The 72089-nt window shown below is 43.8% G+C and overlaps 1 protein-coding gene and 1 pseudogene across 1 annotated transcript; one reads left to right on the top strand and one right to left on the bottom strand.

Moving 5' to 3' along the window:
• Positions 1-30012: 30012 nt before the first annotated feature.
• Positions 30013-34896, top strand: LOC138742002 (putative uncharacterized protein FLJ46204; the record flags this gene model as incomplete). The annotated part of the gene is made up of 5 exons (XM_069896197.1): positions 30013-30034; positions 30723-30869; positions 31680-32125; positions 33765-33836; positions 34780-34896. Coding segments are annotated over exons 1-5 (804 nt in total), but the record flags the coding sequence as incomplete, so codon positions are not given.
• A 9954-nt stretch (positions 34897-44850) lies between these two features.
• LOC138742001 (putative uncharacterized protein FLJ46204) lies at positions 44851-68320 on the bottom strand (annotated as a pseudogene).
• Positions 68321-72089: the final 3769 nt, after the last annotated feature.

Below are 72089 nucleotides of genomic sequence, written 5' to 3'. Positions count from 1 at the left end.
ATCCTCCGGCACTATCCCCATATCTAATGACATTTGGAAAATTACCACCAGAGCCTCTGCTATTTCCTCCTTCACTTCTCTCAATGTCCTGGGGAAGATCCCGTCTGGTCCCGGAGACTTATCCACCTTTATATTCTTCAAAAGCCTTAAAACTACACCTTTTGTAATCTCTATATTCCCCATATTTACCCAATTTGCTTTTTTTATCTCACATCTCCCAATATCCTTCTCCTTAGTGAATACCGAAGAAAAGAAACTGTTCAATATCTCCCCCATTTCTCTAAGCTCCACACACAGTTTTCCGCTCTGATTTTCTAAGGGACCAATTTTGTCTTTAGCTTTCCTCTTACCATTAACATATTTGTAGAACTCTTTTGGATTAGTTTTCACCCTGCTTGTCATAGTTTCCTCATACCTTCTTTTAGCTTTCCTAATTCCTCTCTTAAGATTCCTCTTACATTCAATGTATCTTTTAAACAACTCCTTAACTCCATGCTTCTTATATCTAATGTACGCCTCCCTTTTTCTTCGAACCAAGTTTCCAATATTCCTTGAAAACCACGGCTCTCTCAAACCTTTTGCCCCTCCTTTTAACCTAACAGGAACATAAAGCTTTTGCACTCTCAAAATCTGATCTTTAAAAGACTTCCATCTCTCTACTACATCCTGCCCATAAAACAAATTGTCCCAATGCACACCCTGCAAGTCCTTTCGCATCTCCTCAAATCTAGCTTTTCCCCAATCAAAAACCTCAACCCTTGGCCCTGACTTCTCTCTTTCCATAATGACATTGAAGCTGATGGCATTATGATCACTGGACCCGAAGTGCTCGCCAACACTAACCTCCGTCACTTGACCCATCCCATTTGCCAACAGTAGATCTAACACTGCTCCTTCTCTGGTCGGCACCTCTACATATTGTTGTAAAAAACTATCTTGCACACATTTCACAAACTCTAACCCATCCAGTCCTTTCACAGAATGTGTTTCCCAATCTATATGTGGAAAATTAAAATCTCCCATAATTACAACCCTGTGCTTATCACAAATATCTACTATCTCCCTACAGATTTGCTCCTCTAGGTCTCGGTCCCCTCCGGGTGGTCTATAATACACCCCTACAAGTGTAACCTCTCCTTTCCTACTCCTCAGTTCCACCAAAATAGCCTCCGTGGATGTGCCCTCTAATCTATCCTTCCTAGGCACCGCTGTAATACTCAACACAGAACTCTGTAACACCTCCCCTGCTAAATAAAATTGGTCTACAAGAACAAAAAAATTAACAATTAATGGAAGTACTACATAAATAAAATAAAATAAACACTCCATTTGTTACAGTAAGTATGTGATTAGATTCATATCTACCCAGATTAACATCTTGACAAACAATCTGCTATTATATTATCCATCCCCTTTATGTGTGTAATAATCAAATCGTACTCTTTCAACATTAAGCTCCAGTTCAATAACTGTCTGTTCTTATTTTTCATTTTAGACAGAAAAACTAATGGATTATGATCAGTATATTTTATTAACAGTTTTTAAGCTGTACAAATATACACATCAAAATGTTGCAATGCTAAAACAAGCACTAATAACTCCTTCTCAATGGTTGAATAATTTTGTTGATGGATGTTAAACTTTTTCGAGAAGTACGAAATAGTATGTTCTGCTCCATGACCATCCTTCTTCTGTAACAGAACAGCACCAACCACTGTCACTGGCATCCACGGCTAAAGAGAATGCCTTTTCAAAGCTAGGGGACACAAATACAGGCTGATGGCATAAAATGGCCTTTAACTTCAGAAAGGCTCCCTGGCATGCATCTGATCAGATAAATTTTTCTTTCTTTCCAAGTAGTTTTGTTAATGGGAGTACAATTTCTGCAGTTTTACAAAATATCCAATAGTAGCCAATCATAACTAGAAATCTCCAAAGAGCTTTCTTATTACCGGGGATAGGAAACACAGTGATAGCCAATACATTTGCTCATGGCATGTCCAAACTCACTCTTGTGCAAATTCACTGTGAGGTGTGCTTCCACCAGTCTCTGAAATAACTGCTCTAATTCAAGCATGTGTTCTTTCCATATATCCAAACTAATTCCTAAATCATCAATATAGGCTCCTGTGTGCTCTAAACCCTGAAACTGCATTAATCGTTCCCTGAAATGTGCCAGGTGCATTTTTCATCCCAAAAGGCATAACATTATATTCATACAATCCCGAAGTTGTAACAAATGAAGAAATCTCCCTGCCTCCTTCTGTCAAAAGAACACATCAGTATCCTTTTAAGAGATCAATCTTTGTAAGAAATTTAGCCTTTCCCACCTTATGCATACAATCATCTATTCTGGGGATAGGGAACACATCAGTCTTTGTCACCATGTTTACCTTTCAATAATCTTTACAAAACCTAATTGAGCCTTGGACACCAGAACATAGGGTGAGCTCCAATTTGAACTTGATTTTCAGATGATGTCATTTTTGAGCATATAATCCACTTCTTGATTGAACAATCTGCTCTTTTCCTGATAAACTCGATAAGGATGCTGCTTAACAGGCTTAGCATCACTGACCTCTACATCATGACAAGCCACAGTAGTTCTTCTTGGAACATCTGGGAATATGTCCTTAAATTTCATAAATAAAGTCTCCATTTCTTCCCTTTCTGATTTAATCAAATGCATTAACTTAGTTTTTAATTTTTGAAAAACTATAGAATTTTCCAGCATGGGGCTTATCACTTTCTGTGCTCCATGACCTTCCCTGAAACTTATCTCCTCCTTACTTTCCTCTATAACTAGCACTTTGGTTGGAATCATAGTCTCCTCCTCAGTCATTTTTTCAAAGTAAAGTTTAAACATGGTCATGTGACAGACCCATGTCTCTCTTCGATGATCAGGCATCTCAATGACATAGGTGACCTGGTTAATTTTTGATTTCACCTTATATGGTCCTGAAGACTGAGCTCTCAAAGGGTTTGACTGCATTGGAAACAAAACCAATACTTTGCCACCAGGTTTAATGTCCCTAATTTTTGCTTTTTGATCATACCTAATTTTCATTTTTCCCTGAGCAGTTTTTAAATTTTTCCTTACCATCTCGCAAGCCTGATGTAATTTGTTTTTAAATTTGAAAACATAATCCAACAGATTTGATTGTATATCATTATGTATCCACTGTTCCTTCAACAATAGTAATGGACCCTTGACTTCATGACCAAACACCAACTCAAATGGACTAAAGCCATGACCTGAGTTGCCTCTCTAACAGCAAACAATAACAAAGGGATTCCTTCATCCCAATCCTTTTTATTTTCCATGCAATAAGCCCTTATCATATTTTTCATAGTTAAATGGAACCTTTAACCAATGCCCCTTGTCTTTGTGGCTGATAGGCAGACAACACAATTTGATGGGCTCCCAATTCAAACACCACCTGTTGAAATATTCCAGACATAAAATTACTTCCTTGGTCCAATTGAATTTCCCTTGGTAGGCCAAACACTGTGAAAATTTTTAGCATAGCCTTCATAATTGTCTTCACTTTAATGTTTCTCAGGGGAATAGCCTCTGGAAACCTTGAAGCTGTGCATATGAGTGTTAACAAATATTAATTTCTTGCCTTGGTTTTTGGCAATGGGCCAACACAATCCACTATCACTTTTGAGAAAGGCTCCCTGAAAGCAGGGATGGGTTGAAAAGGTACCACTGGTGGTCCTTGATTAGGCTTGCCCACCAGTTGACAAGTGTGACAAGTTCTACAAAAGTTCACATCCTTCCTTAATTTTGGACAATAAAACTGTTTCCTTATCTTTTCTACCATCTTCTTCACCCCAATATGACCACCCAAAGGTGTACTATGAGCCAACTTTAATACTTAATTCCTGTAATTTTTGGGAATTACAACTTGCCTTATTACCTCCCTGTTTTCACCGGCAGGTATAACTTGTGGTCACCACTTTCTCATCAATATTCCATCTTGAACAAAGTAACCTACTTGTACAGTTCCAATTTCCTTGTTAGACAGAATCTTATCTCTTATTCCAGCAAGATCTGGATCATGCTTTTGTCTAGCTATTAATCCTTCTCTTGACAACAGCAAAGCTGGATCCTTATGTTTGTCCACAATGCTTGTCTCCACTACAGGATCATCACAGACTTTCTCTACCTCTACCTTTTTTCTAGACATGGCTCTAGTAATGGCACATGCAGGGTAGATTTCCAAATCCTTTTCAGACTCATAATGGCTTACCTGTGAGTTTCACTGCAGGTATGACTTTACCCTCTGCTAAATAATTTCCTAACAAAAGAGAAACTCCATCCACCAGCAGATTTGATCTTATCCCTATCATAACTGGGCCATTAACTAAGTGTGATTTAATCACTATTCTATGCAAAGGTATAGGCACTGCTTCACCACCAATGCTTTTAATTAAATTCACATCTCCAGTATTGGTCTCCTCACCAAAATTCAAAACATTGCTTAATACAAGCAATTGGGCTGCTCCAGTATCGCGCAGGATTTCAACTGGCCCTTGATTGGATCCTTCTTTAATCAAAATGAAACCTTCAGTCATGAATGGTTTAAAAATATCCCTAACTTTCTCACTCTGAACACAGGCAGTTGGTACCACCCTTTCTCTTTCTTCCTTTTCAGTGCAGGACAATTTGTTATTATGTGGCAAATAACACTCGAAAAACTTTTCCTTCACATATTTCTCTTCCTCTCTTCCTTTAACCTCACTTCAAGATTTTCTTTCTACTCTACTTGGATTATCAGCAGTATTCCTTTGAAAAGTTTTCCCTGGTGTCCACTTAGGCTTGTGGGTTAAAGCATATTCCTCTGTGAATTTAGCCAATTCTTACCAAGTTTTTATATTTTTCTCTGCCAAGTACACTTGAATATCATCAGGAACACAATTTTTAATATCCTCAATCAGAATGATTTCCCTCAAGAAATCAAAATTATTTTCTACTTTCATTGTGGCACACCACCGATCAAAACACACAACCTTCCTCTAAGCAAAATCCAGGTAAGATTTGGTTGCTGCTTTTTTAAACTCCTGAACTTTTGTCTATAAGCCCCTGGGACTAGTTCATAAGATTGGAGTATACCCTGGTTAAAAATTCATAATCAGCTGCTTGTTGTACCGTGAGACATGAATACACCAGTTGGGTTTTCGCTTTAAGGACACTTTGTAGTAGGAGTGACCATTTTAAATTTACAGCTACTTTCTCAAAATGCTGAAAATACTGGTCTATTTCAGCTTCCCCAAATGGAGAAACTAACCTCACTTCTCTAGTGACCAGAAATCTCTCCTCCCAACCAGCACGTGGGTTTTGGGCTTCTCCCTCTTCTTGGGTTAGGGTCAGCTTTAATTTAGCTAGTTCTAGCTCATGCTTCCATTCTTTCTCTCTCTCCTCCCTTTCCTCCATTTCTGCCTGCCTTACTGCTTACCATTCAGCTTTCCTTTCTGCCTCTCTTTCTTCCTCTAACTCTAGTTTTCTCAAAGCCAACTTTACTTCCTCTTAAGTTTTCTTCTTGGGAAACTGCTCTAATGCAGCTTCTTCAAATACTCCCTTTCCTACATGGTGCTTAACAGTCTTTTGGGCAATTTTCTTTTTTTCATCCCAGTTCTTACTGTAAGAAGTTTTAACTTGCCAATTATAACCATCAGTTCTGACTTTTTAGCCATTTTTAAATTAACCACTGAAGAGTTAGCTATGAACTGGTCAATATTCATAGTTTCTGGTTTTTCTGCTGGTGATTTATTTATTTTTAATTTATTTTTAATTTCAAGCTGGAAGTTGAGTCAAACTCAGACGACTGATAACTAAGCACGTCAATCGCCCGTAAAGCTCCCAAATTGGTTGATACCGGATGATTTCCCCCAAATTATGTTATAAGATCAAACCAGCAAGCACAAAGAAGGCATAAAACACAGCAATTACTTTATTAACAAAAATCCACCTTTAAACTTTAATTCAAAATCCCCCCCCCCTTTTATATCAATGCCCACTGCAAATTTGCCCTATGCAAATTTCTATAACAGTGTAAAACTAATAAATACCCCAGCCTAAATATTACACATGTAATTAAATTCTAAGTTATATTTCCAACCAGCCCACAGAAAAACTTAGACACAAAGCACACAAGACTCACAAAACTTTGATCTCAACCGAAGCAAAGATCATAAACAAAATTCAGTTTGTTTGGTAAACTGAAGCCAAAAGATTTTTGAGAGAGAGAGAGAGAGAGAGAGAGAGAGAGAGAGAGAGAGAGAGAGAGAGAGAGAGAGAGAGAGAGAGAGAGAGAGAGAGAGAGCGCGAGAGAGAGCACAAAAATCGAAGTTGTCTTCTTATGTTGCTTGTAGAGAGGAACAATGGCTTGGTCCAGATCCTTCTGGCTGCCTTCAGAATGTTCATCCCTTTTAAAATACCCAATATTCTAAACTGCCTCCCAGACAATGACTCTGCTTGGGCCTCCTTCCACTTCACAGCCACACCCAGTGGTGGTTTGTCTTCCAAGTCCAGAAATTTCTCGATCATTTTCAGCACATACCCAGTATGTCTCCCACCCTCTCAGCAGTCCATCTTCACCTTGACTCTTAAAGGCAAACTGTCACTTTCCAACACAAAACCACACAACACATAGGCCAATACACAACACAGAACTCTGTAACAATATATAGAAAGCAAACAGAATGAAAAGAAAAAGGAACCTCACTATTATACCCTTCCCCCTCTAACCCCTTCCAGAAAAGAAAGAAGGAATGAAAAATGTATAAGAAAAGAGACCATCAACAGAAGTACTCCATTCTAAAACACGTCATACCATGTGGAGTCCCATTAGGAGAAAGGGAATGTCAGAGTTTAATTTAAATATTTATAGGAATACTTAGTAAATTATATGTAATTTTCTCAAGTGGAAAACAACTCTGAATCTCTGCGTGCCATCTCTCCAGTCCCAAATCTCTATCTGATTTCCAAGTTATAGCAATACACTTTCTAGCCAAAGCAATTTTAACAAATTTCACTTGGAACATATTCAATTTTAATTTTGGGTTAATCTCATTAATATCACCCAGTAAAAACAACATTGAGTCCTGTGGGAATTTAATTCCATTATTTTTTCTAATAAATTGCCAATTTCCAACCAAGAAGATTTCACAAGATCACAAGATGACAAGAATGATCAACCTAGAGCAAAAGTGATTACAAATAAACAAATCCCACAACCCTTTTTGCTTGAAAAGTCTTCTAGACAAGGTTGTCCATTATCAACCCTTTTGTTTGCATTACCGATTGAACCATTGGCGGAAGTCATTAGAACTGATAATGAAATTAAAGGTTTTGAAGTAGGTAATAAAGAAAATAAAATTGTTTATTTGCTGATGTTATAGTATATTTAACGAGACCAGAAATATCTTTAAATAAGTTGAATGATTACTTTCAATGTAAAAGATTGACAAAATTTAAATGGCAAAATAAAGCAATTAAATACTTGGGAATTAAAATTAGTAGAAACATAGAAACGTAGAAGATAGGAGAAGGAGTAGGTCATTCGACCCTTCGAGCCTGCTCCGCCATTCAACGAGATCATGGCTGATCTTAAAGTTCAGTACCCCGTCCCCGCCTTCTCTCTGTAACCTTTAATACCCTTATACTGAAGAAATATATCTAATTCCCTCTTAAATATATTTAATGAACCTGCCTCTACTGCCCTCTGTGGCAATGAATTCCATAGATTCACCACCCTCTGGGTAAAGAAATTCCTCCTCATCTCGGTCCTAAATGGTTTGCCTATTATCCTCAAACCATGGCCCCGGGTTCTGGATTTTCCCATCATTGGAAACATCCCATCTGGATCCATTCTGTCCAGTCCTGCCAGAATTTTATATGTCTCTATGAGATCCCCTCTCAATCTTCTAAACTCCAGTATAAGTAATTTGTTTAAACTAAATTATTTGCCATTGTTAAAAAAATAGGAAGAGGATTTGAAAAGATGGAAAGATTTACTAATAATGTTAATAGGATGAGTGAATTGTAATAAAATTAATATTTTTCCAAGAATACAATATTTCTTTCAATCATTGCCCATTCAAGTACCAGAATTTTTCTTTTAAAACGAATAAAGTAATACGTGAATTCCTTTGGAAAGATAAGATGTCAAGAATTGGTTTAGAAAAATTAATGTGGAAATTTGATCAGGGTGGATGAAGATGACCAAATTTTAAGAATTATTTTAAACCAGCTCAACTGAGGTTTTTGTCCTCCTGTTATCAACGGGATGAAAAACCAGCTTGGATTCAAATAGAAATGAATAAAATTGATGAAACTAATCTTGAGTTAATTTTGTATAAATGGAATAGTGAGTCAATTAAAGGAACTAAAGATTTTTCCGTATTGAAACATATGGAATAGATTTCATATTGAGAGAGGAATTAAAAATGATCAATTACTAAAATGTTGTTAAAACAAAATCAACTTTTTCCTTTTACTTTGAATAATTCTTTATTTGATAATTGGTAGAGTAAAGGTGAACAGAGAATAAAAGATTGTTTCTTAGGATCTTTTTTCTTAACTTGTGATAAATTAAAAGATAAATACAATATGCATAACAATACAATTTTTGCATATTATCAATTAAGAATGTATTTGAAAAAGGGACTGGGAACAGATTTGAGACTCCCTAAACAAAGTCACTTTGAAGTTATAACAGATACATTTGTTGTTAAGAAATTTATTATTAATATGTACATAAAATTACAAGATACCGTAAAGATAAAAGATTTATATAAATCAAAAATCCGATGGGAGAAAGATTTGAATATACAAATTCAGGAGGAGATTTGTCGAAATTATGTTATGAAATTGTCATGAATACTGTAAATGGTTCAAATGGTTCAATATAATTTTCTTTATCAATTATATTATACTCCATATAAGGTAAATGAACTTAATCCTAATCATTCAATAAGTGTTTTTGATGTGCGAAAGAAATGGGGACTTTTTTTGCATTCAGTGTGGTCTTGTGAAAAAGTGGAAAGGTTTTGGAATGAACTGAGTTTATTATTGGGAAAAATTATGAAGATAAAGATATCAAAGGATCTAAGAATATGTTTTACTTGAAGATATTTATGAAAAGGATATAAAATTGAAATTGGACAAGCACCAAGAAAAAATTTTAACTGTTGCAATAGCAACTGCAAAGAAATGTATAGCAGTATCATGGAAAGATGATAGAGAAGAGTTATTAAGTAGATGGTATAATAAGATGTGAAATTGTTTATCTATGGAAAAAATTACATATGATTTAAGGAATCGAGTTGAAAATTTTTATAGTATTAGGAAATCATATATGGATTTTATAGATAATTTTCCATCCACCTCTACTATCTTATCCACTTCTCTTAATTAATAATTTTTAAATAACAATTACTGATTGTCTATGCTAATATTATTGTATATTAAATGGTAGGTGTTTCTTTCCTTTCTTTCCTTTTCTTAGAGAATTCTTTTCTCATCTGGTCCTGGTGGGAGGGGGGATGGGGAGAAAATATATAAAAATACTTTTTTTGTATAATTGGCTTTGGATATTTGATTAATGTTTTATTCATTTTTTCCTGTAATGATGCAAACAATTAAATATTTTTTTTAAATTGATAAGGAAAAGAGTCTGCTCCATGAAACCTCCCTGAGCTAAACTGTTCTCTCATCTAGTTCCAAGTTCCAGCTTTGTCCCCAAATCCCATGATACCCTGACTAATTAGATACCTATCAATTTCCTCTTTAAATTCCCCCAAAGATCCTCCCTCCACAGCTGTATGTGGCAACAAATTCCACAAATCCACCACCCTCTGGCTAAAGAAGTTTCTCCTCATCTCTGTGATAAGTTGGTACTTTTTCATTCTAAGACTGTGGCCTCTTGCCCTGGAATCACTCAACAGGGTAAACTCCTTATTTACATCCACTGGGTCCAAACCATTCATTATTCAAAATGTTTCTATGAGATCCCCTCTCCTTCTATATTCTAATGAATAGAGTCCAAGAGCTGCTAGGTGTTCCTCATATGTTATCCTCTCATTCCCAGAATCATTCTGGTCAACCTCCTCTGTCCCCTCTCCAACCTTGCTATATCCTTTCTAAGATATGGGGCCCAAAATTGCACACAGTTATTCCAAATGAGGTCTCACCAGTGCCCCATTGAGTCTCATCAATACCTCTTTATTCTTATACACAATCCCCTTTGAAGCAAATGCCAACATAGCATTCGGCTTCTTTACTGCTGGTCCAACTTGGCGGTAAACTTTCAGGTTATCCTGCATGAGGACCCCCAAATCTCTTGTACTTCTGAGGTTTGAATTTTCTCCCCATCCAAATAATAATCTGGCCATTTATTTCCTCGACCAAAATGCATAACCGTACATTTCTCAATAGTATATCTCATCTTTCATTCCTTCGTCCGTTCTCCTAAGCTGTCCAAGTCTCTCTGCAAGCTTTTGATTTATTCTATACTTCATTACCACCTATCTTGGTATCTGCCACAAAACCATTTAATCCGCAGTCTAAATCATCAATGTACATTGTAAAAAGAAGTGGCCCCAACACCGACTCTTGTGGAACACCACTAGTAACCGGCAACCAACTAGAACAGGATCCCTTTATTTTCAACCTTTGCTTCCTGCCTATCCGCTGATGCTCTACCATCTATTATTTTTTTGGTAATTCCATGGGGATTGGAAGGTCACAAATCAATTCCAATGCCTCTACAATCTCCAAGGCCACCTCCTTCAAAACCCATGGGTGCATCTCATCTGGTCCTGGAGACTTATCTCTTGTAATCCTGATTGTACATAATTGTATTTCTGGAGACCTGTGAATATCAGGACTATTGCTAATGTCCTCCACAGTGAGGACTGATGCAAAATATTCATTTAGTTCCTCTGCCATCTCCTTGTCACCCATTATAATTTCTCCAGCATTTTCAATCAGCCCTATATCTACCCTTGTCTCTCTTTTGCTTTTCATACATTTGAAGAAACTCTTAGAATCCTTTTGTATGTTATTTGCCAATTTTCTTTCACAATTCATCTTTTCTTTCCTAGTAACTTTATTTGTCTCTCTGTAAGTTTTTAAAAGTTTCCAGTCCTCTGCTTTTCCAGTATTTTTTCCAACCCCGTTAGCCCTCCCTTTTGCTTTTGCTTTGGCTTTAACCTCTCTTGTTAGCCACTTCTGGCACATTTTACGATCCATAATGTTCCTTTTCCTTAGAATATATCTATCCTGGGCTTTCTTTATTTCTTGTAGAAATATCATCCAATTCCGTTCAGCTGTCGTTCCCCAACCCCCCCACCCCCCCATCAAGGTGACTTTTCCAGTCAACTTGGGCCAGTTCCTCTCTCATCCCACTGGAATTCCCTTTGTACCACTGAAATTTTGACACATCTGATATAATTTTTCCCTTTCAAATTGGAAGCTGAACTCTATCATATTGTGATCACTGCTTCCTAAGGGCCCCACAACCGTTAAATCACTAATCACTTCAGGTTCATTACACATCACCCAATCCAAAACCGCCGATTCTCTAACGGGCTAAGCTATCAACCAGTTGTTCCCAAAAGCCATCCTTTATGTATTCTAGAAACTCTTTCTCCTGAGATCCTGTACGTTCCTGACATTGCCAGTCCCCTTTCATATTAAAATCTCCCATAATTATCTTGACATTCTCCTTCTGATCTGCTTTTTCTATTTCACAGTGTACGTCCCAGCTGGTGTTTGGCACCTGTATATTACAGTGAATAAGATCTTATTTCAACCCATAAAGATCCCACAATTTCTGTCTCTAAGTCCCTTCTTTCAAGTGATTTAATAGTATTATTTTCCATCAGGGCCAGGCCACCCCCTCAACCTACCTGCCTATCTTTGTTATACAAGGTGTAACCCTGTATATTCAGTTCCCAATCATATCACTCATTCAGCCGTATTTTGGTGATGGCTGCAATGTCAGACCTTTCCATTTGCATCTGCACAACTAGGTCATCTGCCTTACTCCTAATACTCCGTGTATTTAAGTACAATTCCCTTCAACCAGGATCTGGTTTCTCTGTAATTCATTGTTCACCAAATTCTCTGGTCTTATCCTTTGTCTGTCTTTTTTGCCTTTTATGCTGCACATCAGTGTGAACTTAGATTGAATTTTAACCTTGTCTACCATTACATCCTGGTTTGTTTCTACCCCAACCTCAGCTCTAAGATTCAGATTCCCACCCCACCCCCTGCCAAATTAGTTTAAACCCACCCCAACAGCTCTAGCCCACCTGCCTGCTAGGATGTTAGTCACCCTCCAGTTCAGGTGCAACCCCTTTTGTTTGTAGAGGTCAGACCTTCCTCAGAAGAGATTCCAAAGATCCACAAATATGAACCCCTGCACCAAATCTTGAGCCACGCATTCATCTGCCACATCCTCCTATTTTTACCCTTTTCAGTATGTGGCACTAGCAGCAATCCAAAGATCACCACCCTCGAGGTCTTATTTCTTAATTTCCTACCTAACTCCCTGTATTCTCTTTTCAAGATTTCATCCCTACTCCTCTCTATGTCATTAGTCCCCACATGGACCACGATGTCTGTCTGCTCCCCCTCCCCCACCAGAATGCTGTGAACACGATCAGAGATGTCCCTGACCCTGGCACCTGGGAGGCAACACACCAGTCAAGAGCCTCAATCTCGTCCACAGAAGCCCATAACCACACATCTAATCAAAGAGTCCCAATTACTATCATTCTTCTCTTCTTCTCCTTTCCCTTCTGAGCCAAGGGGCCAACCTCTGTACTGGAAACATCAACACCTCGACATCCCTGAATGCTCATCAGTATCCAAAAGGGTGTACCTGTTGATTGAGATGAATGGCCTCAGGGGAATCCTGCACTGTCTGAGTCTTTCCTTTCCCTCTCCTGTCAGTCATCATCTACCTGCTTACAATATTTAGGAGTTACTGCCTCCCCGACACTCCTGTCTACAACTACCTCTGCCTCCCCCATGATCCGCAGTTCATCCAACTCTAGCTCAAGTTCCCTAACTCAGGTTGTGAGATGCTACCTGTAGGTATAGTTATCAGGTTCAAGGGTTACATCCCAGATTTCCCACATCCCACAACCACTGTCCTGGCAGACTCCATAACCTATACCCAATTCACTGGGCCGCTCCTCACTGGCCATTCCTTTAGAGACCCCACCTTTTTATTGGTCCTTGCTAATTTTCTCAATTCCCCAATTAATCCCTCCAACAATAATCAATGACCAGCAGTCACCAGACTCACCCGGCTGAAGGCTCCTCACCATCTGAACAGCAAGGTAACCTATCCTTTCCTTTTTAAATTCTACCACCCAGCTAACGTCACGGATTTGTGCAGTAGGCTCCCACCTGACTTACAATAAATTAAATAAATAAATTGCTAGCAATACATATCAATAGCTGTTCACGGATTTAATCTTAGGACACTGCAAAGTAAAATACAAAAGAGTACCAACTTCCTGTCTACGTCTAAAACACAAATCTGCAAAAACATGATTCAATTTATTTAACTTCTGTGGTGTCAAATCCAGCTGATGTATGAACTTTATATTGTACTAACTTTTACCTCATATTTTCTCTACATAATTCTATCCACTCACATTCATTTATTTGATATTCAAATCCTTTTCCCATCTTTGTCCTGTTTTTACTCCTATTTTACGACCTTTCTTTTGTAACATTTTGTACATTAATGAAATTTTTTTGTATCTCCATACACAATAATAACTCCACCTCTATCTCTACAGGCAATATCAGATCTTGACCAAAATTTTCACGCAAAAAGTTCATAATCTGGTAATTACGGAACTTTGCATTTCAGATCATAGAAACTTTTCTTTCATTCTGTCAAAAGCAATACATTTTCCTGCTTCAAAACAATCTTCAATTGTCTTAATACCCTGATATTTCCAAATCTTTAAAAATTGGTTTCCCATGGAAATGGAATAGATCTATTTTGGAATAAAGACATTAAAACCCTCCTCCAATTTGTTTATCAACTTTATTCCAAAGATCAATTAAATGTTTTAATATCAGAGTTTCTCTATTTGCTATTAACAATATTGAATTCCATTTATAAATAAAGTCTTGTTGATTTTCTTCTCCTATTTTATCAAGTTCTATATTCACCCAAGCTGGTATTTTATCTAACTCATACTTTATTTGGCTTGGCTTCGCGGACGAAGATTTATGGAGGGGGTAAATGTCCACGTCAGCTGCAGGCTCGTTTGTGGCTGACAAGTCCGATGCGGGACAGGCAGACACGGTTGCAGGGGTTGCAAGGGAAAATTGGTTGGTTGGGGTTGAGTGTTGGGTTTTTCCTCCTTTGACTTTTGTCAGTGAGGTGGGCTCTGCGGTCTTCTTCAAAGGAGGTTGCTGCCCGCCGAACTGTGAAGTGCCAAGATGTACGGTTTGAGGCGATATCAGCCCACTGGCGGTGATCAATGTGGCAGGCACCAAGAGATTTCTTTAGGCAGTCCTTGTACCTCTTCTTTGGTGCACCTCTGTCACGGTGGCCAGTGGAGAGCTCGCCATATAACACGATCTTGGGAAGGCGATGGTCCTCCATTCTGGAGACGTGACCCACCCAGTGCAGCTGGATCTTCAGCAGCATGGACTCGATGCTGTCGGCCTCTGCCATCTCGAGTATTTCGATGTTAGGGATGAAGGCGCTCCAATGAATGTTGAGGATGGAGCGGAGACAACGCTGGTGGAAGCGTTCTAGGAGCCATAGGTGATGCCGGTAGACGACCCATGATTCGGAGCCGAACAGGAGTGTGGGTATGACAACGGCTCTGTATACGTTTATCTTTGTGAGGTTTTTCAGTTGGTTGTTTTTCCAGACTCTTTTGTGTAGTCTTCCAAAGGCGCTATTTGCCTTGGCGAGTCTGTTGTCTATCTCGTTGTCGATCCTTGCATCTGATGAAATGGTGCAGCCGAGATAGGTAAACTGGTTGACCATTTTGAGTTTTGTGTGCCCGATGGAGATGTGGTGGGGCTGGTAGTCATGGTGGGGAGCTGGCTGATGGAGGACCTCAGTTTTCTTCAGGCTGACTTCCAGGCCAAACATTTTGGCAGTTTCCGCAAAACAGGACGTCAAGCACTGAAGAGCTGGCTCTGAATGGGCAACTAAAGCGGCATCGTCTGCAAAGAGTAGTTCACGGACAAGTTTCTCTTGTGTCTTGGTGTGAGCTTGCAGGTGCCTGAGATTGAAGAGACTGCCATCCGTGCGGTACCGGATGTAAACAGCGTCTTTATTGTCTTCATGATGCTGAACCAATTCATAAATTTAGTGACATGCAAACCCACTAGTTCATAATTCCATGTTAAATTTTCCAGAGAAACCCTTGCCTATTTTCCCTTTCCACAAAAATTTCCTAACGAAAGTATTTAATTATTTTTTTTAATTGGGTGGAATCGAAATTGGAATCAATTGAAAAAGATATTGTATTCTAGGAAATACATTAATCTTAACACAATTTATCCTACCTAAAAATAATAGATAATGTATTCCATCTTTCCAAATCATCTCTTGTTTTCTTTAATAGTGGTAAATAATTTAATTTAAATACATTTTTAACTGCGGTTCCACACAGATGCCTACATATTTTATTCCAGAGTCTGGCCATCTAAATTCAATTATTCTTTTATGTTATGAATAATCTCCATTTATTAAAGGCATAACTTCATTTTTATCCCAATTAATTTTATAACCTGATATTTCCCCATACTCTTTTAATCTAACTTTAAGATGATACAAAGAATCTAAAGAATATGTTAAGTAAATTGAAACGTCATCTGCAAACAAATTTATTTTATATTCATCTTGATTCACTCTAATACAACAAATCCTTGGGCCTTGTTTTATTAATTGAGCTAAAGGTTCAATTGCTAAAATAAATAAAGCTGGTGACAATGGACAACCTTGTCTCCTGGAACTAGTCAACCAAAAAGGTCACTGCAGTAGGATTCTTATATAATATTTTGACCCATTATATAAATATTGATCCTAATCCATTTTTTTCAGAAATTTAAAGAGAAAATCCCATTCTAGCCTATCAAATGGTTTTTGTATATCTAATGCCACAGCAAGACTCTCTTTTGAACTAAATGTTTTAGACTAGTTAACCTTGCCACATTGTCTGCAGTCTTCCAACCTTTAACAAATCCAGTTTGATCCATATATATTAACTTCAATAACTACTTTTCCAACCTATTCACTAAAATTTAGGCAATTATCTTGTAATCATCCTTTAATAATGAAGTTGGTCTATATGATGCCGGTCCTAATAGATGTCTATCCTTCTTTGATATCACAGTGATCATTTCAGTTGAAAAGGAATCCCATAGAGAATGTTCCTTCAATTCTTGATTTAACATCTCCACATATGGGGGTATCAAAGAGTCTTTAAATTTCTTAAGAATCTCTATAGGAAATCCATCTTCCCCTGGTGACTGATGACTTTGTAATGAACTCATTACTTCACAACCTTCCTTTGTTGTAAATAAAGAATTTGTCTTTGTTCCTGACTATTTAAACTGGGTAAGTTTATTTGAGATAAAAATTATTAATATTATCCTCATCCTGAACTGATTCCAATTGATATAGTTCTGTATAAAACTTTTCAAATGTATTATTCATTTCTTGTGGTTTATAAGTGTAAGCCCTGAACTTTTTTAAACTACATTAATTGTTCTATAAACCTGTTCTGCTTTCACTTGCCAAGCAAGAACCTTGCGTGCAATTTCTCCTAATTCATAATATCTCTGTTTTGTCCTCTAAATTATCCTTTCAGTTCTATATGTCTGAATAGTAATTAAATGTTTTAATTTTTCTTTTTTGGAATATTTTACTTAAAAATTTCAAACCACAAATACAATTATCAATTAATAAAGAAATATATTAAAGAACAATACATGTAGTATATATGACCATAATCCCTCCCTCCCCACCACACTTCCCCTCCCATTCTACCCCAACCCCACAGAAAAAAAGAAGAAAAGAGATGATCAAGAATACATAAACAACTTCAAATCAACAACCATGGAGCTGAGAATCCCCATCAGGATGAGTTATTGAGAGTTCAAAATCTTCAGACAGTAAACCCAACACCCAACCCCAACCAACCAATTTTCCCCTGCAGCCGCTGCAACCGTGTCTGCCTGTCCCGCATCGGACTTGTCAGCCACAAACGAGCCTGCAGCTGACGTAGACTTTTACCCCCCTCCATAAATCTTCGTCCACGAAGCCAAGCCAAAGAAAGAAATATGGGCTCCTATTTTCAAACATGAATTATATTTATCATCTAAACAATAGGTTATTTTTTTTTCAAGATAAATACAAGATCTCATTTTAATGTGCCAACTCTGCATTCATAAATCTATATCCGATTTCCAAATAATAGCTACACACTTCCTAGAACTAGCTAAAGCTAATCGTAAAAATTCAATTTGATACTTAGTTAATCTTAATTCAAGACAAATCATTTTAACATTACTCAATAAAAATAACATTGAATCAAGTGTGAGTTTTACCTTTAGTATTTTCTCCAAAAATATTTTAACTTGTATCCAAAAAGGTTTAACCTTTGTACATTGCCAAGTAGAATGAAGAAATGAACCTATCTCTCAACCACATCTAAAACATGAGTCCAAAAGTATTAAATTACATCTTTTTTTAATTTTTGAGGAGTGAAATATAATTGATGTAGAAAATTATATTGTTCTAACCTATATCTTACATTAATAATTTGGTCATATTATTGTTACTTAAAAATGTCCATTCATTCTCATCTACCTCCTATCTAAATCAGTTTCCCATCTCAATCTTTATTTATAAATATCTAATTTAGGTGCTTTTCTTTGAAGTAATTTATACATTTCTGAAATAAATTGATTTGTATCTCCTTTAGTAATGAATATTTTTAATTCACTCTGTCTAGGTACTCTTACATTTTGACCTAATTTATCAATTAAAAAAGCTTTAACCTGATAATAACAAAAAGGAAGTATTATTCGGGACATTAAATTTCTACTTCATTCATTGAAAAAAATAAAACAACCAGCTTCAAATCAATCTCCTATTGTTTTAATCCTCATTTGACTCCAAATCTTCAAAAATTTGATTTTTAACAGTGAAAGGAAAAAGTTTATTTTAATATAAATGCATTTTATGCAAGATCAAACCTTTTCCATTTATCTCATAATCTATTTTATTCCATAATTCAGTTAAATGTTTCAATATAGGTGGATTCTTAAAACCACTTTGTGGAGGTGCACATCCTCATGGCGAACCAACCCCACTTGAATCGCCACGTGGCGGGGCAGCCATGGGGAAATGGCATCATTATAGGTTTCTTTCTGACTCCACCATCCCTTCCAGCGCACTCCCTGGGGAGCGATTATGATGTCACAATGCACCAGATGACTGAGCTCATGATGCCCTTAAAAGGGCATACTGAATTTGAATTAAAACAGTCAATAACGCCCCTCAAAGTGGTGGCTGTGTTTCTTCCACTGCTCACACTGCCACAAATTAATAATTCTGTTCCATTTATAAATAAATTCTTGTATCAATTTTTCATCTATTTTACTTAATTCTATATTAGCCCACATTAAAGATTTATCTCAATCAAATATTCAATTAATGAATTTCAATTGAGCAGCTTTATAATAATTTTGACAATGTGGAAGTTGTAAACCTCCTAATTCAAATTTCCAAAATAATTTTTCCAAACTCTTACCATTTCTCTGTCCACAAAAATTCCTAATTATTGAATTTAAATCCTTTAAAAAATTCTGAGGTGTTCCACAAAAGCAATACATTGAAAAAAGATATTGAATCCTTGGAAAAATATTCATTTTAATACAATTTACTCTACCCTTTAAAGTTATAGGTAAATCATTCCATCAATTCAAATCATTTTGTAGCAAGGTCGTTATGGCCACAGCTCGGTTATAGTTCTTGTTCATAGCCCTAAGGCTGTAGCTTGAATCTGCAGAAGAAGAAAGACACACACACCAATAGAGTGTATTTGACACTGAGTATTTTCAATGGCAGCTCTGCCATTTATAGTCAGGTCGGCTGCGTCACCACCAGGGCATGGCTTGAGCGGGCTGGCTGTCAATTGGTTACCTTGAATGCTCGAGGCCCATTTGGGCTCCCTGTGATCCATGCCAATTTCAGAAGCCTCTGATAGTGGCACTGCCTCTGGCAGTGTCTGTGATGGAGCTTTGATACAAGTTTGGATTTTGGATGATTGGCAATGAGTACAATACCTGGCCCACAGGGCAACATCTTTGCGGAGGCTGTGCCAGACATACTTGTTCACCACCATTTTGACTGAAGTCCTGATGGTGGGTGAGCCAAGATGTGGATAGAGTTGAAAACCCACTTTTTCCATGCAGCCAGAATGACAGGGCAAGGTTAACCCATTGAGGTGTCGCAGAGCACCGTGTGATTTCCGAGGCGATCTGGATGTCCTCCAGTTGTAAGCCAGTGAGTGCTGTCCAGCTTCCTGGAGTGTTATGGTCTGCTTGCTGCACATCAGCCAGGGCCACGTAGTCAATGCCAGGGGAAGGGTCGTGCACAGCCAAGATAACCAAACAGGATAGGGTGTCGGTCACCTTGTTGGATTTGGCAACTATGTGTTCAATGCCCGTTGTAATGTAGAAATGTAGGACAGGTGCCGTTGTTTCCTGGCTGACCCTGCATCCGACACCTTACTGAAGGCGAAGGTAAGGGGTTTGTGGTCCATGTAAATTTTGATCATCCTGCTCTCCAGGAAGTAATGAAAGGGCTGAATTGCCAGGTATAAGGCTCAGTTCTCTATCAAAGGCCCTGTTCTTGAGCTCTGATGGCCTGAGGTGTTTACTGCAAAAGGCCAGTGGTTGCCATTATCCATTCACCAGTTGCTGAAGTTCACCCCCCAACCGCTGTGCTTGAGGTGTCTGTCGTGAGGTCAGTTGGGGTGTCAGTCAGGGTGCATGAGGAGGGTGGCATTGGCTGGGCATTTTTGATGGCCTGGAAGGGCTCGGACACCTCCTGAATCCATTGTATGTTGTTTCTGGGTCCTGACATGAGGGGAGAAAGTGGACTCATGATGCGTGCCACTGCAGGTATGAAGCGGTGATAAAAGTTCACCAGACCTGCAAACTCTCGTAGTCCCTTCACCGTCAATGGCATGGGGATATAACAAATAGCATCCACCTTAGTGGGTAACAGTCTGGGTCCACGTTGGTCGATACAATGGCCCAGCAAGTCAATAATATCTCGGCCAACTGGCACTTGGCCGGGTTGATGGTTCGGCCAAAATCGCTCAGCCTGGAGAATAATTGTTTTAAATGTGCGACATGCTCAGTCCGGGTGTGTCTGGTGATTAAAATGTCGTAGAAGTAGACGAAGACAAAATGCAGATCCCGGCCCGCTGCAGCCATCAGCATCTGGAAAGTCTGAGCCACGATTTTTAACCCAAAGGACATGTGGATAAATTCAAACAATACAAAAGTGGTTATAATTGCAATTTTTGGGATGTCTTTGGGGTGGTTCTGGTGAAAGCCCCTGATGAGGTCCATCTTTGAGAATATCCGTGCCTCTTGCAGGTTAGCGGTGAAGTCTTGAATATGGGACACAGGATATCTATCTGGTATGGTAGCCTAGTTGAGGCGAAGGTAGTTTCCTGCTGCCTTGGGGACCATGTGGAGAGGGGAGGCCCAAGGACTATTGAAGTGCTGCACAATGCTGAGTTCCTCCATCTTTTTGAACTCAACTAGGTTGAGTTTCTAATGGGGGAGATGCCGCACCCTGGCCTGGAGGTGAGGGCCTTCTGTAACGATTTGTTGCCTCACCCCATGTTTGGGTTCTGGTGATGGAGGGGAATTCCTCTAGGATCCGAGCAAATTCATTGTCAGCAGTACTCACTGGTGAGTTCAGAGCCCTTGAGCGAGAGTGACTGGAATGTCCAGGCGTGCACCAGCTGGTGCCCCTTGATATCCACCAGGAGTGAGTTGGCCAACAGGAAATCTGCACCTAGTAATGGTTGTTGCATGGCCGCCACCATAAATTTCCAAGTGAATTGCCTGTCCCCGAAGCGAAGGGGAATGATGCGGGTACTGAATGTTCAGATGTTGGAGCCATTTGCTGCTTGGAGCACCCAGCCCACTTTGCAGCAGGTCTCCAGGTGGTCGGAGGAATGACGCTGTATTGTGCCCTAGTGTCAACCAAATTTCAATATGCAACATTTGGGCAGTGCGCTTACATCTTGTGAGCCCGAAAATACGGGTTAACAGCTCTTTGATGGCCACAAACCTCCTTGTTCTGGAGGCTGCTGGAGGAAGTCGATAATCTGGTGTGCAGTCCTGATAAAGGGCACTGACCATGCGGTAGTAGCGCGTGTTGTCGGCGGAGATCCGTCGAATGGCGAATTGCTGGAACCACACCCGTGGTTGCGATGTCCAGAAGCCGGGCAGTTTCAATACTAAAGCATTGATCACAGGTTGCTCTTCCATCTTCAGGTCCAAAGTGCCGTTTGGACCAGTCGGGGTCACCACTGTAGTGGTGTCGCTATGGCTACAGCTGGGTTATAGCTCTCGGTTATAGCCCTAAAGCTGTAACTCGAATCCACTGTTTATTCAGTGACAGCTCTGCCTTTTATAGTCAGCTCGGCCGTGTCACCACCGGGGTGTGGCTTGAGCGGACCGGCCACTGATTGGTTAACTCGGATGCCCGGGCTCTGATTGGGTACCCTGCGATCCATTGTTGGTGATTGACCAGTTTCACCACTCAGCCAGGAGCCTATGAAAACGGGCGTTTCAGCACACACAATGCTTTGCCAGTCACCGTGTTCGATGGCCATTTCCTTTGTTGGCCTGAGCCATGGGCCGTAGGACACTACAATCTTTATTTTGGCGCTGGTGTCAAGAAGGAAATGCCTTCTTGTCAGGGAGTCCCATGCGTGGAGGAGGCTGCCACACTGGCCGCCATGTTGGCCAACCGCCACAGCCATTAACAATGCATGGCCATGGCATTTCCCTGAAACGTGCAGAGTTGGCAGCATTGATGGAACCTGCACCCCATCCTTGGTGATAATAGCAATACTGTTGGGTTGGGGGTCTACTTTCCTCTCCATCTACTGTGGCCTCGTTGCTGGCTGTGTGCAGGGCCTAGCAATCTTCTCCATTGAGGCAGCACTTTCCTTCTTTTCTCTCCAAAGCACGTCCGCCCAGACTGTGACTTTCCTGGGGTCACTGAAGTCCTCGTCAGTGAGCAAGAGTCGGATATCCTTGGGCAGTTGCTCTAGGAAACTCTGCTCTGCAGGAAAGGCTTGTGTCCCTCAGCAAGGGTGAGCATTTCACTTATGATGGTGGATGGGGCCCTGTTCCCCAAACCGTCCATATGCATCAAATAGGCAGCACACTCGTGCCGAAAAAGCTGAAAGTCAGGGTTAATAGTTCCTTGAGGGCATCGTATTTGGCTTGCTTTAGGGGTTTCCACAGGAAGTCAACGATCCTTGCTGCTGTGTCCTGGTCGAGCGAACTCACCATGTAGTAGTAATGTGTCGGCGGCGCTGATCTATCGAAGGTGGAACTGGACCTCAGCCTGTTGGAACCACACATTCGATGCCTGGAACATTGTCAGCTTCAACAAAACCACATGAAGAGCCATTTGGTCCAACGTCTTCGGGTCCAACTGGTGGTTGGACATGCCGGGGTCACCAATGTAGTGTGTGTACTACCGTGAAGTTTGGAAAGAAGACACACACCCGAGGAGTTGAAGTTGAAGACTGGCAATTCTGCTATATTCTGTCCCAGCTGCTGACAATGGGAGTGAGATCACAGCAGCGCCGGCCTCGGATTGGTCGGCATTAACGCCATTGCTCATTGCTACCCACCATGCATGCGGTCACCTGGGATGAAGGACGTGGAATCCACGTGCTCACTGAGTTCGTCGGCCATCTTGAGTACCGGATTGCATCCCAGTTAGCGGCCGCTACAGGACAAAAAGAAAGAGAAGATAAATATTTAGCAATATATAACATTAATTATCAAAAAGATTTAAATGCTCTAAAAAATGCTGAATGTAAGACAACCAACTCTTCTCCCCTCCACTATAGGCCACACATTTTTGTGTGTGTAGTTGTGTGGATGTATGTGAGGGTGTGGGTGTGGGTGTGTGTGTATGTGTTAGTGTGAGAGTGTGTGTGTGAATGCAGGGTGTGGGCATTTGTGTGTGAGTGTGTGAACATGTGTGTATGTGTGAGTGTGTGTGTATGTGGGTGTGTATGTGAGTGTGTTGTAGGTGTGTTAGTGTGTGTGTGTGTGTGTGTGTGTGTGTGTGTGTGTGTGTGTGTGTGGAGGTGTGTGGTTGTGGGTGTGTGTGTGTGTAAGTTGTGGCTTGTGCCACGAAATGGCACTTAATGAATAAGGCAAAAAGGATAAATCTCCCTCCCCCAGTGAAAAATAATTAATTACAAAATTCATGGAAACATCTGGCACCTGCTGCACCAAGATCAGCATTAACTTCATCATTAACAATTTCAACTGTTTGACTGTGGTCCTCTGGGACCTTCTGCATCTCCTGTTGACACCTTGAAACCTGCTTTGGTGTAAGTTGTACCTGCAGTTCCTCCCTTTACACTTTTCGCTGAGGATTTGAACTTTCCACTCTCACTTGTTGTTCCTCCTTATCTGGAGGAAGTAGTTCAGCAAAACCTTTGCTTCTCCTTTTTCCACAAAGAACTGAGGTCGAGCATTGCCCAGGAATACCTTTAATATTGCTGGATATCTGAATGTAAATTTAAAACCTTTCTTCCAAAGAATCACCTTGACTGGATTAAACTATTTTCTTCTCTCCACCACAGCCTTACTCAAATACACAGAGAAAAAGATTTTATTACCATCAATAATCATAGGTCCCATATCTTGTCTTGCTTTTTGAACTGCTAATCTTAAAATCTTCTGTTTATCCTGATAACATAGACATTTAATTAATAAAGCACTGGGCGGTTGAGTTGGCAGTGGCTTCCTCCGTAGGGCTCTATGGGCTCTCTCCAAATCAAGTCCATTTGCAAAATTTTCTTCTCCCTGAACTCCCTGTACATGACCCAATCCAGAACTGTGGATCCCCTGGTGGGCTTCACAACAAGCTGATCAAAAAATCCATCTCTTAGATTTTCTACAAACTCTCTCTCCTGTGATCCAGTAAATTCCTGTCCTTCCCAATCCCCTGCCATGTTAAAATCCGCCCATAATTATTTTGATATTATAGTGCTTGCAAGAGCTGAAGGAAATCACTGCTGCCACACTGAAGGTAATCAACGACTGCTTTTATTCAAATTCAGCGCACCCCTTTAAGGGCAGAATGAACTCCATCACTTGGTGCATTGTAACATCATAATTGCTGCCCAGGGTACGCACTGAAAGGGATGTTGGAGTCAGAGAGAAAACTCTGATGACGTCATTTCCCCTTGGCTGCCCTGCCACGTGGCGATAAAAGTGGGGCCAGTTCGATGTGCACCACCATACAACCACCCGCAGAATGGGCTATGCATCCTGTCGCTTTGGTGGTTGGCCCCGGTGCTTGGGCGCGCCCGTCTGCACTGGCTGTGAAAAGTACAAATGAGCAGCCTTTAAGCAGTCCGGAATAAACAGTTCTTCCCTGCCCCCCTTATCTGTCTAAATATGTTCACGTTCAAAAGCATTTATGTGTTAATTTAGGTGCTTGTGTGTGCATGCATGAGAGTGCAGTCTGCTAGTATGTGCGCAAGTGTGTGTGTGTGTGTGTGTGTGCATTTGTAGGTGTGGTGTGGGTTTGTGTGGGTTATTCTACATGTAGCTGTGTGCATACGTGTGTGTGTGCATATGTGGTGCATATGTGTGAGGGTGTGTGCTTGTAGGTGTGTGTGCATGTGTGGGTGTGGGAGTGAGTGTGTATGTGTGATTGTGTGTGAGGGTGGGTGTGTGTGTGAGTGTGAGTGTGTGTATATGTGTGTGTGGGTGTGTGGGTGAGTGTGTGTGTGAGGGTGTGGGTATGAGGGTGTCTGTGTGCATATATATGTGTGCATGTGTGTGCGTGGGAGTTTTGATGTGTGTGTGAGTTTGTGTGTGGGTGGGTGTATATGTAAGTGTGTGAGTATGTGTGTGAGGGTGTGGGTATGTGGGTGCCTGTGTGTATGTATGTATGTGTGTGTATATATATATATATATATATATGTGTGTGTGTGTGTGTGTGTGTGTGTGTGTGTGTGTGTGTGTGTGTGTGTGTATGTGTGTGTGAGTGTGTATGTATGTATGTATGTTTGTGTGAGTGTGTGTGCATTTTTGTGTGTGTAGTTGTGGATGTGGCTGTGTGTGTATGTGTGAGTGTGAGTGTGTATGAGTGGGGGATATGGGCATGTGTGTGAGTGTGTGAACATGTGTGTATGTGTGAGTGTGTGTGTATGTGTGTGGGGGTGTGTGGTTGTGGGTGTGTGTGTGGAAGTGTGCATGTGAGAGAGTGTGTGTGTCAGTACATGTGTGTGTTTGTGGGGGTGTGTGCATTTGTGTGTGATAGAGTGTGTGTGTGATAGAGTGTGTGTGTGATAGAGTGTGTGTGTCAGTATGTGTGAGTGTGTGTGGGTGGGTGTGTATGTGTGAGATTGTGTGTGTGAGTATGTGTGTCTAAGTGTGAGTGTGTGAGTGGGTGTTTTGTTGTGGGTGTATGAGTGTCTGTGTGTGTGTGGGTGTGCAAGTGGCTTGGAGTGTGCAAATATGTCTGTGTATCTGTGAGTGTATGTGTTTGAGGGCATGTGTCTAAAGGTGTGTGCATACCCCCACACACACAGTCCTGCACTCACACACCTATAACCACACACACACACACACACACACACACACACACACACACACACACACAAACACACACACACATGCATGCATGCATACATGTTCACACAATCACTGACACAGGCTGCACTCACACCCAACAACCCACACACTCACAAGTACAAACATTCCCACACAACTGCACACAATCACACAAGTACATGCACACTCACACACACATGCATGCATACACACTCACACACACATACATACACTCACACACACACATACAATCGCACACACTAACACAAACACACCCCAACAGACACACACTCACAAATACTGAGAAACACACTCTCACACTCTCCCACATGCACGCATCCACACACCCACACCTACACAAACACACAACTTACACACTTACAACCACACTCACAAATACACACACATGAACTCACATACACACTCATACACACACAAACACACTCTCACACACACCCACAGCCATACACCCACAAACACACAACTCACACACTTTCAACCACACACCCATACACATACACACACACTCACTCACGCACATACATACCAACATACACACTCTCACACAGACACACACTCACCTACCCACACACACATATACACACACAAACTCACATACCTTCAGACACACATCGTCTCACACACACACCCATGTACACATACATAACTAACACCCAGTCACGCACACAGACACACACACACTCTCACATACCTATACATGCACATTCTTTGAATTGGCTTCGCGGACGAAGATTTATGGAGGGGGTAAATGCCCACGTCAGCTGCAGGCTCGTTTGTGGCTGACAAGTCCGATGCAGGACAGGCAGACACGGTTGCAGCGGTTGCAGGGGAAAATTGGTTGGTTGAGGTTGGGTGTTGGGTTTTTCCTCCTTTGTCTTTTGTCAGTGAGGTGGGCTCTGCGGTCTTCTTCAAAGGAGGTTGCTGCCCGCCGAACTGTGAGGCGCCAAGATGTACGGTTTGAGGCGATATCAGCCCACTGGCGGTGGTCAATGTGGCAGGCACCAAGAGATTTCTTTCTCAAAGATTTCTTCTTTGGTGCACCTCTGTCACGGTGGCCAGTGGAGAGCTCGCCATATAACACGATCTTGGAAAGGCGATGGTCCTCCATTCTGGAGACGTGACCCACCCAGTGCAGCTGGATCTTCAGCAGCATGGACTCGATGTTGTCGGCCTCTGCCATCTCGAGTATTTCGATGTTAGGAATGAAGCCGCTCCAATGAATGTTGAGGATGGAGCGGAGACAACGCTGGTGGAAGTGTTCTAGGAGCCGTAGATGATGTCGGTAGACGACCCATGATTCGGAGCCGAACAGGAGTGTGGGTATGACAACGGCTCTGTATACGTTTATCTTTGTGAGGTTTTTCAGTTGGTTGTTTTTCCAGACTCTTTTGTGTAGTCTTCCAAAGGCGCTATTTGCCTTGGCGAGTCTGTTGTCTATCTCGTTGTCGATTCTTGCATCTGATGAAATGGTGCAGCCGAGATAGGTAAACTGGTTGACCGTTTTGAGTTTTGTGTGCCCGATGGAGATGTGGTGGGGCTGGTAGTCATGATGGGGAGCTGGCTGATGGAGGACCTCAGTTTTCTTCAGGCTGACTTCCAGGCAAAACATTTTGGCAGTTTCCGCAAAACAGGACGTCAAGCGCTGAAGAGCCTGCTCTGAATGGGCAACTAAAGCGGCATCGTCTGCAAAGAGTAGTTCACGGACAAGTTTCTCTTGTGTCTTGGTGTGAGCTTGCAGGCGCCTCAGATTGAAGAGACTGCCATCCGTGTGGTACTGGATGTAAACAGCGTCTTCATTGTTGAGGTCTTTCATGGCTTGGTTCAGCATCATGCTGAAGAAGATTGAAAAGAGGGTTGGTGCGAGAACACAGCCTTGCTTCACGCCATTGTTAATGGAGAAGGGTTCAGTGAGCTAATTGCTGTATCTGACCCGACCTTGTTGGTTTTTGTGCAGTTGGATAACCATGTTGAGGAACTTTGGGGGGCATCCGATGCGCTCTAGTATTTGCCAAAATCCTTTCCTGCTCACGGTGTCGAAGGCTTTGGTGAGGTCAACAAAGGTGATGTAGAGTCCTTTGTTTTGTTCTCTGCACTTTTCTTGGAGCTGTCTGAGGGAAAAGACCATGTCAGTAGTTCCTCTGTTTGCGCGAAAGCCGCACTGTGATTCTGGGAGAATATTCTCGGCGACACTAGGTATTATTCTATTTAGGAGAATCCTAGCGAAGGTTTTGCCTGCAATGGAGAGCAGCGTGATTCCCCTGTAGTTTGAGCAGTCTGATTTCTCGCCTTTGTTTTTGTACAGGGTGATGATGATGGCATCACGAAGGTCCTGAGGCAGTTTTCTTTGGTCCCAACAAAGTTTGTAAAACTCATGCAGTTTGACATGCAGAGTTTTGCCGCCAGCCTTCCGGACCTCTGGGGGGATTCCATCCATACCTGCTGCTTTGCCACTTTTTAGTTGTTCAATTGCCTTATATGTCTCATCCTGGGTGAGGACCTCATCCAGCTCTAGCCTTAGGGGCTGTTGAGGGAGCTGGAGCAGGGCGGAATCTTGGACTGAGTGGTTGGCAATGAAAAGAGATTGGAAGTGTTCTGACCATCGGTTGAGGATGGAGATCTTGTCGCTGAGGAGGACTTTGCCGTCTGAGCTGCGCAGCGGGCTTTGGACTTGAGGGGCCGAACACAGCCTTTAGAGCCTCGTAGAAACCCCTGAAATCGCCAATGTCCGAGCTGAGCTGGGTTCGCTTGGCGAGGCTAGTCCACCACTCATTTTGGATCTCCCGGAGTTTGCGCTGAAGATGGCTGCATGCGCGACGGAAGGCTTGTTTCTTCTCTGGACAGGACGGCTTTGTAAGGTGAGCCTGGTGGGCAGCTCGCTTCTTTGCCAGCAGCTCCTGGATTTCCTGGCTGTTATCATCGAACCAGTCCTTGTTTTTCCTGGAGGAGAAGCCCAGTACCTCTTCAGTGGATTGCAGTATGGTAGTCTTTAGCTGATCCCAGAGGGTTTCAGGGGACGAGTCTGTGAGGCGGATTGCATCATCGAGCTTTGCTTTGAGGTTTGCCTGGAAGTTTCCTCTCACTTCGTCTGACTGCAGGTTTCCAACAATGAACCTCTTTCTGGGGGCTTTACTGTTCCTGGGCTTTGGCTTGAAGTGAAGGTTGAGCTTGCAGCGAACTAGCCGGTGGTCAGTGTGGCATTCCGCGCTGGGCATGACCCTGGTGTGGAGCACATCTCGTTTGTCTCTTTCTTGCACCAGGACATAGTCCAGGAGGTGCCAGTGTTTGGATCGGGGATGCATCCAGGTAGTATTCAGGCTGTCCCTCTGCTGAAAAAGGGTGTTTGTAATGACAAGCCACTGTTCTGTGCAGAGCTCCAACAGGAGGCGCCCATTGTCGTTGCACGTGCCGACACCATGCTTGCCCAGGATTCCTGGCCAGGTTTCTGAGTCTTTGCCGATGCGAGCGTTGAAGTCACCAAGGATGACAACCTTGTCGGCTGTAGGGGTGCGTTGAATGAGGTTGCACAGGTAGAACTTGTCCTTTTCTGCTGGTTTCGCCTGGAGGGTTGGAGCATAGACACTGATGAGGGTGAAGCGACGCTTGTTTTGAAGGGGGAGTCGCATGGACATGATCCGGTCCGAGTGGCCTGTCGGGAGGTTTTCGAGTTTGGAGGCAATGGAGTCTTGACCATGAAGCCTACACCAGATAGGCGTCGTTCATCCAAAGGTTTGCCAGACCAGTAGAGTGTGTAGCCCGTGCCGCGTTCTTGGAGGCTGCCTACATCTGCCAGGCGGACTTCACTGAGAATGGCTATGTCGATGTCAAGTCTGAGGAGTTCATGTGCAATGAGGGCAGACCGACGTTCAGGTCAGTGGCTGTCAGCCTTGTCTAGCATGGATCTGATGTTCCAGCATGCTAGCTTGAGTTTGTGAGCATCTTTTGCCGTGGAGGGGGAGGACGTGGAGGGGGAGGATGTGGAGGGGGAGGACGTGGACCTGTCCTCGGGGCTGTGCAAAGAAGCTTTTAGGTGGAGTGCAGTGCACGCAGTACTGGCCCCACCCTTTACACCCATGGTTTGTGTGCCGTGGTCAAGTAAGCTGGGACGTGGCAGAGAGGTCCTTGGGTCGTAGGTTATAGGCCTTCTATACAGGGCTGGAGGGTTTTGCCTCCCCTCCTAGGTCAGTCCATACTGCCCGGACCGGGGCCGAGGCATACACACACACTCACACACACACACTCACACATACATACACACTTGCACACTCAGAACCACACACACACCCACACCCACTCACACACTCACACACACAACAAAACACCTACACACACACTCACACACACCCCACACACACACTCTCACACATGCACTCACACACACACTCATTCACACTCATTTGCACACACACACCCATAGACACATAAACATACAACTCACACTTTCAACCACACACCCACACACATACACACACACATTCACATGCACTCACACACACACTCACACATCCATGCACTCATACACAACAAACACCCAGTCACACACAGACGCACTCTCACATACCCATACGTACACATATACACTCACATACACACGCACTCACACACACACACTCACACATACACATACACATTTGCACACTCTGAGCCACAAGCACACCCACACCCACTCACCCACACACACTCATATATCCACAACAAAACACCCACACTCACAAATACACACACTTACTCACACACACACAAACCCACAAATACACACACACATTCACTCACACATACTGAGACACACACTCACACATTATCTCACATGAACACATCCACGCACATGCACACCCACACACACATCTAACACAATTACAACCACACACCCACACACATACATACACACACTCACACATACACACTCACATACACTCACCCACACACACTCATACACACATTCAAACACACACTCACACACATACACACACACTCACATACAAACACATGCACATATGCACTCACATTAACACTCCCTCAGACACACACTGTCACACACACACATATAAATACACACACACTTACACACTCAGAACCATACACTGACACACACCCACTCACCACACAGAGCAAAACTCCCACACTCATACACACACTCACACATACACACACCCACACACACTCATACACACACTGAAACATGCACTCACACACATACACACACACTCACATACAGACACATGCACATATACACTCACATATACACACATTCACACTCTCTCAGACACACACTGTCACACACACACATATAAACACACATACACTTGCACACTCAGAGCCATACACCCACCCACACCCACTCACCACATCGAGCAAAACACCCACACTCACACACACACTCACACATACACACACACCACACACACAAACCTCACACATTCTGACATACACACTCGTTCACTCTCACATGCACACATCCAAACACACCCGCACACACACACCTACAACCACACACCCCCAAACACACACATTTGCACACTCAGACCCACACACACACCCACACCCACTCACACACACAACAAAACACCTACGCACACACACATCACACACACATTTATAACCACACACCCACACACATGCACTCACACACACACTCATACACACTCATTTTTACACACAAATACACTCTCACACACATACACCCATAGACCCACAAACATACAACTTACACACTTTTAAACACACACACATATACACATACACACATTCACACACACTCACACATACACTCTCACAAACACTCACACACACACACTCACTCACACACATTCACACAGATACATACCAACACACATCCACTCACATACCCACTCACCAACATATACACTCACATACTCACACACTAACACAGCCTCAGACACACACTCTCACACAGACACTCACACATACACACACTCACACACCCATGTACACATACACACCCACACACACAAACACTCACACACACTCTCACATACCCACACACACAAATATACACTCACATACACATGCACTCACACAACATCAGACACACACACTCACACATACACTCACACATACACACACACATACACAGACATACACACATACACCCATGTACACATACATGCACATATACACTCACATACACACACACTCACACACACACTCACACATACACACACACTTGTATATTCTGAGCCAAAAGCACACCCACACCCACTCACCCATGCACAGCCACTCATACATCCACAACCAAACACTCACACTCACACACTCACAAATACACACACTTACTCTCACACACACAAACTCACAAATACACACACACTCACTCACACATACTGAGACACACACTCACACATTATGTCACATGAACACATCCACACACATGCACACCCACACACACATCTTGCACACTTACAACCACACATCCACACCCACATACACCCACTCATACATACGCACTCACATACACTCACCCACACACACTCAAACACACACTCATACACACATACACACACACACTCACATACAAACATGTACACATATACACTCCCATACACACACTCACCCACCCTCAGACACACACTGTCACACACACATATAAACACACACACACACTTGCACACTCAGAGCCATACACCCACCCACACCCACTCACCACTTAGAGCAAATTACCCACACTCACAAACATTCACATATACACACACCCCCACACACACAAACCTCACACATTCTGACATACACACTCAGGCACTCTCACATGCACACATCCAATCACACCCACACACACACATCTACAACCACACATCCCATACACACACACTTGCACACTCAGACCCACACACACACATCAACTCACACACCCACTCACACACACAACAAAACACCTACACACACTCACACAAACACACACTCACACATACACACACACACATTTACAACCACACACCCACACACACATGCACTCACACACACCCTCATTTTCATACACAAAGACACTCACACACACCCATAGACCCACAAACACACAACTAATACACTTTAAAACACCCACCCACACTCACTCACCACTTAGAGCAAATTACCCACACTCACACACACTCACATATACACACACCCCCACACACACAATCCTCACACATTCTGACATACACACTCAGGCACTCTCACATGCACACATCCAATCACACCCACACACACACATCTACAACCACACACCCCATACACACACACTTGCACACTCAGACCCACACACACACATGCACTCACACACACCCTCATTTTCATACACAAAGACACTCACACGCACCCATGGACCTACAAACACACAACTAATACACTTTCAAACACACACCCACACCCACAAACACCCACTCATACATACAAACTCACATACACTCACCCATACACACTCATACACACACTCAAACACACACTCATACACACATACACACACACACACTCATACAAACACATGCACATATACACTCACACGCACACTCACACACCCTCAGACACACACTGTCACACACACATATAAACACACAAACACTTGCACACTCAGAGCCATACACCCACCCACACCCACTCACCACATAAGCAAAACACCCACACTCACACCATACACCCACCCACACCCACTCACCATATAGAGCAAAGCACCCACACTCACACACACACTCATACATACACACACCCCCCCACACACAAACCTCACACATTCTGACATACACACTCAGACACTCTCACATGCACACATCAAATCACACCCACACACACACCTACAACCACACACCCCATACACACACACTTGCACACTCAGACCCACACATACACACTCACACACACCCATACACACTCATACACACACTCAAACACACACTCATACACACATATACACACACACACTCACATACAAACACATGCACATATGCACCCTCAGACACACACTGTTACACACACATTTAAACACACACACACTTGCACACTCAGAGCCATACACCCACCCACACCCACTCACCACATAGAGCAAAACACCAACTCACCACATAGAGCAAAACACCCACACTCACACCATATACCCACCCACACCCACTCACCACATAGAGCAAAAGACCCACACTCACACACACACTCACACATACACACACCCCCACACACACAAACCTCACAAATTCTGACTTACACACTTATACACTCTCACATGCACACATCAAATCACACCCACACACACACCTACAACCACACACCCCATATACACAATTGCACACTCAGACCCACTCATACACACTCACACACACACCCACACCCACTCACACACCCACTCACACACACAACAAAACACCTACACACACACTCACACATACACACATTTACAACCACACACCCACACACATGCATTCACACACACCCTCATTTTCATACACAAAGACACTCACACATACATACCCATAGACCCACAAACACACAACTCACACACTTTCAAACACACACCCACACGCATACACACACACACATTCACACACACATACATACCAATACACACACACATCCACTCACATACCCACTCACGAACATATACACTCACATACTCACACACTAACACAGCCTCAGACACACACTCTCACACACACACTCACACATACACACACTCACACACCCATGTACACATACACACACACACATTCTCACATACACACACATGCAAATATACACTCACATACACATGCACTCACACAACCTCAGACACACAAACTCTCACATACTCACAGACATACACACGCACAAACACAGACACATACACACTCACTCCCATGTACACATACGTGCATATATACACTCACATACACACACACTCACAAACACACTCACACATACACACACACTTGCACACTCTGAGCCACAAGCACACCCACACCCACTCACACACACACAGTCACTCATACATCCACAACAAAACACCCACACTCACACACTCACAAATACACACACTTACTCTCACACACACAAACTCACAAATACACACACACACTCACTCACACATACTGAGACACACACTCTTACATTCTCCCAGACGAACACATCCATACAGACTCTCTCACATAGACACACATGCTCATATTACACTCACACACACACACACACACACATACACACACACACACACACACACACACACTCGTAGGTTTAAGGATGTGTGTGGATTTGAGTGTTAGACTGTGTGTGTGTCAGTATGTGTTAGTGTGTGTGTGTGAATGTGTGTGTGTCTGAGAGAGTGTGTGGATGTTTAGTTGTGTGTGTATGAGTGTGTCTGTGAGTGTGTGAGTGGTTGTGGGTGTGTGTGTCTCCGAATGTGTCTGAGGGTGTGTGAGTGTCTGTGTATGTGTATATGAGAGTGTATGTGTGTGAGGGTGTGTGAGTGTGTATGTCTCTGAGTGAATGTGTGTGAGTCTTTGTGTGTGATTGTGTGTGGGTGTGTATATGTGTATGTATGAGGGTGTGTGTGTGTAAAGGTGTGGGAGAGTGGGTCTTGGGGTGTGTGTGGGTCTGAGTGTGCAAGTGTGTGTGTGGGGACGTATGATTGTAGGTGTGTGGGTGTGTGTGGGTGTGTATGTGTGGGTGTGTATGTGATTATGGGTGTATGTGTGAGTGAGTGTGGGTGTGTGGTTGAAAGTGTGTTTGTTGCATGTTTGTGGGTGTATGGCTGTAGGTGAGTGTGTGAGTGTGTTTGTGTGTGTATATTTGTGTGTATGAGTGTGTGTGTGAGTGCATGTGTGTGTATATGTGTGTGTGGGTGTATGGTTGTAAGTGTGTGAGTTGTGTGTTTGTGTAGGTGTGGATGTGTGTGTGGGTGTGTATTTGTAAGTGTGTGAGTTGTGTGTTTGTGTAGGTGTGCATATGTGTGGATGTGTGCATGTGAGAGAGTGTGTACCTCAGTATTTGTGAGTATGTGTGTGTGGGGGTTGTGTTTGTGTGAGCGTGTGGGTTGGTGGGTGTGAGTGTGGCCTGTGTGAGTGAGTATGTGAATATGTGTGCATGTGTGAGTGTGTGCATGTATGTTTATGTGTGTGCATGCGTGTGTGTAGGTGTATGAATGTGTGTCTATGTGAGTGTTTTTGAATGTGCGTGTGTGTGGAGGTGAGTGGTTGTTGGTGTGAGGGTATGTGTGTCAGTGTGTGTTAGTGTGTGTGTGAATGTGTGAGTGTATGTGTGTGTATATGTGAGTGAGTATGTGAGTATGGCTGTTTTGTTGTGTATGTGTGAGTGTGTATGTGAGTGTGAGTGTGTGTGGATGCATTTTTGTGTGTGTGGGTGGATTTGGTGTGTGTGAGTGTTTGTGTGTGAGTGTGTGTGTGAGTGTGTGTGTATGCATGAGCATGTGTGTGAGGGAGTGTGCTTGAGGGTGTATGAGTGTGTGTGGGAGAGTGTGCGAGCATGTGTGTGGGCGTGTATGCATGTGTGAGTGTGTTTGTGTATGAGTGTGTGGGTGTGTGGTTGTAAGTGTGTGAGTTGTGTGTTTGTGTAGGTTTGCACGTGTGTGGATGTGTGCGTGTGAGAGAGTTTTTGAGTGTGGGTCTCAGAATATGTGAGTGTGTGTGTGAGTATATGTGTGTGAGTATATTGTTGTGCAAGTGTGGGGGTGAATGGGTGTGTCTGTGTCTGTGTGTGTGGATGTGTGTTTGTGCATGTGTGAGGGTGTGTGTGTGAGGGAGAGTGTTTGAGGGTGTATGAGTGTGTGTGAGAGAGTGTGTAAGTGTGTGTGCATGTGTGAGTGTGTGTGCATGTGTGAGTGTTTGTGTGCATAAGTGTGCGTCTGTGTATGAATAAGTGTGTATGTGAGTCTGTATGTGTTTTGGTGGGTGGGGGTGGGGCTTGTGGTGGTGTGTTTGTTTTAGTGTGTGCGAGTGTATGTGTGGGTGTATGTATGTGTGTGAATGTGTATTTGTTAGTGTGTGCATGTGTGTGAGTGTGTGTGTATATATATATATGCGCATGTGTGTGTGTGTGTGTGTGTGTAGTTGTGTGGGTGTATGTGTGGGAGTGTTTGTATTTGTGAGTGTGTGGGTGGGTGGGTGTAGGTGTGTGAATGTGTGTCTGTGTGTGAGTGTGTTTGAATGTGTGTGTGTGGAGGTGTGTGGTAGCAGGTGTGAGGGTGTGTGAGTATGTGTCTATATGTGAGTGAGTGTGTGAGTGTGGGTGTTTTATTGTGTGTGTATGAGTGGGTGTGGGTGAATGGTTGTGGGTGTGTGTGGCTCCGAGTGTGCATGTGTCTCTGAATATGTGTGAATGCATGTGTGTGAGTGTGAGTGTGTGTGTATGAGTATGTGTGTGAGGGTGTGTGTCTCAGGGTGTGTGTGTGAGTCTCTGTGTGAGTGTGTGTGAGTGTCTTTGTGTGTGTTTGTGTGTGTGGTGATATGTGTGTGAATGTGTGTCTGTGTGTGAGTGTGTTTGAATGTATGTGTGGAGGTGTGTGGTTGTAGGTGTGAGGGTGTGTGTATGAGTATGTGTGTGAGGGTGTGTGTCTCAGGGTGTGTGTATGAGTTTCTGTGAGTGTGTGAGTGTCTTTGTGTGTGTTTGGGTGTGTGGTGGTAGGTGTGTGAGTGGTGTGTTTGTGTAGGTGTAAGAATGAGTGTGTATGGATGTGTGAGTGTGTGTCTCAATATTTGTGAGTGTGTGTGTGGGGGTGTTTGGGTTAGTGTGTGCATGTGTATGTGTGGGTGTGTGTGTGGGTGTGTATGTATGCATTTGTGTGTGAGTGTGTATGTAGTTGTGTGTAGCTGTGTGGGTGTATGTGTGGTTGTGTTTGTATTTGTGAGGTTGTGTGTGGGTGGGTGTGAGTGTGACATGTGTGAGTGAGTGTGTGAACATGTTTACATGTGTGAGTGTGTGTATGTGTGTGAGTGTGTGTGGTTGTAGGTGTGTGAGTGCATGTCTGCGTGTGAGTGTGTATGAATGTGTATGTGATGTTTGTGTGGTTGTTGGACTGAGAGTGTGTGTGTGATTCTTGGTGTGAGGGTGTGTGTGGTTGTGGGTGTGTTTGTATGCATGTGTGTGAGAGTGTGTGTGTCAGTATGTGTTAATGTGTGTGTGAGTGTGAGTGTGTGTGAGTATGTGTGTGTATATGTGAGGGTGTGTGGTTGAAAGTATGTGAGTTGTGTGTGGGTGTAAGGGTGTGAGTATGTTTGTGTGTGTATGTGTGTGGGTGGGTGCGTGGCTGTAAATGTGTGAGTTGTGTAGGTTTCCATGTGTGTGTGGATGTGTGCATGTGAGAGAGTATGTGAGTGTGTGTCTCAGTATGTGTGAGTGTGTGTGGATGTGTGTGTATGTGTGAGTGTGTGTGTGAGTGTGAGTGTAGGTGTTTTGTTGTGTGTGGGTATGGGTGTGTTTGGATGTATTTGTTCAAAAGTGTTTGTGAGTGTGTGTCAGTATGTGTGAGGGTATGTGTTGGTGTGTGTATGTGTGAGTGTGTGTGTGAGTGTGGGTGTTTTGCTCTGTGTGGGTGTCCGTGTGGGTGTGTGTGTGGCTTTGAGTTTGTAAGTTTATATGTGTGTGTGAGGGTGTGTCTAAGGGTGTGTGAGTGTGTGTGTATGAGTGTGTGTGGGTGAGCATATGTGAGTATGTATGTGTGAGTGTGTCTGGTTGTAAGTGTGTTAGATGTGTGTATGGATGTGTAAGTGTGTGTCTCAATATTTGTGAGTGTGTGTGTGGGGTGTGGATGTGCATGTGTGTGGATGTGTTTGTGCGAGAGAATGTGTGAGTGTGTGTCTCAGTATGTGTGAGTGTATGTGTGAGTATGCGTGTGTATATGTGAGTGAGTGTGTGTGTGTGTATGTGTGAGTGTGGGTGTGTTTGTATTTGTGAGTGTGTGAATGTGGGTGTATGTGACTGTGAGTGTTGGTGAGGGTGTGGGAGTGGGTGTAGCTCTGAGTGTACAAATGTGTGTGTGTTTATATGTGTGTGAGGGTGAATGTCTCAGGATATGTGAGTTTGTGTGTATGTGTATGAGTGTTTGTGTGTGTGTGTATGTGTGTGTGGATGTGCATGTGTGTGGATGGGTTCATTTGAGAGAATGCATGAGTGTGTGTCTCAGTATCTGTGAGTGTGCGTCTGAGAACATGTGTAGGTTTATTGTGGTACATGTGTGTATGTGTGTGTGTGGGGGTCAGAGTGTGCAAGTGTGGGTGTGTGGTTGTAGGTGTGTGTGAGTGTGTGTGTATTTGTGTGCATGTGTGGATGTGTGTGTGCATGTGTGAGTGTGCTTGTGCATAAGTGTGTGTGTATGTTTGAATGTGTGTGCATGTGGGCATTTTCTTGTGCATGTGTCATTGTGTGTGGGTTGATGGGTTTGGTGTGTGTGAGTGTTTGTGTGTATGTGAGGGTATGTGTTTGAGGGTGTATGAGTGTGTGAATGTGTACGTATGCATATGTGTGTTAGTGTATATGTATTTGCGTGTTTGTGTGTGAGTGAGTGTGGGTGTTTTGCTCTGTGTGGGTGAGTGGGTGTGGATGTGTGACTTTGTTTGTATATGTGTGTGCGTATATGTTTGAATATATGTGTGTGTGGATGTGTGTTTGTGGGTGTGTGAGGTGTGTGTATGAGTGTATATATATTCATGTGTGTGCCTATGTGAGTGTGTTTGTGTGTGTGCATGTATACATGTCAGAGTGTGTGTGTGTGTGTGTATATATGAGGGTGTGTATAAGTGTGTATGTGCATGGGTGTGTGGTTGAAGGAATGTGAGTTGTGTGTTTGTGGATGTGTTGATGAATATGTGAGTGTGTTAGTGTGTGAAAACGTGTGGGTGTGTGGTTATGTGTGTGAATTGTGTATTTGTGTATGTGTGGGTGTGTCTGGATGCGTGCATGTGAGAGAGTGTGTGAGTGTGTGGTTGAAAGTGTGTGAGTTGTGTGTTTGTGGGTGTAAGGGTGTGGGTATGTGTGTTAGTGTCTGAAAATGTGTGTGTATATGTGTGTGTGTGAGACTGCATGTGTGTGTATGTGTGTGGTTGTGGGTGTGTGGTTGTAAGTTTGTGAGTTGTGTGTTTGTGTAGATGTGGGTGTGTTCATGTGAGAGAGTGTGACTGTGTGTCTCAGTATATGTGTACATGTGTGTGAGGTGTGTGTGTATGTGTGAGTGAGTGTGTGTAGGTGTTTTGTTTGTGTGAGTGTGGGTGAGTGGGAGTGGGTGTGTGTGTGGGTCTGAATGTGCAGGTGTGTGTGTATGTGTTTGTAGGTGTCTGAGTTTGTGTATGGGTGTGTTTTGATGTATGCATGTCAGAGTGTGTGTGTGTCTGTGTGTATGTGTGAGGGTGTGTATGAGTGTGTGTGTATGTGTGTGGGTGTGTGGTTGAAAGTGTGTGAGTTGTGATTTTGTGGGTATAAGGGTGTGGGTGTGTGTGTTAGTGTGTGAAAATGTGTGTGTATATGTGTGTGTGAAAGTGCATGTGTGTATGTGTGTGAGTGTGGTTGTAAGTGTGTGAGCTATGTGTTTGTTCAGTGTGCCTGTGTTCATGTGAGAGAGTGTGTGACTGTGTGTCTCTGTATGTGTGTGTGTGGGTCTGAATGTGCAAGTGTGTGCGTGGGGGTTATGTGTTTATAGGTGTGTGAGTTTGTGTATGGGTGTGTTTCAATGTGTGCCTGTGAAAGTGTGTTTGTGTGTATGAGTGTGAGTGTATGTGTGTGGGTGTGCAGTTGAAAGTGTGTGAGTTGTGTTTTTGTGGGTGTATGGGGGTGGGTGAGTGTGTTTGTGTGTATGAGTGTGTGTGTGAGTACATGTTTGTGTATGTGTGTGTGGGTGTGTGGTTGTAAATGTGTGAGTTTTGTATCTGTAGGTGTGGGTGTGTGTGTGGGGGTGTGTAGTTGTAAGTTTGTGAATTGTGTATCTATGCATGTTTGTGTGTAGTTGTGTGGGTGTGTTTGTATTTGTGAGTTTGTGGGTGGGTGTGAGTGAGGCATGTGTGAATGAGTTTGTGAACATGTGTACATGTGTGTGTGTGTATGTGTGGTTGTAGGTATGTGAGTGTGTATGAATATGTATGTGAGGGTTGTGTGGTTGTTGGTGTGAGGGTGCGTGTGTGTTGGTGTTGGTGTGTATGTGCATGTGTGCATGTGAGAGAGTGTGTGTCAGTATCTGTTAGTGTGTGTGTGAATGTGAGTGTGTGTGAGGGTGTTTGTGAGAGGGTGTGTGTATATTTGTGTGGATGAGTGTGTGTGGGTGTGGTTGAAAGTGTGTGAATTGTGTGTTTGTGGGTGTAAGTGTGTGGGGTTGCGTGAGTGTGTTAGTATGTGAAAATCTATGTGTATGAGTGTGTGTGCATGTGTGTGTGGTTGTAGGTGTGTGAGTGCATGTGTGGATGTGTGTATGCATGTGTGGGTTGTGTGTGTGAGTGTGTGTATGTGTGAGGGTGTGTGTGTGAGGATGCGTGTGTATGTGTTTGTGTGTGAATGTGTGTGTCAGTATGTGTGTGTATGTGTGAGGGTGTGAGTGAGTGTGTATGAGTGAAGGGATATGAGTGTGTGTGAGAGAGTGTGAGTGTGTGAGCATGTTTAAGTGTGTGTTTGTGTTAGTGTGCGCGAGTGTATGTGTAGGTGTGTGAGTGTTTGAGTGTGTATGTATGGATGTGTGTGTGAGTGTGTATGTATTTGTGTATTGTGTGTAGATGTGTGGGTGTATGTCTGAGAGTGTTTGTATTTGTTAGTGTGGGCTGTGTGAGTGAGTGTGTGAACAGGTGAGCATGTATGCATGTGTGTGTGTACTTGTAGGTGTGTGAGTACATGTCTGTGTGTGAGTGTGTGTGTATGTGTATGTGTGTGAGGGCATGTGTCTAAGGATCTGTGAGTGTGTGAGAGTATCTGTGTGTGAGTGTGTGGGTGTATGAATGTTTGTGTGTGTGAGTGAGTGTGTATGTGAGTGTATACGTGAGTGTGTGGGTATGTAAGTGTGTGTGTGAATGTATGTGTTTGTGATTATGTGATTGTGTGTGTGGCTGTGTGTACGTATGTGAGTGTGTATGTATGTTTGTGAGTGTGTGTGTATTAATGTGTGTGTGTTAGTGTATGTGAGTGTGTGTGTGTAACTGTTTTGTTGTGAGTGTGTGTTGTAGAAAGGGTCTAGGTGTGTGTGTGGGTCTGAGTGTGCAAATGTGTGTGGTGGGATGTGTGCTTGAGGTGTGTGAGTATGTATGTGATTATATGTGTTTGGGTGAGTGTGGGTGTTTAGTTGTGTGTGTATGTGTGTGTGTGTGAATGTGTTTGTGTGTGTGTGTGTATGTGTGTGTGTGTGTGAATGTGTTTGTGTGTGTGTGTATGTGTGTGTGTGTGTGTGAGTAGATGTGGGTGTGTGTGGCTCAGAATGCCCAAGTATGTGTGTGTGTGTATGTGTGATTGCCTTTGTGAAAGGGAATGTGTCTGAGTGTGTGAGTGTGTGTGTATGTGAGTGTATATGTGCGTGCATGGGTATGTGTGAGTGTGTGTGTGAATATCAGTGTGAGTAGGTGTGTGTGTATGTGTGAGTGCATGTTTGTATGTGTTTGTGTGTGTGTATGAGTGTGTGTGTTAGTGTAAGTGAGTGTGCATGTGTGTGAGTTTGGGTGTGTATTTATGTGTGAGTGTGTGTGTAGCTCATTTGTTGTGAGTATGGGGAGAGTGAGTCTGGGTGTGTGTGTGGGTCTGAGTGTGCAAGTGTGTGTATGGGAGATGTGTGAGTGTGTATGTTATTATGTGTGTTTGTTTGAATGAGCATGTGAATGAGGGTATTTAGTTGTGTGTGTATGAGTGTGTCGGTGCATGTGTGTGAGTGGGTGTGGGTGTGTTTGGCCCAGAGTGTGCAATTGTGTGTGAGATTGCCTGTGTGAGAGGGTGTGTGTCTGATTGTGTGTGAATATGTGTGTATGTGTGAGATGAGTGGGTCTGGGTGTGTGTATGGGTCTGAGTGTGCAATTGTGTGTGTGGAGTGTGTGGTTGTAGGTGTGTGAGTGCATGTGTGGATATGTGCATGCCTGTGTAAGTATGTGTGTGCATAAGTGTGTGTCTGTGTATGTTTGAGTGTGTGTACATGTGTGTGTTTTGTTGTGTGTGGGTTTGAGTTTGTGTGTGTGTATGAATGGGTGGGTATTGTGTGTGTGTGCGTGTGTGTATGTGAGTATGTGTGTGTATGTGTGAGCATGTGTGTGAGAGAATGTGTGTGTATGTGTTTGTGTGTGAGTGTGAGTGTGAATTTGTGTGTGTGTTAGTGGGTGGGGGTGGTGTGTTGTGTTAGTGCGTGCAAGTGTATTTGTGGGTGAGTGTATGTGTGTGTGAGTGTGTATGTATGCATGAGTGTGTGAGTGTGTATGTATTTGTGTGTTGTGTGTAGTTGTGTGGGTGTATGTGTGGGAGTGTTTGTATTTGTGAGTGTGGGCTGTGTGAGTGAGTGTGTGAACAGGTGAGCATGTGTGTGTGTCTGTGTTTGTGTGGTTGTAGGTGTGAGAATGTGTGTCTGTGTGTGTTTGAATGTGTGTGTGTATGTGGTTGTAGGTGTGAAAGTGTGTGTATGGGTTGGTGTGGATGTAGGTGTGTGAGTGTGTGTGTGTCAGTATGTGTTAGTGTGTATGTGTGAATGTGAGAGTGTGTGTGTATATGTGAGTGAGTGTGTGAGTGTGGGTGTTTTGCTGTGTGTGTATGAGCATGTCAGCGTGTGTGAGTGAGGGTGTGTGTGGCTCCGAGTGTGCAAGTGTCTGTGTATATGTGTGAATGCATGTGTGTGTCTGAGGGTGTGTGAGAGTGTGTGTGTGATGGTGTGTGTGTGTGAGGGTCTGTGAGTGTGTGAGAGTGTCTGTATGTGTGAATGTGTGGGTGTGTGAGTGTTTGGGTGTGTGATTGAGTGCCTGAGGGTGTGTGGGTGAGTGTGTATGTGAGTGTATAAGTGTGTGTGTGTGGGTATGTAAGTGTGTGTGTGTGAGTGTTTGTGTTTGTGATTTTATGAGTGTGTGTGTATGAGTGTGTGTGAGTTAGTGTATGTGAGTGTTTATGTGTGAGCGTGTGTGTAGCTGTTTTGTTGAGTGTGCGTGTGGTAGAGTGGGTCTAGGTGTGTGTGTGGGTCTGATTGTGCAAGTGTGTGTGTGTGGAGATGTGTGCTTGTAGATGTGTGAGTATGTGATTATATGTGTATGTGTGAGTGAGAGTGTGAGTTTGGCTGTTTAGTTGTGTGTCTGTGTGTGTGTGAGAGTGGGTCTAAGTGTGTGTGGGTCTGAGTGTGCAAGTGTGTGTGAGGGGATGTGCGCTTGTAGGAGTGTGAGTATGTGTGTGATTATATGTGTATGTGTGAGTGAGTGTGTGAGTGTGGGTGTTTAGTTGTGTGTATGAGTGTGTCTTTGTGTGTGTGTGAGTGGGTGTGGGTGTGTGTGGCTCAGATTATGCAAGTGTGTGTGTGTATGTGTGATCACCTGTGTGAGAGGGCATGTGTCCATGTGTGTGTGTATGAGAGTGTGCGTGTGAATGCCAGTGTGAGTTAGTGTGTGTGTGAGAGTATGCGTGTGTATGTGTGAGGGTGTGTGTGGCTCAGAGTGTGCAAGTGTGTGTGTATAGGTGTGAATGCATGTGTGTTTCTGAGGGTCTGTGAGTGTGTAAGAGTGTCTGTGTGTGTGAGAGTGTGGGTGTGTGAGTGTTTGAATGTGTGAATGTGAGTGTATTTGTGTGTGTTTGTGGTTGAAAGTGTGTGTGAGTGCGTGAAAATGTTTGTGTATGAGTTTGTGTGAGTGCATGTGTGTGTATGTGTGTGGTTTTAAGTATATAAGTTGTGTATTTCTTTAGGTGTGTCTTTGTCTGGATGTGTGCATGTGAGGTCTCGGTTTTGTAAATGTGCCCCTGACTAGTCCAGAGGTGTGTAATTTTAAGAGAGAATGCCCAATGCAAGCCAGGGAGACGCGACCTTACGCACTGATGTGTTGGAATATAGGGGTTAATTAATCATAGAAAATATGCAGAATATATGCTTAATTACTATTCAGTTTGTATACATGAATTCAGTACTATGTAACAATTTAATATTTGCCTCATGGTGAAGGGAAAGAGTAATGTAAGTAAGGGGCAGCCACAGTATGTAGCAAAGTTGGCTGATTACAGTAGGTTTAGAATTGTCTGCTCCCAAAATACAAAAGAGAGGATATGTATGAAACAATTTAGTAGGAATGCTAAGGCAAAAGGAGGTGTTGATTAGCACAAGCACAAAAAATCCTGACAGAGACTGTCAGAAACAAAGAAGAATGGAATCAGTAAGAAGCTAAGACAGAAGGAGGTGTTTAGTAGAACAGAAGAATATGGCCAGATGAGAACAAAGAAATAATTAAAAATATCTGGGGTATGAATTGATTTCTGATCAAATCAACAGGATATTCTGACCTTGAGGGAAAAAAATGGGAGCTCTACACCCCAGATAGCTGCAGAGCAGGAAATTACTTGTGATAAATCTCATGCAAGAAATCTAGCAAAGAAAGCCAACTTTTGTTCTGTATGATAATGAAATCTAGCAAAGGAAGCCAACTTTTGTTCTGTATAAGGTTGAGCTATATAAACTGTAGAGACTGGTCAGTAGAGGTCAGTCTTGGGGAATAGCTCACTGTGCAGGTGACCTATGAACTAATGACTGAACCAGAGCTCTGTTAAGCTTTATTCTTATGCTGTGTAATAAACTGATTCTCCTATCACTTCATTTAACAAACACACTGGACACAGACGACACATAGACTAAATTAAAGAAGAGGTACAAGGACTGCCTAAAGAAATCTCTTGGTGCCTGCCACATTGACCACCCCCAGTGGGCTGATATTGCCTCCAACCGTGCATCTTGGCGCCTCACAGTTCAGCAGGCAGCAACCTCCTTTGAAGAAGACCACTGAGCCCACCTCACTGACAAAAGACAAAGGAGGAAAAACCCAACACCCAACCCCAACCAACCAATTTTCCCTTGAAACCGCTGCAACCGTGTCTGCCTGTCCTGCATCGGACTTGTCAGCCACAAATGAGCCTGCAGCAGACGTGGACATACCCCTCCATAAATCTTCATCCGCGAAACCAAGCCAAAGAAATGTGTGTGTCTGAGGTTGTGTGAGTGAGTGTATATGTGAGTGTGTGAACATGTGTGCATGTGTGAGTGTGTGGGGGGTTGTGGTTGTAGGTGTGTGTGTGTGTGTGTGTGTGTGTGTGTGTGTGTGTGTGAGAGAGAGAGAGAGTGTGTGTCAGTATGAGTTAGTGTATGTGTGAGAGTGTGAGTGTGAGTATGTGTGTGTGTATATGTGAGTGAGTGAGTGTGTGAGTGTGGGTATTTTGTTTTGTGTGTATGAGTGTGTCTGTCTGTGTGGGTGAGTGGTGGTGGGTGTGTGTATGGGTCCGAGTATGCAAGTGTCTGTGCATATGTGTGAATGTATGTGAGTGTCTGAGGGTGTGTGAGTGTGTGTGTCTATGTGTATGTGAGAGTGTATGTGTGTGAGTGTCTGTGTATGTGGGCATGTATGTGTATTTGTGTGTGTATGTGTATGAGTGTGTAGGTGTGTGAGTATGTGTGTGTCTGAGGGTGAGTGTCTGAGGGTGTGTGAGTGAATGTATATGTGAGTGTATATGTGCGTGTGTGGGTATGTGAGTGTGTGTGTGTGTGAGTGTATCTGTTTATGATTATGTGAGTGTGTGTGTGGGTGTGTGTATGTATGTGAGTGTGTGAGTGTTAGTGTATGTGAGTGTGCATTTGTGAATGTGTGTGAGTGTGTGTGTGTTTGGATGTGTGTTGATGTATAATTGTGTGTGAGAGTGTGTGTGTAGCTGATTTGTTGTGTGTGCGGGTGAGTGGGTCAGGGTGTGTGTGGGTCTGAGTGTGTGGGGATGTGTGGTTGTAGGTGTGTGTGTTTATGTTTCGGTGTGGATGTGTATGTGTAAGTGTGCATGTGATTATGTGTGTATGAGTGAGTGTGTGAGTGTGGGTGTTTAGTTGTCTGCATGTGTGGGTGAGTGGGTGTGGGTATGTTTTGCTCAGAGTGTGCAAGTGTGTGTATGTGTATGTGTGATTGCCTGTGTGAGAGGGCATGTGTCTGATTGTGTGTGAGTGTGTGTGTAAGTAGTGTATATGTGAGTGTGTGGGTATGTGAGAGTATGTGTGTGAGTGTCTGAGTGAGTGAGTGTGTGAGTCTGTGTGTGGTGTGTATGTGTACTTGGGTGCGTGAGTGTGTGAGAATATGTGTGAGTGTGTATGTGTGTCTGAGGGTGTGTGAGTATATGTGTGTGTGAGTTTGTGTGATTCTGTGATTGTGTAAGTGTGTATGGGTGTGTATGTGAGTATGTGTGTGTATATGTGAGTGTGTGTGTGAGTGTGGGTGTTTTGTTGTGTGCATATGAGTGTGTCTGTGTGTGTTGTTATGTGTGTGGCTCTGAGTGTGCAAGTCTCTGTGTATATGTGTGAATGCATCTGTGTGTCTGAGCGTGCGTGAGGGTGTGTGTCTATGTGTATGTGTGTGAGTGTGTGTGTCTGAGGGTGTGTGAGTGTTTGAGTGTCTGTGTATGTGTTGGTATGTATTTGTATTTGTGTTTGTATGTGGGTGAGTTTGTATGTGTCTGAGGGTGTGTGAGTGAGTGTTTATGTGAGTGTATATGTGAGTGTGTGTGTATGAGTGTGTGTGTTAGTGTATGTGAGTGTGCATGTGTGAATGTGTTTGTGTGGGTTTGTGTGTGTGTTCTTGTGTGAATGTGTGTGTGAGTGTGTGGGTAGCTGCTTTGTTGTGTGTGTGAGTGTGTGTGTGTGTAGCTGTTTTGTTGTGTGTGTGGGTGAGTGGGTCTGGGTGTGTGTGGGGGTCTGAGTGTACAAGTGTGGGTAAGGGGATGTGTGGTTGTAGGTGTGTGTGTGGGTGTGGCTGTATATGTGTGCGTGTGTATATGATTATGTGTGTATGAGTGAGTGAGTATGGGTGTTTAGTTGTGTGTGTATGAGTGTGTCTGTGTGTGTGGGTGAGTTGACGTGGGTGTGTGTGGCTCAGAGTGTGTAAGTGTGTGTTTATGTGAGTTTATATGTGAGTATGTTGGTATGTATGTGTGAATGTCTGTGTGAGTGTGTGTGTGGTTGTGTATGTGTACTTGGGTGTGTAAGTGTGAGAGTTTGTGTGTGAATGTGTGTGTCTGAGGGCATGTGAGTATATGTGCAAGTGTGGGGATGTGTCATTCTGTGATTGTGTAAGTATGTGTGTGGGTGTGTATGTGTCTGTGTGAGTGTGTGTAGGTGTGTTGTGTGTCTGTGTGTGGGTGAGTTGGTCTTAGTGTAGTGTGGGACTGAGTGTGCATGTGTATGTGTGGGTGAGTGATTGTATGTGTGTGAGTGTGTGTGGGGGTGAGTGAGTGTAGGTGTGTGTGGCTCAGTGTTAGCAAATGTGTGTGTGTATGTGTGCAAGGATGTGTGTGAGGGTCTGTGTCTGAGGGTGTGTGAGTGTGTGTATATGTGAGTGTATATGTCCTTGTGTGGGTATGTGAGAGTTTGTGTGAGAGTCTCTTTGTGTGGGTGTGTATGAGTGTGTGTTTTGGTGTGTATGTGGGTGTGTGTGTGTATGTATATGTGTGTGTATGTTTTAGTGCATGTGTGGATGTGTGTCTGTGAGTGTGTGAGTATGTGTGTATCAGAGTATATATATATATATATATATATATATATATGTATATGTGCATGTGTGGGTATGTGAGTGTATTTGTGTGTGTGCATGTGCTTGAGTGTGTGTGTGCATAAGTGTGTGCCTGTGTATGTTTGAGTCTGTGTGCATTTGGGCATTTTGTTGTGTGTGTGACTTTGTGTTTGTGTGGGTTGGTGTATGAGTATGTGTATGTAGGTGTGAAGGTGTGTGTGTGAGGGTGTGTGTGTATGTGTGGGTGAGTGAGTGTGTGAGTATGTGAGTGTATGTGTGAGGGTGTGTGTGTGAGGGTGTGTGTGTGAGGGTATATAAGTGTGTATATGAGATAGTGTGAGTGTGTATGTGCTTGTGTGAGTGTGTGTGTGTGCATAAGTGTGTGCCTGTGTATGTTTGAGTGTATGTGTGTGTGAATTTGTGGGTGTGTGTGGGTGTGTGTGTGATTGTATATGTGTGTGTGTGTTGGTATGCAAGTGTGTATGTGAGTGTATGTGTTTGTGAATATGTGAGTGTTTGTATGTGGGTGTGTATGTATTTATGTGAGTTTGTGTATGAGTGTGTTTGTGTGAGTGTACATGACTGTGCATGTGTGTGTTTGTGCATTTGGGTGTCTGTGTGTGTGAGTGTTTGTGAGTAGCTGTTTTGTTGTGTGTCTGGGTCAGTGGATGTGTGTTTGTGTGGGTATGAATGTGTAAGTGTGTGTGTGGGGGTGTATGGTTGCAGGTATGAGAGTCTGTGTGTGGGTGTAGGTGTGCATATGTGAGTGAGTGTGTGTGAGTGTGGCTGTTTTGTTGTGTGAGTATGAGTGTGTCTGTGTGTGTTGGTGAGAGGGTTTGGGTGTGTTTGTGACTTAGAGTGGGCAAGCGTGTGTGATTGTGTGTGTGAGAGGGTGTGTGTGTGAGAGGGTGTGTGTGAGTGTGTGTATATGTGAGTGTATGTGTGTGTGTGGGTATGTGAGAGTGTGAGTGTGTGTCTGATGAGTGTGTGTGTATATGTGTGTGTGAGTGTATGTGTGTGTAGGTGTTTTGTTGTGTGTGTGTGTGGCAGAGTGAGTCTGGGTGTGTGTGGTCTGAGTGTGCAAGTGTGTATGTGGGGTGTGTGGTTGTAGGTGTGTGAGTGTGTGTGTGTGGGTGAGTGGGAGTAGGTGTGTGGCTCAGTGTGTGCAAGTATGTGTGCATTTGTGTGAGGGTCTGTGTCTGCGTGTGTATGAGGATGTGTGAATGTGAGTATATATGTGGATGTGTCGGTATGTGAGTGTGTGTGTGAGTCTGTGTGAGAGTGTGTGTGTGTGGTGTGTATGTGTATGTGGGTGTGCGAGGGTGTATGTATATGTGGGTATGTATGTTTGAGTGTAGGTGTGTGTGTGGATGTGTGTCTGCAGGTGTGTGAGTGTGTGTATGAGTGAATATATATGCGTGTGTGGGTATTTGAGTGTTTGAGTAGGTGTGGGTGTGTGTTTGCATTAGTGTGTGTCTGTGTATGTTTGAGTGTATGTGTGTATGAATTTGTGTGTGGGTGGGTGTGTGTGATGTGTGTGAATGTATACATGCACGTTTTGGTATGTGAATGTGTGTGTTAATGTATTTGTGATTATGTGAGCGTTTGAGTGTGGATGTGTGTGTGAGAGTGTGTTTGTGTGAGTGTATGTGAGTGTGCATTTGTGTGTTTGTGTGTTCTTTTGTGGGTTTGTGTGTGTGTGTATGTGTGAGTGTGTGTGTGTAGCTATTTTGTTGTGTGTGTGGGTGAGTGGGTGTGGGTGTGGGTGAGGGTCTGAGTGTTGAAGTGTGTGTGTGGGGGTGTGTGGTTGCAGGTGTGTGAGTGTGGGTATGGGTGTAGGTGTGAGTGTGTGTGTGAGTGTGGGTTTTTAGTTGTGTGTGTATGAGTGTGTCTGAGTGTGTTGGTGAGTTGGTGTGTGTGTGTTTGTAGTTTGGGGTGTGCAAGAGTGTGTGTATGTGTGATTGTGTGTGTGAAAGGGCATGTGTGTGTATGCGAATGTATATGTGCATGTGTGGGTATGTGAGAGTTTGTGTGTGAATGTCTGTGTGAGTGAGTGTGTGTGAGTGTGTATGTGAGTGTGTCTGTGGGTTTAGGTGTTTTGTTGTGTGTGGGTGAGTGGCTCTGGGTGAGTGTGGGTCTGAGTGTGCAAGTGTCATTGTGGGGTGGGTGGTTGTAGTTGTGTGAGTGTGTGTGTGTGTGTGGGTGAGTGAGTGTAGGTGTGTGTGGCTCGGACTGTGCAAGTGTGTATGTGTATGTGTGAGTGCATGTGTGTGAGGGTCTGTGTCTAATGGTGTGTGAGTGTGAGTGTATGTGAGTGTAGATGTATTGTGTGGGTTTGTGAGAGTGTGTGTGAGTCTGTGTGTGTATGTGTATGTATATGTGTGTGTATGCTTGAGTGTATGTGTGTGTGTGGATGTGTGTCTGTGGGTGTGTGAGTGTATGTGTGTATGAGAATATATATGTGTGTGTGTATGTGTGTGGGTGTGTGTTCAAAAGTGTATGAGTTGTGAGTTTGTGGATGTATTGGTGTGGGAGAAAGTGTGAGTTTGTTAGTGTGTGAAAATTTGTGTGTATGAGAGTTTGTGTGAGTGCATGTGTGTGTATGTGTGTGTTGTAAGTGTATGTTGTGTGTTTGTGTAGGTGTGGGTGAGTGTGGATGAGTGCAAGTGAGAGAATGTGTGAGTGTGTGTCTCATTATTTGTGAGGGTGTGTGTGTTAGAGTGTTTGAGTTTGTATGTGTGGGCATGTGGCTGTGTGTATGTGTGTGTGTGTGTGAGCGTGTATGTGTGAGTGCGTATATATGTGTGTATGTATGCATGTCTGTGAGGGTTTATGTATTTGTGTGTTTGTGTGTAGTTTTGTGGGTCTGTGTGGCGTGTTTGTATTTGTGAGTTTGTGGGTGAGTGGGTGGGTGTGAGTGTGGCATGTGTGAGTGAGTGTGTGAACATGTTTACATATGTTAGTGTGTAGGTATGTGAGAATGTGTGTGTGTCTGTGTGAGTGAGTGTGTGAGAGTGTGTGTGTTTGTGTATTGTACTTGGGTGTGTGAGTGTGTGAGTATGTGTGTGTGTATATATGAGTGAATGTGTGAGTGTGGGTGTTTTGTTGTGTGTGTATGATTGTGTGTGTGTGGGCAAGTGGTTTTGGGTGTGTGTGGCTCCGAGTGTGCAAGTCTCTGTGTATATGTGTGAATACGTGTGTCTGAGGGTGTGTGAGTGTGTGTGTATGTGTATATGAGAATGTATGTGTGTGAAGGGTGTGTGTCTGAGGGTGTGTGAGTCTCTCTGTGTGTGACTGTGATAATGTATGTGTATTTGTGTGTATATGTGTGTGAGTATGTGGGTGTGTGAGTATGTGTGTGTCAAAGGGTATGTGAGTGAGTGTGCATGTAAATGTTTATGTGCGTGTGGGTATGTGAGTGTGTGTGTGTGTGAATGTGTATTTGTGAGTGTGTGTGAGTGTGTATGTATTTGTGTGTTTGTGTGTTGTGTGGGTGTATGTGTGGGTGTGTTTGTATTTATGAGTGTGTGGGTGGGTGTGAGTGTGGCCTGTGTGAGTGAGTGTGTGAAAATGTATGCATGTGTGAGTGTGTGCGTGTGTGTGTGTTTGTGTTTAGTGTGTGTGTAAGTATGTGTTAGTGTGTGTGTGTGTCAGTATGTGTTCACGTGTATGTGTGTGAATGTCTGAGTGTGTTTGTGTGTGTATACGTGAGTGAGTGAGTGTGAGTGTGGGCATTTTGTTTTGTGTTTATGAGTGTGTCTGTGTGAGTGAGTGAGTGGTTGTTGGTGTGTGTGTCTCCATGTGTGCAAGTCTCTGTGCATATCTGTGAATGTATTTGTGTGTGTGTGAGGGAGTGTGAGTCTGTTTGTATGTGTTTGCGAGAGTGTGTGTTTGTCGGTGAGTGTCTGAGGGTGTGTGACTGAGTGTGTATGTGAGTGTATATGTGTGCATGTGTGTATGTGAGTGTTCATGTGAGTGTATGTCTGTGATTATGTGAGTGTGTGTGTGTATGTATGTGAGTGTGTGCGTTAGTGTATGTGAATGTGCATGTGTGAATGTGTTAGTATGTTTGTGTGTGTGTGTGGAGTTGTGTGTGTGTTTATGTGTGAGTTTGTGTGTGTGAGTGTTTGTGTAGCTTTTTTGTTTTGTGTGTGGGGGTGGGGTGAGGGTGTGTGTTGGTCTGAGTGTGCAAGTGTGTGTGTGGGGATGTGTGGTTGTAGGTGTGTGAATAAGTGAGTGTGGATGTTTAGTTATTTGTGAGTGAGTGTGTATGAGTTTGTGTTTTGTTGTTTATGTGTACTTGGGTGTGTGAGTGTGTGTGTGAACTTGTGTGTCTGAGGGTGTGTGAGTTTATATGTGTGTGTTGGTATGTGTGATTGTGTAAGTTTGTGTGTGTGGATGTATATATATATGGGTGTGTGGGTGTGTGTGTGTTTGTGTGTGTATGATTTTGGGTTTGGTGTGTGTATGTGTGAGTGTGTGTGAGAGTGTGTGTGATTATGTATGTAAGAGTGAGTGAGTGTGTGAGTGTGTGTTTTTAGTTGTGTGTGTATGAGTGTATCTGTGTGTGTGGGTGAGTGGGTGTGGGTGTGTGTGCTCAGAGTGTGCAAGTGTTTGTGTGTTTATGTGTGAGAGGATGTATGTCTGAGTGTGTGTGAGAATGTTTGTAAGTGAGTGTATATGTGAGTGTATGGGTATGTGAGAATGTGTGTGTGAGTGTTTGTGTGTGAGTGTGTGTGTGTGTGTGGTTGTGTATGTGTACTTCAGTTTGTGAGTATGTGTGTTTGTGTGTCTGAGGGTGTGTGAGTTTATATGTACATGTGTGGGTATGTGTGATTCTGTGATTGTGTAAGTGTGTGTATGTGTGTGCGTGAGTGTGTGTCTAGGTGTTTTGATGTGTGTGGGTGAGTGGGTCTTGGTGTAGTGTGGGCCTGAGTGTGTGTGGGGTGTGTGATTGTATGTGTGTGAGTGTGTGTGTGGATGAGTGGGTGTAGGTGTGTGGCTTGGAGTGTGCAATGTGTGTGTGTATGTGTGAGTGCAAGTGTCTGTCTGTATCTGAGGGTGTGTGAGAGTGTGTGTATGTGAGCGTATATGTGCATGTGTAGGTTTGTGTGAGTTTGTGTGAGAGTCTGTGTGTGTGTGGGTGTGTGTAAGTGTGTGTGTGGGTATGTATTTGTATGTGGGTGTGTGAGTGTGAATAAGTGTGTGTCTGTGTATATTTGAGTGTGTGTGTGGGTGAATGTATGTGAGTGTGTGTATGAGTGTGTTTGTGTGAGTGTACATGAGTGTGCATGTGTGCATTTGTGTGTGTGTGTTTGTGGGTTAGGGTATGTGAATATGTGTGAGTGTGTGTGTGAGTAGCTGTTTTGATGTATGTGTGGGTGAATAGGTGTGGGTGTTTGTGTGGGTTTGAGTGTGTAAGTGTGTGTGAGGAGGTGTGTGGTTGCAGGTGTGAGTGTATATGTGATTATGTGTGTATGTGTGAGTGAGTGTGGGTGAGCATGTATGTGTATGTGGGTATGTGGGTGTGGGTGTGTGTGTCTCAGAGTGTGCAAGTGTGTGTGAGTAAGTGTATATGTGTGTGTGGATATATGAGAGTGTGTGTGTGTGTGAGTGAGTGTGTGTGAGTGTGTGCATGTAGGTGTTTTGTTGTGTAGGTTTGGGTTTGTGTGCTGGTCTGAGTGTGCAAGTGTGTATGGATTATGTGTGTATGTGAGATTGAGTGTGTGAGTATGGGTGTTTAGTTGTGTGTGAGTGTGTCTGTGTATGTGGGTGAGTGGGTGTAGGTGTTTGTGGCTCAGAGTGTGCAAGTGTGTGTGTGTTGAGTGTGTGTGTGTGTGTGTGTGAGAAAGAGAGAGATTGCCTGTGTGAGAGGGCATGTGTCTGAATGTGTTTGAGTGTGTCTATGTGAGTGGATATGTGCATGTGTGGGTATGTGAGAGTGTGTGTGTGTGTGAGTGTCTATGTGAGTGAGTGTGTGTGAGTGCTTGTGCAGTTGTTTATGTATACTTGGGTGCGTGAGTGTGTGTGTATGTGTGAGTGAGTGTGTGTTTGGTTGTGTATGTGTACTTGGGTGTGTGAGTGAGTGTGTATGTGTGTGAGTGTGTGTGTCTGATTGCGTGTGAGTTTATATGTATGTGTGTGGGTATGTGTGTTTCTGTGATTGTGTGAGTTTGTGTGTATGGGTGTGTATGTATGTGTGTGAGTGTGTGTGTGTGGATGGTTTGCTTTGGTCTGTGTGATTGTGAGGGTGTGTGTGAGGCTGTGTGTGAGTGTGTGTATGTGTGAGGGTGTGTGTAAGAGTATGTGTGTGTATGTGTGAGGGTTGAGTGTGATGGTGTGTGTGTATGTGTGTGAGTATGTGTGTATGTGTGATGGTTTGTGTGAGGCTGTATGTGTGTGTATGTGTGACAGAGTGTGTGGGGGTGTGTGTTTGAAGGTGTACAAGTGTGAGTGTGAGTGTGTGAGTGTGTGTGCATATGTGAGTGTGTGTGGTTGAGTATTTGTGTGTGAATAAGTGTGTGTGAGTTTGTGTGTGGGTTGGTGGGTGTGTGTGGTGTGTGTGGGGGTTTGTTTATGTTAGTGTGTGCAAGTGTATGTGTGGGTATGTGTGTGTGTGAGCATGTATGTATGCATGTGAGTTTGAGTGTGTATGTATTTGTGTTTGTGTAAAGTTGTGTGGGTGTATGTGTGGGTGTGTATGTATTTGTGATAGTGTGGGTGGGTGGGTGTGAGTGTGGCCTGTGTGAGTGAGTGTGTGAACATGTATGCATGTGTGAGTGTGTGTGTGTGTGTGTGTGTGTGTGTGTGTGTGTGTGGTTGTAGGTGAGAGGGTGTGTGTGTGTGAATGTCTGAGTGTGTTTGTGTGCGTATGTGTGTGTATATATGAGTGAGTGTGAGTGTAGGTGTTTTGTTTTGTGTGTATGAGTTTGTCTAGGTCAGCAAGTGAGTGGTTGTGTGAGTGTGTCTCTCCGGATGTGCAAATCTCTGTGTATATGTGTGAATGCATGTGTATGTCTGAGGGTGTGTGAGTTTGTGTGTGTGTGTCAGTATGTGTTAGTGTGTGTGGGTGAATGTATGAGTGTGTTTGTGTGCATATGTATGTATATATGTATATATGAGTGAGTGTGTGAGTAGGTGTTTTGTTTTGTGTGTATTAGTGTGTCTGTGTGAGCGAGTGAATGGTTGTGGGTGTGTGTGTCTCTGGTTGTGCAAGTCTCTGTGTATATGTGTGAATGCATGTGTGTGTATGAGGGTGTGTGAGTGCGTGTCTATGTGTATGAAAGAGTGTATGTGTGTGTGGCTGTGTGTCTGAGGGTGTGTGAGTGAATGAGTGTCTGTGAGAGTGTGTGTGGGTGTATGTGTGAGAGGGCGTGTGTCCGAGTGTGTGTTAGTATGTGCGTAAATGAGTGGTTATGTGAGTGTGTGGGCATGTGAGAATGTGTGTGTGAGTGTCTGTGCGAGTGAGTGAGTGTGTGTGTGGGTGTGTGTGTGGGTGTGTGTGTGTGTGTGGTTGCATATGTGTACTTGGGTTTGTGAGTATGTGTGTGTGCATGTGAGTTTGAGTGTGTATGTATTTGTGTTTGTGTAAAGTTGTGTGGGTGTATGTGTGGGTGTGTATGTATTTGTGATAGTGTGGGTGGGTGGGTGTGAGTGTGGCCTGTGTGAGTGAGTGTGTGAACATGTATGCATGTGTGAGTGTGTGTGTGTGTGTGTGTGTGTGTGTGTGTGTGTGTGTGTGGGGGGGGGGTGTTGGGGGGGTTGTAGATGTGTGTATATGTCTGTGTGTGTGGTTGTAGGTGAGAGGGTGTGTGTGTGTGAATGTCTGAGTGTGTTTGTGTGCGTATGTGTGTGTATATATGAGTGAGTGTGAGTGTAGGTGTTTTGTTTTGTGTGTATGAGTTTGTCTAGGTCAGCAAGTGAGTGGTTGTGTGAGTGTGTCTCTCCGGATGTGCAAATCTCTGTGTATATGTGTGAATGCATGTGTATGTCTGAGGGTGTGTGAGTTTGTGTGTGTGTGTGTCAGTATGTGTTAGTGTGTGTGGGTGAATGTATGAGTGTGTTTGTGTGCATATGTATGTATATATGTATATATGAGTGAGTGTGTGAGTAGGTGTTTTGTTTTGTGTGTATTAGTGTGTCTGTGTGAGCGAGTGAATGGTTGTGGGTGTGTGTGTCTCTGGTTGTGCAAGTCTCTGTGTATATGTGTGAATGCATGTGTGTGTATGAGGGTGTGTGAGTGCGTGTCTATGTGTATGAAAGAGTGTATGTGTGTGTGGCTGTGTGTCTGAGGGTGTGTGAGTGAATGAGTGTCTGTGAGAGTGTGTGTGGGTGTATGTGTGAGAGGGCGTGTGTCCGAGTGTGTGTTAGTATGTGCGTAAGTGAGTGGTTATGTGAGTGTGTGGGCATGTGAGAATGTGTGTGTGAGTGTCTGTGCGAGTGAGTGAGTGTGTGTGTGGGTGTGTGTGTGTGTGTGGTTGCATATGTGTACTTGGGTTTGTGAGTATGTGTATGTGCATGTGTGCCTGAGGGTGTATGAGTTAATATGTACATGTGTGGGTATGTGTGATTTTGTGATTGTGTAAGAGTGTGTATGTGTGTGTGTGAGTGTGTGTTTAGGTGTTTTTTGATGTGTGTGTTTGGGTGAGTGGGCCTTGGTGAAATGTGGGTCTCAGCATGCAAGTGTGTGTGTGTGTGTGTGTGTGTGGGGGGGTGTGATTGCATGTGTGTGAGTGTTTGTGTGGATGAGTGGGTGTAGGTGTGTGTGGCTCGGAGTGTGCAAGTGTGTGTGCATGTGTCTGAGGGTCTGTGTCTGAGGGTGTGTGAGAGTTTGTGTATGTGAGCATTTATGTGCATGTGTGGGTTTGTGTGAGAGTCTGTGTGTGTGAGTTTGTGTAAGTGTGTGTGTGGGTATGTATTTGTATGTGGGTGTGTGAGTGTGTATGTATATGTGTGTGTATGTATGTTTGAGTGTGTGTGTGGATGTGTATGTGTGTGTGGGTGTGTGTGCATGTGTGTCTGTGTATATTTGAGTGTGTGTGTGGGGGTGTATATATGTGAGTGTATGTATGAGTGTGTTTGTGTGAGCATACGTGAGTGTGCATGTGTGTATTTGTGTGTGTGTTTGTGGGTTTGGGTGTGTGAATATGTGTGAGTGTGTGTGAGTAGCTGTTTTGTTGTACGTGTGGGTGAGAGGGTGTGGGTGTTTGTGTTGGTCTGAGTGTGTAAGTGTGTGTTAGGAGCTATGTGGTTGCAGGTGTGTGAGTGTGTATGTGATTATGTGGGTATGTGTGAGTGAGTGTGTGAGTGTGGGTGTTTAGTTGTGTGTGTGAGTGTGTCTGTTTATGTGGGTTAGTGGGTGTGGGTGTCTGTGGCTCAGAGTGTGCAAGTGTGTGTGTGTGAGTGTATATGTGGGTGTGTGAGTGAGTGTGTGTGAGTAAGTGTGTGTGAGTGTGTATGCATGTGTGAATGTGTGCACGTAGGTGTTTTGTTGTGTAGGTCTGTGTTTGTGTGTTGGACTGAGTGTGCAAGTGTGTATGGATTATATGTGTATGTGAGATTGAGTGTGTGAGTGTGGGTGTTTAGTTGTGTGTGTGAGTGTGTATGTGTATGTGGGTGAGTGGGTGTAGGTGTGTGTGGCTCAGTGTGTGCAAGTGTGTGTGTGTGAGAGAGAGAGAGATTGCCTGTGTGAGAGGGCATGTGTCTAAGTGTGTTTGAGTGTGTGTGTGTGTGTGTATCTGAGTGTGTGTGTGTGTGTGTGTGTGTGGGTATGTGAGAATGTGTGTGTGAGTGTCTGTGTGACTGAGTGTGTGTGAGTGCTTGTGTGGTTGTGTATGTATACTTGGGTGTGTGAGTGTGTGTGTATGTGTGTGAGTGAGTGTGTGTATGTGCTTGTGTATATGTACTTGGGTGTATGAGTGTGTGTGTATGTGTGTGAGTGTGTGTATCTGATTGTGTGTGAGTTTATATGTGCATGTGTGGGTATGTGTGTTTCTATGATTGTGTAAGTTTGTGTGGTAGTCATGGTGGGGAGCTGGCTGATGGAGGACCTCAGTTTTCTTCAGGCTGACTTCCAGGCCAAACATTTTGGCAGTTTCCGCAAAGCAGGACGTCAAGCGCTGAAGAGCTGGCTCTGAATGGGCAACTAAAGCGGCATCATCTGCAAAGAGTAGTTCACGGACAAGTTTCTCTTGTGTCTTGGTGTGAGCTTGCAGGCGCCTCAGATTGAAGAGACTGCCATCCGTGCGGTACCGGATGTAAACAGCGTCTTCATTGTTGGGGTCTTTCATGGCTTGGTTCAGCATCATGCTGAAGAAGATTGAAAAGAGGGTTGGTGCGAGAACACAGCCTTGCTTCACGCCATTGTTAATGGAGAAGGGTTCAGAGAGCTCATTGCTGTATCTGACCCGACCTTGTTGGTTTTCGTGCAGTTGGATAATCATGTTGAGGAACTTTGGGGGACATCCGATGCGCTCTAGTATTTGCCAAAGCCCTTTCCTGCTCACGGTATCAAAGGCTTTGTTGAGGTCAACAAAGGTGATGTAGAGTCCTTTGTTTTGTTCTCTGCACTTTTCTTGGAGCTGTCTGAGGGCAAAGACCATGTCAGTGGTTCCTCTGTTTGCGCGAAAGCCGCACTGTGATTCTGGGAGAATATTCATCTCCATCGGGCACACAAAACTCAAAACGGTCAACCAGTTTACCTATCTCGGCTGCACCATTTCATCAGATGCAAGGATCGACAATGAGATAGACAACAGACTCGCCAAGGCAAATAGCGCCTTTGGAAGACTACACAAAAGAGTCTGGAAAAACAACCAACTGAAAAACCTCACAAAGATAAGCGTATACAGAGCCGTTGTCATACCCACACTCCTGTTCGGCTCCGAATCATGGGTCCTCTACCGGCACCACCTACGGCTCCTAGAACGCTTCCACCAGCGTTGTCTCCGCTCCATCCTCAACATCCATTGGAGCGCTCACACCCCTAACGTCGAGGTACTCGAGATGGCAGAGGTCGACAGCATCGAGTCCACGCTGCTGAAGATTCAGCTGCGCTGGATGGGTCACGTCTCCAGAATGGAGGACCATCGCCTTCCCAAGATCGTATTATATGGCGAGCTCTCCACTGGCCACCGTGACAGAGGTGCACCAAAGAAAAGGTACAAGGACTGCCTAAAGAAATCTCTTGGTGCCTGCCACATTGACCACCGCCAGTGGGCTGATAGCGCCTCAAACCGTGCATCTTGGCGCCTCACAGTTTGGCGGGCAGCAGCCTCCTTTGAAGAAGACCGCAGAGCCCACCTCACTGACAAAAGGCAAAGGAGGAAAAACCCAACACCCAACCCCAACCAACCAATTTTCCCTTGCAACCGCTGCAATCGTGTCTGCCTGTCCCGCATCGGACTGGTCAGCCACAAACGAGCCTGCAGCTGACGTGGACTTTTTACCCCCTCCATAAATCTTCGTCCGCGAAGCCAAGCCAAAGAAAGAAAGAAGAAGTTTGTGTGAGTGGGTGTGTATGTATGTGTGTGAGTGTGTGTGTGGGGGGTTGTAGATGTGTGTGTATGTCTGTTTGTGTGCGTGGGTGTGGTTTTAGGTGAGAGGGTTGTGTGAATGTGTGAGTGTGTTTGTGTGCATATGTGTTTGTATATGTAAGTGAGTGTGTGAGTGTAGGTGTTTTGTTTTGTGTGTATGAGTGTGTCTGTGTGAGCAAGTGAGTGGGTGTGGGTGTGTGTTTCTCCGGATATGCAAGTCTCTGTGTATATATGTGAATGCATGTGTGTGTCTGAGGGTGTGTGAGTGTGTGTGTGTGTGTCAGTATGTGTCTGTTAGTGTGTGTGTGTGTGTGTGTGTGAATGTGTGAGTGTGTTTGTGTGCATTTGTGTGTGTATATGTGAGTGAGTGTTAGTGTGTTTGTGTGAAGGTGTGTGTCTGAGGGTGTGTGAGTGTGTGTGTAAGTGTTTGTGTGTATGTGTGTGAGTGTGTGTGTATGTGAGTGTGTACGTGCAAATGTGGGTATGTGAGTGTGTGTGAGTGTATGTATATGTGCGTATGTGGGTATGTAACTGTGAGTATATGTGTGTCAGTGTGTGTATGAGTTTGCATGTGTGTGAGTGTGAGTGAGTGTATGTATGTACATGTAAGTGTGTGAGTTGTGTGAGTGGGTGGGTAGGTGTGGGTGTGGGTGGGTAGATGTGTGCATGTGAGTGAGTGTGTGTCTCAGTATATGTGAGTGTGTGTGTGTCTGCGTGTTGGTCTGCATGTGTGAGTGAAGGCATTTTGTTGTGTCTGTGCATGAGAGGGTTTCCGTGTGGGTCTGAGTGTGCAAGTGTGAGTATGTGTGTATTTGTATGAGTGAGTTTGTGAGTGTGTATATTTTGTTGTGTGTGTATGAGTGTGTCTGTGTGTGGGTGAGTGGTTGTGGGTCCGTGTGGCTCTGATTGTGCAAATGTGTGTGTATGTGTGAGTGTGTGTGTGTGAATGTGTGTGTAGGCATTTTGTTGCATGTGAGTGGGTGAGTGTTTGTGGGAGTGTGTGAGTTGAGTGTGCAAGTGTGTGTGGGGTGGGGTGTGGTTGTAGATGTGTGAGTGTGTATGTGTGTGTGGTTTGTTTAGATGTGTGCGTGTGAGAGAGTGCATGAGTGGCTGTGTCAGTATGTGTGTGTGGGTGTGTGTTTATGTCAGTGAGTGTGGGTGAGTGTGTGTGTGGGTGTTTTGCTGTGTATATGAGTGTGTCTGTGTGTGAGTGAGTGGGTGTGTGTGTGGCTCTGAGTGTGCAAGTGTGTGTGTATATGTGTGTATGAGGGTGTGTGAGTGTGTGTGTTTGTGAGTGAGTGTGTATGTGTGTGCAGGGGTGTGGTTGTTAGTGTGTGAGATGTGTGTGTATGTCTGTGTGGGTTTGGATGTGTGTGGATGTGTTCGTGCAAGAGAATGTATGAGTGTATGTGTGAATTTGTGTGTGTATGTGTGTGAGTGTGAGTAGGTGTTTTGTTGTGTGTGAGTGGCTGAGTGTGTGTGAGAGTGTGTGTGGATGTGAGTGTGTGTGTGAGTGACTGTGTATGTTTGTGTGTGGGTGTGTGAGTGTGTGTGTAAGTGTGGCTGTATGTGAGTGTTTTTTTCTGTGTGTGTAAGTGTGTATGATTGAGTGTGTGTGTATGGGTGTGTGAGAGTGTGTTTGTGTTTGAGTGAGTGTATGAATGTGAGTGTGTGTGGGTGTGTTTGTGTGTGTAGGTGTGTGTGTGCATGTATGTATGTGTGTATTTTTCTGCATGCATGTGTGTGACTGTGGGTGTGTATATGTGTGTGTGCCAGCGTGACTGTGTTTGTGTGAGTGTCTGTGGGTATGTGTGAGTGTGTGTGTGGGTGTGTGTGAGAGTGTGTGTGGGTATGTGTGAGGGTGTGTGTGGGTGTGTGTGAGAGTGTGTGTGGGTGCATTAGTTTGTGTGTGGATGTGTTAGTGTGCTTAAGTATGTATTTTTTTGCATGCATGTGTGTGACTGTGGGTGTGTACATGTGTGTGTGAATGTGTGTGGCTGTGAGTGTGTTTGTGTGTGGGTGTGTGGGTGTATGAGTCAGTGTGTGTGAGAGTGTGTGTGTATTTGTGTGTGATTGTGTGTGTTTGTGTGAGTGCATGTGTGTGAATGTGTGTGTGGGGTGTGTTTGTGTGTGTGAGTGTGTATGCGTGTATGCAAGTGTGTGTGGGGTGGGGTGACAGTATGTGAATGGCAATAGATTAAGAGATGGGGAAGTGCAGAGAGACCTAGGGGTACTTGTACATCAGTCTCTGAAGGCGAGCATGCAGGTACAGCAGGCGGTTAAAAAGACAAATGGTATGTTGGCCTTCATATCAAGAGGGTTTGAGTATAGGAACTAGGATACAGGGCCTTGGTGAGACCACACCTGGAGTATTGTGTGCAGTTTTGGTCACCTTATCTAAGGAAGAATGTTCTTGCAATGGAGGGAGTGCAGAGGCGATTCATCAGGCTGATACCTGGAATGGCAGGAATGACTTATGAGGAAAGATTGTGCAAATTGGGATTGTACTCCCTGGAGTTTAGAAGATTGAGAGGGGATCTCATAGAGACATATAAAATTCTGGCAGGACTGGACAGAATGGATGCAGATGGGATGTTTCCAGTGATGGGAAAATCCAGAACCCGGGGCCATGGTTTGAGGATAATAGGCAAACCATTTAGGACCGAGATGAGGAGGAATTTCTATACCCAGAGGGTGGTGAATCTGTGGAATTCATTGCCACAGAGGGCAGTAGAGGCAGGTTCATTAAATATATTTAAGAGGGAATTAGATATATTTCTTCAGTATAAGGGTATTAAAGGTTACGGAGAGAAGGCGGGGACGGGGTACTGAACTATAAGATCAGCCATGATCTCATTGAATGGCGGAGCAGGCTTGAAGGATCGAATGACCTACTCCTGCTCCTATCTTCTATGTTTCTATGATTAGATGTGTGCGTGTGAGAGTGCGTGAGTGTGTGTGTCAGTACATGTGAGTGTGTGTGTGGGGGTGTGTGTTTATGTGTGAGTGTGTGTGGGAGATTTGCTGTGTGTATGAGTGTTTCTGTGTGTGAATGAGTGGGTGTGGTGTGTGTGACTCTGTGTGCAAGTGTGTGTGTATATGTGTCTATGAGGGTATGTGAGTGTGTGTGGGTATGTGTGAGTGTGTGTGTGGGTGTGTTTGAGAGTGTGTGTGGGTGCTTTAGTTTGTGTGTGGATGTGTTAGTGTGCTTGTGTGGGTGTGTGTGAATGTGTGTGTGTGAATGTGTGTGTGTGAGTGTTTGTGTGTGAGTGTATGTGAGTTTGCATGTGTGAGTGTTTGTTTGAGTGTGTATGTGTGTGGGTGTATGTGTCAGTGTGTGTATTTGTGTGTGATTGTGTGTGTTTGTGTAAGTGCGTGCGTGAATGTGCGTGTGGGTGTGTTTGTGTGTGTGAGTGTGTATGCATGTATGTATGTATGTGTGTATAAATTTTTGTACATGCGTGTGTGGAGTGTGTGAGTGTGTGTGCATGTGTGTGTGATTGTGTGTGTTTGTGTGAGTGCATGTGTGTGAATGTGTGTGGGTGTGTTTGATGTGTGAGTGTGTATGCGTCTATGTATGTATGTGTGTGTATATTTCTGTGCATGCATGTGTGGAGTGTGTGAGTGTGTGTGTGTGAGTGTGTGACTGTGTTTGTGTGAGTGTGTGTGGGTGTGTATGAGTGTGTGTGTTTGAGTGTGTGTGTGAGAGAGAGTGTGTGGGTGTGTAGGTGTGTTTGTGTGAGGGTATGTGTGCGTGAGTGTGTGAGTGTGCATGTGTGGATTTGGGTATGTGTATGTGTGAGTTTTTGTGTGAGTGTGTGTGTGGGTGTTTTGTTGTGTGTGTGTGGGTGAGTGTTTGTGTGAGTCTGAGTGTGCAAGTGTGTGTGGGGTGGGGTGTGGTTGTAGATGAGTGAGTGTGTAGGTGTGTGTGGGTTTGTTTAGATGTGTGTGTGTGTGTGTGTCAGTACGTGTGAGTGTGTGTGGGGGGGTGTGTTTATGTGTGAGTGTGTGTGGGAGTTTTGCTATGTGTTTGAGTGTTTCTGTGTGTGTGAATGAGTGGGTGTGTGTGTGTCTGTGACTCTGAGTGTACAAGTGTGTGTGCATATGCGTCTATGAGGGTGTGTGAGTGTGTGTGAGTGTGTGTGTTTGTGAATGAGTGTGTATGTGAGTATGTATGTGTGAGTGTGTGTGTGGGGGTGTGGTTATTAGTGTTTGAGATGTGTGTGTATGTCTGTGTGGGTTTGGCTGTGTGTGGATATGTTGGTGAGGGTGTATGTGTGTGTGTGAGTGCTTGTGTGTGAGTGTATGTGAGTGTGCATGCATGAGTGTGTGGGTTTGTGTGAGTGTGTATGTGTGTGGGTGTGTGTGTTTGTGTGTGGGTGTGTGGATGTATGTGTGAATGTGGATGTTTGAGTGAGTGTATGTGTGTGTGTGTGGGTGTGTTTTACTCTGTGTATATGTGTGTGTGCATGTGTGTATGTATGTGTGAGTGTGTGTGTATTTCTATGCATGCTTGTATGGGTGTGTGAGTGTGTGTGTGAGTGTGGGTGTGTGTATCTGTGTGTGTGTGTGACTGTGTTTGTGTGAGTGTGTGTGGGTGTTTGAGTGTGCGTGTTCGTGTCGGTGTATGTGGGTGTTTTGTTGTATGTGTGAGTGTGTATGATTGAGTGAGTGTGTGTATGTGTGTGTCAGTGTGCATTTGTTTGGGGGTGTGTGGGTGTGTCAGTGGGTGTGTGAGTGTGGGTGTGTGAGAGTGTGTTTATCTGTTTGTGAGTGTGTATGTGTGTGGGGGTGTAAATGTGTGTGTGGGTATGTGTGTGTGTAAATGTGGCTGTATGTGACTGTTTATTTCTCTGTGTGTGTGATTATGTGTGTATGATTGAGTGTGTCTGTGCATGGGTGTGTGTGTATTGGTGTGTGTGTGTTTGTGTGAGTGAGTGTGTGTGTTTGTGAGGGTGTGTGTCTGAGGGTGTGTGCATCTGTGTGAGTGTTTGTGTGTGAGTGTATGTGAATGTGCATGTGTGAGTGTGTGTGTTTATGTGTTTATGTGTGTGGGTATGAGTATGTTTGTGTGTGGGCGTGTGGATGTATGTGTGAATGTGAGAGTGTGGGTTTGTGAGTGTGTGCATGGGTGTGTTTGTCTGTGTGTGTAGGTGTGTGCATGCTTGTATGTATGTGCATGAGTGTGTTTGTGTATGTCAGTGCATGCATGTGTGGGTGCATTAGTGTGTGTGTATGTATGTGTGTGTGTGGGTGTGTTCATGTGAGTGTGAGAGTGTGTATGAGTGTATGTGTGGGTGTTTGAGTGTGTGTGGGTTTAGTGTGTGTGAAGGTGTGTTAGTGTGGATGTGTGGGTGTGTGAGTGTGTGTGTGTGGGGGTGTTTTGCTGTGTGTATGAGTGTGTCTCTGTGTGTGAGTGAATGGATGTGGATGTGTGTGTGGCTCTGAGTGTGCATGTGTGCATGTATATGTGTGTATGAGGGTGTGTGAATGTGTGTGTTTGTAAGGGAGTGTATATGTGTGTATGTGTGAGTGTGTATGGGTATGAGTGTGTGGGGTTGTGGTTGTTAGTGTGAGGTGTGTGTGCATGTCTGTGTGGGGTTGGCTGTGTATGGATGTGTTCGTGCAAGAGAGGTATGCGTGTATGTGTGAATTTGTGTGTATATGTGTGTGAGTGTGTGTGTACGTGTTTTGTTCTGAGTGAGTGGCTGAGTGTGTGTGGATGTGTGTGTGAGTGTGCGTGTGAGTGACTGTATGTGTGTTTGTGGGTGCGTGAGTGTGTGTGTAAGTGTGGGTGTATGTGGGTGTTTTGTTGTATGTGGGTGTTTTGTTGTATGTGTGAGTGTGTGTGTAAGTATGTATGTATGATTGAGTGTGTGTGTATGTGTGTTTGAGTGTGTGTTTGTTTGGGGGTGTGTGTCAGTATGTGTGCATGAGTGTGGGTGTGTGAATGACTGTGTGTGGGTGTATGTAGGTGTTTTGTTGTATGTGTGTGTAAGTATGTATGTATGATTGAGTGTATGAGGAAAGGAGGAAAAACCCAACACCCAACCCCAACCCCAACCAACCAACTTTCACTGCAGCCGCTGCAACCGTGTCTGCCTGTCCCGCATCGGACTTGTCAGCCACAAACGAGCCTGCAGCTGATGTGGACTTTTACCCCCTCCATAAATCTTCGTCCGCGAAGCCAAGCCAAAGAAAAGAACATGATTGAGTGTGTGTGTATATGTGTGTGAGTGTATGTTTTTGGGTGTGTGTCAGTAGGTGTGTGTGATTATGTGTTTATGGTTGAGTGTGTATATGGGTGTGTGAGTGTGTGTTTGTGAGTGTGTGTATGTGTGTGTGACTGTGTTTGTGTGAGTGCGTGTGTGTGTCCAAGAGTGTGTGTGGGTGTGTTAGTGTGTTTGTGTGAGGGTATGTGTGTGTGTGAGTGTGTGAGTGTGCATGTGTGGTTTTGGGCATGGGTATGTGTGAGTTTGTGTGTGAATGTGTGTGTGTTGGTGTTTTGTTGTGTGAGTGAGTCTATGTGGTTGTGTGTTTGAGTCTGAGTGTGCAAGTGTGTGTGGGGTGGGGTGTCATTGTAGATGTGTGAGTGTGTATGTGTGAGGGTTTTTTAGATGTGTGAGTGTGAGAGAGTGTGTGAGTGTGTGTGTCAGTATGTGTGAGAGTATGTGTGTGTGGGTGTGTGTTTATGTGTGTGTGTGGTTGTTTTGCTGTGTGTATGAGTGTGTCTGTGTGTGTGTATTTGTGACTGTGAGTGTGTGTGTGGATCTGAGTGTGCAAATGTGTGTGTATATGTGTGTATGAGGGTGTGTGAGTGTGTGTGTGGCTCTGGTTGTAAAGTGTGTGTGTATATGTGTGTATGAGGGTGTGTGATTGTGTGTGTTTGTGAGTGAGTGTGTATGTGTGCATGTGAGTATGTATGTGTGAGTGTGTGTGTGGGGGGTGCGGTTGTTAGTGTGTGAGATGTGTGTGTGTCTGTGTGGGTTTGGCTGTGTGTGGATGTGTTCGTGCAAGAGAATGTGTGAGTGCATGTGTGAATTTATGTGTGTATGTGTGTGTAGGTGTTTTGTTGTGTGTGAGTGGCTGAGTGTGTGTGGTTGTGTGTTGGTGCGTGTGTGTGTGGGTGTGTGAGTGTTTGTGTATGTGGGTGTTTTGTTGTATGTGTGAGTTTGTGTGTTTGTTTGGGGGTGTGTGTGTCAGTGTGTGTGTGAGTATGGATGTGTGAGTGTGTGTGTAAGTGTGGCTGTATGTGAATATTTTTCTGTGTGTGTGTGATTATTTGTGTATGTTTGAGTGTGTGTGTGTATGGGTGTGTGAGTGTGTTTGTGTGAGTGTGAGTGTGTGGGTGTGAGTGAGTGTTTGTGTGTATTTGTTTGTGATGGTGTGTGTGTGAGTGTTTGTGTGTGTGTGTGAGAGAGAGAGAGAGATTCCGTATTCCTCACAGTGGTGATGCTGATCCTCCAATGATGTAGGGCTGTTGTCTGAAAAATCAAGGTTCAGCAAATATCTATTCCTGACCCTGTGGCACAGAGTGAATGTTTCAGGTTGCATAGAATTATGGGAGTCTGGCTTCTGCTGTTGTAAGTAGGGCAACATATAAGGTGGCACAGAGGGAGATGCGTGGTGACCAATGGTCCCACCCTAATCTCTCTGTTGCGATACACTGTGCTCTGGAAGATGGAGGCTCAACTCTCCTTTGACACCTCCTCTTCTGGGATTGCCACCATAGAACCATAGAACATTACAGTACAGAATCAGACCCACCCTTCTCGTCTGATTTTTTATACTGTTTAGTCCCACTGACCTCCAGCCAGTCCATAGCCCTCCAATGCTCTCCCATCCATGTACCTGTCCAAATTATTCTAAAATGTTTGGAATCTGTAACATAGACATTGATGTTCCTTGGGCCATGCTCCTGACTTCAACTTCAGATGCCAACTGTTGACACCCAACCATGTTCAATTGTGTACTGAGAAATGGTGATAAATGGCCTTCTATTCAGGCAAATTAAGCCATACATGACATTGCAGGCAGTGCAAGAATGAAACAGAATTCAAGGGGTGTGCACAGTCTAACTGTGCAAGGAGATTAGGTTTCACCAATGAGACTTCCTTCCGAGAGTCAAATAATAGTAGCAAAACTGTCTTTGAATCTGGATTGCCCCATCACACACACCTGCGGTCAGTCACAGAGTGAAGCTCCCTCCTCACCATCCCATGAGACACGCCTGTGGTCAGTCAGAGTGAAACTCTGTAATGTACACACCGATCAAAGCCACAGCCTGCATTGGTGGGAAAGAACGTGAAGAACACAAAATCGCACAAATTGCAAACATCCCCAAGATTGAAGGTGATTTTGTGTAAGCTTTATGGGTATACTCTGGAGGGCTTTTCGTGAAGAAGAGTTTGCTGCTTTGTGAGATTAACCCTGCTTGAGAATGTTTGAGAAATTGACTGACAACCTGCCAACCTGCCAGGGTGGACATGCTTCACCACAAAGCACCATTCTTTACTGAATTTGCTCGTTAAAGTCAACGACACCTCTGTCTCTTACTTTGTTAACCTCAGCAGTTGGTTAATGAAGGTAAATTGGTGGTATCTCAAAGCCCTGTGAGCCTCAGCTTAACTTTTGGGATAATTCAGGAAGACTTAGAAGATTGCCAGGGAGCCAGCTCACCAAGTGGTCGGACGAATGCTCTGCTGCCTTGTTTGCCGAGCGAAGGATTCACGTCGATCTCAATTCCATCTAGAGACCATGGGATACTGGGATCCAAGGAGGATTGAGGGAGCAGGCAGAAATCAACACAAAACTTTCCTTTACTTTGTTTTGTTTTGAATATGTCCAACCTGTCTTCTAAAAGATCTTAGCTCTCCGGGAGTTACACTGTTCAGCCTGGAAATCCTTCAGATCGCTAGACTATGAGCATATGCTTGCTCCAAAAGATCAATGCTGGGAACTTCATAACAGCATTGGTGAGGGTTATTGGCCTCTCAGCCATTGCATAAACTACGACGGGAAGGCTGTGATTTACTTAAACACTGCTGAGGTGATCGAGGAGGGTGGGACTTTTCGGCAGGTGAACCCGCTTGAATCTAAACAGCAGCCGATCCTTTCCAACGTCCTGCCGGCTATTGCCAATCACTTCCTTCTACCCCATTTTGCCTTTCAGGGACAGTATAGTCGGGGATCTCCCCACTACTGTTTGGTTTTTGGGACCCTGAACTGAGACATATCAACTCCTTCAAATGCTGGAGAAGGAGTATGTGACCGAGGAGCAGTTCTTGCGAGGGGAAGGGGTATTGGATGTATCTGTCCTTGGACCGTCCATGATGCCTAGTCTGCAACGGGCTAGGGCACTTCAGTGAGGCTGCTCCAAGCTCCGGGAAGCTAATTCCCCCACTGATGCCTCCTCCCCATCTCTTGGTTCCTGTGGCAAGAGTTGCAGGGAAGAAACCAGGGAGGGTGGGGAGGATCATTCAAAGGGGAGAAAGGCCAAGAAGAATCAGATCAGTTTATTTGTTGTTTTGCAGCAGCTTGATAGTGCATTACAGGTGGGAAAATTACAATAAACCACATTTCTGTAAATACACTACTTAAAAAAATAAATAGAGCAAAAGGAGAGAGAAAAAATGAGTCCATGGTTCATTCTCCATTCAGATATCTGATGGCGGAGGGGACAAAGCTGGTTTTGTAATGTTGGGTGTTTGTCTTCAGACTTCTGTACCTCCCTCCTGATGATAACAGAGTGCCTGGGTGGTGAGGGTCCTTGATGGTAGAGGCTACTTTCTTGAGACATGGGTTGGCACAACATCTACGTTTTATGTTCAATGCTGCAGCCCCTGCTCGTATACTTGAAAGGGTTGCTCCTTAAATTCTGATTGTATTTCAGCTCCACGCTTTTGATGTTTGGGCAACTGGTACAGAGGGTGAAGGTTTGATCAAGGGATGCCCCTCTTTTGAGATTATCTGTATGCCCATGTATCTCTGGAAAAGAAGCACTTGATGCTCACAGGCACCTTGGAGGGTTTCCAGGAATCATGGACTTCCAAGGGCTTGAGTGTGCCATAGAGAGTGATAGAACCATAGATCCATAGAACATTACAGCAATGAAAACAGGCCCTTCCACCTAGTCTATAATGAACTATTATTCTACCTCATTCTACTGATCTGCATCCAGTCTATAGCCCTCCATATCCCTCCCATCCATGTACTTGCCCAGATTCTTAAATGTTAAAATTTAGTTCATCGAGTAATGAAGCATCACAGCCATCGATAGTGTTTGCCCTCACTCTGCAGGCTGCACTGGCCTACACTCCTTGCCATAGTCTCTGACCCTAGCTTCCTCTGGAATTGCCACTTTGCTTAATATAGTTGATCAAAACTGCACACAATACTTCAAATTTGGCCTCACCAATATCTTATACAACTTTACCATAACATCCCAACTCATGTACTCAATACTTTGATTTATGAAGACCAATATGCCAAAAGATCTCTTTACAGCCCTTTCCACCCTTGACACTACTTTCAGGGAATTATGTATCTGTATTCCCAGATCCCTCTGTACTGCCATATTATTCCGTGTCCTACCATTCACCGTGTATGTCCTTCCAAAATGCAACACCTCGTACATGTCTGCATCTGTCTGCATTAAATTCCATCTGCCATTTTTCAACCCATTTTTCCTACTGCTCCGAATCCATCTGCAAGTTTTGAAAACCTTTACTGTCCACAACACCTCCAATCTTGGTGTCATCTGCAAACTTGCTGATCCAATTTACATTATAATCCCGATCATTGATATAGATGACAAATAACAATGGTCCCAGCACCGATCCCTGAGAAACAACACTAGTCACAGGCCTCCAGTCTAAGAAGCAATCATTCACCACTACTCTTTAGCTTCTCCCATATAGCCAATATCAAAGCTAGTTCAGTACCTTGTCATGAATACCGAGCATCTCAACCTTGCTGACAAATGTGGGACGTTGTCATAGGCTTACTAAAGTCAATCTGGACAACATCCACAGCCTTTTCTTCATCAACATTCCAGATAACCTCCTCGAAAAACTATAAGATTGGTTAAACCTGACCTACCATGCACAAAGCCATGTTGACTATCCCTAATCAGTCCTTAGCTATCCAAACACATGTGAATCCAATTCTAGAACATCTTCCAATAATTTTCCTACTATTGGCAACAGGCTCACCGACCTATAATTTTCAGAATTACTTTTGGATCCTTTTTTAAACAGTCCTCTGGCACCACATCCGTGGGGAAGGACGTTTTTAAATATTTCTGCCAGAGCCCCTGCAATTTCTATATTTCCCTTCCTCATGGTGCAAATGAATGTCTTGTCAGGCCCTGGGGAATTATCCACCCTTATTTGCTTTCCAACAGCAAACACCTCCTCCTCTTTAATCTGTACAGATTTCATGACCTCACTGCTTGTTTCCCTTAATTCCCATGACTCTGTGACCATTTCCTGAATGAAGATTGATGAAAAAAAAATTTAAGATTTCCCCCCCCCCCCCCCCACACCCCATCTCTTCTGGCTTCATACAAAGCCGATCACTCTGATCTTCAAGGGGACCAATGTTGTCTCTTTTACCTGTAGAAACCCTTAGGACTTTCCTTCACATTGTCTTCTTTTAGCCTTCCTGATTTCTTTCTTGCATTCTTATACTCCACCTAATTTTCTCTTTGTTGTCTGTACCTGCAATCCTCCTCTCTTCTTCTTAGCCAGTTCCCCAATATCCCTTAAAACCCATGTTTTTGTTTGAAGACTGAAGAGGTTTTTGCAGACTGATATAGTCTTGTAACTTTCATACTTGTAACAATGAAAAGGATCAGACACATTCCCAGGGTCAGACAGGGCGAAGCTCCCTCTACACTATCCAATCATCCTTTCCAGGTTTGACAGGGTGAGGGTACCTGTTTGCCTTTCTCTTCTTGTACTTCATGCCCACAACAGTAGTGTT

This window comes from Narcine bancroftii, chromosome 8 (genome assembly GCF_036971445.1).
Source record: "Narcine bancroftii isolate sNarBan1 chromosome 8, sNarBan1.hap1, whole genome shotgun sequence".
NCBI lineage: Eukaryota > Metazoa > Chordata > Chondrichthyes > Torpediniformes > Narcinidae > Narcine > Narcine bancroftii.
Note: the sequence above shows the minus strand (reverse complement) of the source record. Positions and strands in the feature narration are given on the sequence as shown.